Source organism: Lutra lutra, chromosome 9 (assembly GCF_902655055.1).
Source record: "Lutra lutra chromosome 9, mLutLut1.2, whole genome shotgun sequence".
Lineage (NCBI taxonomy): Eukaryota > Metazoa > Chordata > Mammalia > Carnivora > Mustelidae > Lutra > Lutra lutra.
Window position 1 is genome coordinate 116,220,956 of NC_062286.1, and position 71,936 is coordinate 116,292,891.

The 71,936-nt window shown below is 44.5% G+C and overlaps 1 protein-coding gene and 1 long non-coding RNA gene across 7 annotated transcripts; one reads left to right on the plus strand and one right to left on the minus strand.

Moving 5' to 3' along the window:
- Positions 1–6,904: 6,904 nt before the first annotated feature.
- Positions 6,905–53,715, minus strand: PSMF1 (proteasome inhibitor subunit 1). Of its 6 annotated transcripts, none has more exons than XR_007130028.1 (9): positions 53,543–53,715; positions 50,667–50,810; positions 43,665–43,817; positions 41,805–41,887; positions 29,953–30,138; positions 10,546–10,599; positions 9,669–9,827; positions 7,926–8,004; positions 6,905–7,256 (listed from the first exon to the last, which is right to left on the minus strand). XR_007130028.1 is itself a non-coding variant. In XM_047745225.1 (8 exons), exons 1-8 carry the CDS (start codon positions 53,546–53,548, stop codon positions 7,977–7,979), a joined length of 813 nt encoding a protein of 270 aa, XP_047601181.1. In that variant the 5' UTR covers positions 53,549–53,715; the 3' UTR covers positions 6,905–7,976. The 6 variants fall into 6 exon arrangements, 4 of the variants coding, with proteins under 4 accessions (XP_047601181.1, XP_047601178.1, XP_047601180.1 ...); XR_007130027.1 differs by having other exon boundaries at positions 7,871–8,004; XM_047745225.1 differs by having other exon boundaries at positions 6,905–8,004.
- Positions 38,144–43,944, plus strand: LOC125108863 (uncharacterized). The gene is made up of 3 exons (XR_007130029.1): positions 38,144–38,214; positions 38,762–38,877; positions 43,914–43,944. It is a non-coding gene; the product is annotated as an uncharacterized LOC125108863 (long non-coding RNA).
- Positions 53,716–71,936: the final 18,221 nt, after the last annotated feature.

Consider the following 71,936-nt stretch of genomic DNA (forward strand, 5'->3'; position numbering starts at 1 on the left):
TGAGACCTTGCCCTGGTTGGAGTGGCCGGGAGCTCCTTGTTAGTGCAGTTATTTATGTTAGATTACTGGTCAGGTATTGGGTATCTTTAGGGATGGAACATAGTAGGGTTGGAGAGGATTTAATCAAGAGGCTCCCCAAGCTTCCAACCCCTATTCTTTAAGAAGAGCCAATGTCCCAATGGCCCTCTGTTATCTTCTCTTTGACCCGAATACCCTCTTCCCCAGATCATTCCTCTTCCTGGGTTAGGTCATCCAGGAGCCAATGAGAAGTAGGCCTAGGATATCTGAATTGTGCTGCAGGTGGTGGGATTATTGCCGTCTTTCTCCCAGGAGGCCTTGTACTTCTGAGCTTTGTCCCTACTCAAATTTCACAGGTTTGGGGGCATGGCCCCTCATGGAGCAGGTCCACTGAGATGGCCCAACTGGTAAGAGGATATGGGAACTGGCTCTGGAATCTGATTGCCTGGATGCTTGGTGGATGTCTAATGTCCCCAAGCCTTTGTTTTCTCATCCCTATAATGGGCTGCTAATAACAGCACCTTTCCTAGAAGGCATGGGGAGCAGTAAATGAGTAAAGTCAATACAATTAGCTATCCACATTCATTCATTCGCATCTAACCAGCATTCTTCCCTGGGCAAGGCACTGTGGGGACACACTGCCCCTGCCCCTAAGTTAATCACAGACTGCCTGGGGAAACAGGACAGTGCACACCAGGCTGTGTTGTGTGCACATGTGCACACCTAGAGGAAGTATCTGATTAAGTTGGTGTCAGAAAAGGCTTTCCTGGGCACCTGGGTGGCTCAGTGGGTTAAGCCTCTGCCTTCGGCTCAGGTCATGATCTCGGGGTCCTGGGATCGAGTCCTGCATCGGGCTCTCTGCTAGGCAGGGAGCCTGCTTCCTCCTCTCTCTCTCTCTCTCTGACTGCCTCTCTGCCTACTTGTGATCTCTCTCTGTCAAATGAATAAATAAATTCTTTAAAAAAAAAAAAAAGAAAAGGCTTTCCTGGAAGGGATAATGAATAATAGGAATCTTAAATAGGGAGGCAGTGTCTGATATGAAGAGAGTGTCTGATAGTGGGGAACAGGAAGGGTATACTGGGCAGGGAAACAGCATGAGCAGAGGCTCGGTGGCACACAAAGCCTGGGGTTTACTGGGGAGGGAGGTCTGTAGGTTCTGTGCTGGAATGCAGTGAGGCATGCTGAAGGGCAGGCATGTTATCATGGGGTGACCATAGCCCTCAGCTCACAGAGCTGTTATGAGGACTGTGTTTGCACTGGTGTAGGGCAGGGCATGGGGCCTGGTGCATGGTGAGAGCTCACTGCTGACCATTGTGACTGCCTGCAGATGCGTGTGGCAGGAAGACACTTCTGATGGCAGATGTACTGTGGGGTGACACTGGCACTGGGGAGGCCAATCCACGGGACTGTGGTCTCCAGCTGCAGCCAGAGGACATGACCTCAACCTCCAGGCTCCGTCTCGGGAGCCCATATTCCTTCTGTGCCTTCAGACTGCCCAGGTTGAGGTGCTGGCTCACCTGGGCCTAGGGGGAGGTTAGTGAGTGGAAGGATCTTCTGGCAGGGAAGCTGGCCCCAGGGGAGTAGGGAGGGCAGGGGAAGAAGGTGCTGCCAGCAGACCTCTTCCCAGGGGGTGGGGCACCTGGGCCAATACTGACTTAGCATCAAGGGCATTCAGCAAAGGCCACGTCCTTCCCTCTCCCAACTCTACCTCTCCTTCAGTCTTCTCTAACCTCCTCCTCTTTCGCTCCTTTCTTTGTGTCCACATCTTTCACTGAAGCCATTGCTGGGGGCTAGGGGCTCATAGGTGAGTTGTCACTATCTGCTGACTCCCTTTTATCCCCCTGACTCCCCTCCTAAGAGTCCCCACCCTCTCCCATCACAGAGGAAAGCAGAGCCCACATGCCCATGCCTGCAGGGCTCAGCAGGTGACATTCACAAATGTTGGAGGGCCGTGGACCATGAGGGCAGGATTAAAGGGGTGCTCCCTTCAGTTCTGGCTGGCTGGTGCCCTGTGGTGGATGGGCTTGGGCTTCCCAGAGCTCTGGATCAGTCAAGAGCAACTTGGGCATCTGGACATTGTGGGTAAAAGGAAGCTCATAGGGATCATCCCATGGCCTGAGAATTGTAAGGCAAAACTGAGGACACAGGAGTGTCTGATGAGATGCTGCCTGCTGGGCTCAAATATTCACCCCCGGCCCCCCAGTCCAGGGCTTACTAAGTCACTCTGAGAGATAGGTACACCCTCATCAAGTGGACTGACCTCTGTCTCTTGTCTGGAGGCTGGAAGTGCAAGGCCTGCAGACCACCCAAGTGCTGGCCATCTGAGGATCCTTCTTCGTTCATTCTTTTAACAAAGATTTGAGCATCAATTCTTTGCTAGGTTTGGAGATAAAGTACTGAACAGATGAAAAATGTAGAGAGTACTCTGGAGAGGGCTGGAGATATATCTTCTGGAGCTCAGGAGATGTTCGTGAACGAGGAGATGAGGTCTGTCTTTGCCCTGGAGAACTTTGGATGTGGGAGGCCATGGAAATGGCCGGTGCTGGCTTTAAGGGACAGTGGTGTTGGGGAGGAAGGGCAAGCCTGCCTTCCCTCCTGGTGTTCTGAGGTCCAGAAAGGTAGGCACATGGAGGACCCTTTGACTGGAAGGGCCCCAAGTGTTGGTGCAAGGAGGGGAGGGGAGGCTGGAGCTGTGGGGGGCACGGTGCCTGTGCAGCTGGCACATGAATTCAAGAAGTAGATGGGCTGTGAGCCTCTGGTGGACTGGACAGAAGCCCCCATCCTCTCTGAGGGTCCAGGTCAAAGCTCTCATCACCCCCCCCCCCTCAAAATTATGCCTGCTGTTTACTAGGGACCCAGCATCAAAAAACCCACCCAAAATCACCCTGTATGAACTAGAGCAAGAGCATCTCCCCCACCCCATCCACATCATGCCAGGAAAGAGATACTTTGCTTTTGTTTTCCTTCTCCTCACCCTACCACAGAGGAAAAGCCAAGGTCTAAAAGGTCAGGGGAGACCTCTTGCAACTCCAGTTTTAACAGGACTAGACTGAGTCTGTGAGTCAAAGAGATCAGTTCGTTATTGCTTAGGCTGTAGATGTGGAGATGAGAAAGGGGGCATTGGCAGAGGTCAGCTGGATGAAAGAAAACTTTGTTTGCACATTTCATTGAACTGGTTATTCATTACACAACGTCAGTCATCCCATTCTTAAGTGAAATACCATGTTCTCTCTCTGCCAGGCCCTCTTCTAAGCATTTGCCTCTAGCAGCTCATTTAAACCTCACAACCACCTTGCAGAGTAGGTGCTGTCATTCCTTCCATTGTGCAGATGAAGCTTAGGTTAAGTGACTTGCCCAGGGTCACACAGGGTGGTACTCTGCAGAGTCAAGACAAATTTAATAATATGCCATCATGCCTCTTACTACATTTAATAACATGCAGGCAAGAGCATGTTGGTAGGTAGATCTGGGCTGTGGGCTGCCACCTTGAGGCCTGTAATTTCAATGTGTTGGGAGCTCTGTGGGGGAGAGGATGAGGGAGTACAGGAGTACAGGAGTGCGGGGGAGTACTGAATTGGGCCAGGCCCATGGCCCATTTGGAATCGCGGATTCTCACAGACGGGCAGGATCGACAGTCAGGTTGACCTTTAATTCCATTTTACCTATGCGGAAAGACATAGAGGGGCAGAACTTGCCCAGGATCACCATGGCTCAGGCCCTATACCTGTCCCTCTCTTCTTCATAGGCTTCTTACTTGAATTTATGTCCTGGGAACCAAGAAGGCTATAGGATGAAACTGCGATCCCGTGATTCTAGTCTGAAGGAGGGGAGGGCAGGACTGTCTAGAAAGGAGAACACCTAGCTCCAGGTCCCTTTCTCCTAGGGATGCCTGCCTGCCTGCCCCAGGAGTCTGCCATCCCAGATTGGAGAGCCGCTGCCAGTCTGGCTTACCCTGGCCCAAAGGCAGCTGTGCAGGATGGTGCTGACCAGGGTGCTGAACCTGGATGGGCCCCTTCCTCAATCACTCAGTCTAGCTGAGGGGAGAGGGAGGTTGAAGGTAAGGAGACTTATTTTTTTCCCTCAAGGATAAAAATTACTGTTTTGGGCAGTTTAGTGGAGCTGCAATTTCTGTAGGTCTGAGGCTGTGGGAAGGGCACTGAACTGCTCTGGACATGCTTTTTCATCCGTTCAATGGGGAGAGCAGCTCCTATCCTACTAAACTTAGAAGGCAGAGGTGATCATCTCTTGGGGACAGGTGACAGAGCCCTGCACAAACCCCAAGCCTATCTCTGGGGCCTGGTGACGGCTCTCAGGAGCTCACTCTCACAGAGGGGCTTCATAGGCCGGTTTCTTCCTCTGAAATAGGGGTTGTGCTGGGTAACTTCAGATGCTCCCAATCTGGGTGCTCTGGGTGCTGTGACTGTAGGTGGAAGTGGTCAGGAGCGTGAGATACACATCGCAGACCTGGGAGTCTTAGCCCATCCCAGGGCTTATGCTGCATTGTTCCCTTTTCACACAAGTCCTGACTTGATTTTCCAGCTTCAGGAGTGAGTTTTGCACAGGGATCCATGCTCCTGCCCTGGAGAGGGTGGGGGGCTCTGAGTATAGCAGTTCTTCAAAAAGAGCACTGGCTTTAGAACCAGGCTGACCCAGGTTCCCATCATGGTTCCATCTCTAGATGGGAAGCCTAGCACATCAGCCACTGCTGTTTTTCACTCTGCAGGGCTAGAGTACTACATGAGGCTAGGAAAAACCAAGTACCCCGTGGGCACCAGATAAATGCTTGTTTCTTGCATTGGAAGGCAGCCTTATCCTAAGCCCTCAGCCTGATCCAACCATACGGCCTCAGTAATAACTGGTCCCCAATGAGCTCCAGGTATCTGTTTATGAGACACAAAGTTTGGTAGGACCCTGCAACAATCCTGAAGATAGAAGTACGGCTGACTTTGCAGATAAAGCCACGTACCAGCGAAGGGAAGTCTGTGAGTCATACCCATGCTTGTCTGATTTCTCAGACTCCTGCTTGGCTTTGAGCATGGTGAGCCTACTGGATCTTTTCAAACCCTCTTTTTCTCATCTAGAGAGTGAGGACACTACCTCATTATGGTTGTTATGATCTGAAGATATAGCATACGCTATTTTAAAAGGGTACATGGATATTTAGATGCATACATGAAACATATGATCGACCCATGGAGGCAAGGGAATGGAGTGGGCACAGGGAGCAAAACTTGAAAAACAAAATGAGGGAGTTCTTGCGTGCATGAGTCATAGTGTGTCATGTCAAGAAGACTGGCTGAATTCTTTGCGCCTGACAGCCAGGTGAAAGGAAGCGATGCAGGTGTTACACCAGTGTGTCTCAAACTTTGCATGTGCACGTGAATCACCTGGTGAACTTGATTCTCATTTACTATGTCTGGGATGGACCCTGGGATTCTGCAATTCTACCAAGTTCCCAGGTGAAGCTGCTGGGTGCAGCCAGTTTGAGCAGCAAGGATATAGAGGGTCTTCCCTTTCCTTCTTGGGAATTCTCAAACTTGTCTGATCATATGCATCTGAGGAACTCAAAAAAAAAAAAAAAAAAAAAAACAAACCAACAACAAGCAAACAAAAAAACCCCCCAGATTTAAAAGCCTGATTGAAGAGATCTGGATCCATGTGTTGGTTGGGGCCAGGATGTACTGTATACTTGACGCAAGCACCACAGGAGACTGTTAAGCTCCTGTTCAGCCATGGTACTCCTCTCTACCCTGGCCCCTGGTGCAGCCAGACCCAGGACACAGAGTAGACAGAAGTAAAGAGAAACATGTCCAGCTCTAGAAGTGGGAAGGAAACAAGGCAAAGGAACAGAAGATGGGGATGTGGGGGCTGCCAGAGGTAGGACAAGTGATCTATGGCATGTCACCGTTAACATAAAGATCTGGAATCAAACATTTCTTTTCCTTGTAAGCCACTGGGTAAACACAGAAAGTTCAAACCATGCAAAAGTAGTGCTGTGAACTACACTAGACCTGGAAAGGTCATGAGAATTTCCCTATAGCTCATCTTGACCAGAACCTTCCCAAATCAAACCCAACCCCTCTGTGGCATTCCAGCCACAGTACCCCAAGGTGGCTACTACCAAAGCCATGCCCTGCTCCCTAGGGGTGACTGGTTCTGGTCCCCATCTTGCTCAGCCTAGGTCAAATTCTTTTTTTTAGAAAACAGAAGACAAAACCACAATGAGATACCACTTCGCACCTATTAGGATGGTTCTATGCAAGAAGAAGAACAAGTACTGGAGAGGATGTTGAGAAACTAGAACCTTCCTACCCTGATGGTGGGCATGTAAAATGGTGCAGCCAGTTTGGAAAAGTCTAATAGTTATTCAAAAAGTTAAACCGAATTGCCACACAATCGAGCAATTCCACTCCTAGGTATGTACCCAAGAGAAATGAAAACGTAGGTCTACACAAAGATCTGTACACGAATGTCCACAGCAGCATTGTTTACAAAGATGAAAAGTGGAAACAACCCAACAATTGTCCCTTAACTGCTAAGTGGCTAAAGAAAATGTGGTATATATTCACACAATGGAATATTCTTTAGCCATCAAAAGGAATGCAGTACGGACAACCGGCTACAGCATGGGTATGAATCTTGAAAATGTGAAGTGGAAGAAGCCAGACACAAAACGCCACACATTGTGTGATTCTACTGAGAACTGTCCAGAACAGGCAAATCCTTAGAGAACAGACTATTGGCTGCCCGGGGCTGGAAAGGGGAGCCGTGGGGATGACCCTTAATAGGTACCAGGGGGTTTCTTTTTGAGGTGGTGAAATGTTCGGGAATTGATGTGGTGATGAACGCACAACGTTGTGAAAACACTAAAAACCACTGAATCGCACACTTTAAAAAGGTAAACTTTATGGGTATGTGAAGTGTATCTCAATAAAGCTGTTACATATAAAAAAAGGAACACGTTATTAAGTGCTGATTTTATTGTTAAGGCTCCCACCTTTCAAATTCCACAAGACATACCCGCAACCACTCCCGTTGGCTTCCTGGCGATTGCTGGCAGCTGGGAGGAGTGAAGTGGCCCAGACTACGAGCACAGACAGCATGACCTGAAAGTTCCTGAAGGCCCCGTTCACTACCCCCGGCACAACTAAGACATTGTCTGTGTTCCTCAGTGTCCTTGATACAAGGAGATCCATGCAAAAAATGGCTGATTCTGTAGATGACAGTCACTGAAGTTTCTGTTTTCAGAAAAGAGAATTATGTATAAGACCATCCTTTTGACCTTTGCTACTAGAAAACCTAAGTGGCAAATTCATTGTTCCAATCTTCTTTTCCACGAATCATGGTTCTAAAGTGATCTACTTTCCCTGCTTGTCTGATGGTTTCTAGTGTGATGTTTCTTTAGATGCTTCCTTTCATGATAAAGGATGCCTGTGTGACCAAAGTGCCCCACGTTCTTTCCATAACAGGAAAAATCCAATTCCAAAACAAACTTTCCACCTGTGTGCAGGCCTGAGGAAGACTATGACTGATGGCTGCATTTGTAGCTCTGCCAAATCTCTGCATCTCTCTCCAGAATAGAAATGTTCTAAAGGTGCCGAGGTGGTCTTTTAATAACTCGGTGCTCAAGATGGGGTCTGCCAGAAATGCCCGGGGAGCCTGCTCACGCTAGCCTCCCCACAGGCTCCAGCTCAGTTTATCCCTAACCCACACTCGGACAGGTATTCCCAGGCTACAGCATATTAGCAGACACCTCAGGAAGTCTCTGGTAGCCTACCCTCTGCCCATAGATAAACAGTATGCCCTAATATCAGGGAAAGAACCCAAGGAGCTGAGAAGTAAAAGGACCCACCCATGGATGAAATGCTAGTTGTGGAGGGAAAGTGACTAATGCCTTGATCTCTTGCCTATGAGCCTGGTACTCCGTGGTGTTCTTTCCACTCCAGCACAGGGGTTCATCACTGACCATGTCTGTCAGGTCTCGGGCTGAAAAGGATCCGGAGAACACCAGAGGTCAGGCGGTCCTGGACAAAGGACACCGGCTTCCAGAGGCTGGGCTCCCTGCTCTTGCCAGAGTTCAATACCATACTCAGACAGAGCCCATGCTCCTTGGCTCTTCTTGGCCAGGCCCCAAGGGGCACAGAGTTACTCTGTAGGTAAGTACCACACAGAGCCTCGAAATTTCATTCCTTCCTTTGCCCCTGTTCCTAGAGGTGGCCACACACAGAAGCAGACACCAGAATGTTTTAAAGTACGAAGGGTCCCCTCACATTTCATAGGCAACAAGAAGGCCCCGCAAGGGGAAAGCCCTTAGGGTCAACTCAGTAAGTTAGTGGCAGAAATGAGATCAGCCTTCAGGTCTGTTTATTCTGCTTCAAGGCTGCCACTGTCTAGGTACAGATGGACTGAGGACGCACACAGGCGGAACTAGGTCCCTTCTCGGAATGACGCAGGCTTTTTGCAATATGCCTGCCCTTGTGAAAGTCATCCTTGTGGTCCTATGGGGTTTCCAATCCCTCATTTTTGGCCTTGCAGCCACACTGGGCCCCACCTGAGTGATGTCAGGAACCAGAAAGCAACTTATGAAGGGAAGGGGCCTAAGAAACAAGAACAGGCCCTGGGTAGGAGAAGAGTCATTTAGCCCCACAAAGATTTAAACTCTAAAGTCTCAGAAATGGAAAGAGCTGGGCAGTAAAGAACAGTGGGAGACTGGCAACATGATTTTTGTATTGACATTTGGTTCTTATAATAACATCCAAAATGTGTTCTGTCCTTACAGCGCCGCAGCTGGGACTGCGTCGGGCTGAGGGCAGATGTTGCCGAAGTCTCTCCTGAGAAGTGTCGGGGAGCTGGTGGGGAGAGAGATGCACACATTGGTTTCTCTTTGGGACCTATATGCAGCTTGGTGGAGAGCTGCAGCAGGTGCCTTGGTTCTGACAGGGGGTGGGGAGGCAATCCCAGCCGGCCCACAGACACATGGGCAGAGTCCCTCGCCCCCAGCCCTCAAGAACACAATTGCTGATGGGGCGGCGGTGGCAGCTCCAGGACAGTGGAGGGAAGGCTGGGATGTTACATTCTTGAGGCCTTCACAGGTACATGTCATCGAAGCCCGGCGGGGGGAGATGGTCTGGGTTGGGTCTGGAATGGAAAGAGGGGCTGGTGAGTTGGGAGTGATGGAGGGGCTGGGGCACACGGGCAGATGGGCCCTAAGAGCAGAGGGAGCCTGTCCTCCGGAACGAAGTACTCTGTGGGCCGGAAGAGCATGTGCTCTACAGTCATGGCTTGAATCCTGACTCTCCCACGTGGGAGAAGTTAATTCCTTTTTCAGGGCCTTGATTTCTACAGGATGTGAATGGCGTGTTGCTATCAGGATCCAGCGAGTTCCCGACACAGACTAAACTTCAGGAAGCGTGAGGAGCTCTTCCTCCTCTGAGTGCTCTCTGAAAGGGGCTGGAGGCAGGAAGGCACTGAGGGATGGGGAGCTCCAGGGAAGCATCAGGCAGGGGCCTGGAGGAGGCCCCACTCCCTTGGATGGAAGGGGGATGGAGCCAGGGGCACCTCTGCGCCTGCAGTCAGAACCCTCGTTCCTGCAAAGCTGAGCGGAGCTGCCATGAGGCCCTGCTTCTCAGCAGGCCTGAGTAAGTACCTACCCAGATGGGCTGGTCCCAATGGGTCCAAAGGGGTCAAAGCGTGCTCCTGGGGGCACAGCGCCTGGAGGAAGACGGTTTGGGAGGCCCGAGGATGGGTCAATGAGTGCTCTTGGGAAGCCAGTTCTCAGGGGATCCACAATCATGCCACCTCTCCGACACCTGAGGCAAGAAGAAAAGACGGGTGAGTAGGTGTGGCAAGAAGCTTCTGGAGAAGAGGCGAAGGAGTGAGAGTGGACGAAGGGACGAAGAATGCCCCGAAAGCTCTCTGGACAGCTCAAGCAGACAGAGGTGGCTGGTTACCTGAGTGCCAGCAGGAAGCGGGCAAGAACAAGAACACACCAAGAGCACACTTTTCCTGGAGCACGCGGCCTGTCCTTTGAGCTCTCCAGGCTCCCTGAACTCACAAAACAGAATTGCTGCCACATGCTACTTCTAAGGGGGACAATTTGAACAAGAACAGGTGCCAGAACTTGCCAAGGTCAATGCAGAACCACCTCAAGGCTCTGCAGGGCACTACTTTAGGTCTACAGACTAGTAGTAGCAGTGAGACGATTCATGACGCTGGCTTTCCTGTGGTTTCCTTAGAGGGCCTCGGGGTGATCTATGACTCCACCACCAGGGCCAGTGGGGCCAGCAGGTGACAGAAGAGCTTGCCTGCCCGGCTTGCTCGGCCCTCCCCGGCAGCAGAGCTCTCCACAAAGCTCCAGGCACGGCAGAGCTGGAACAGGAGCAGGGACTTCATAGCTGCTCAGCCACAGTGGCCTCCTTCACCCCAAAGGAAGACTGACACAAAGCTCTAAGATTAGAAGATGAGCCGGGGCTGAAAAGTCACAACAGGAGTAGGTTGTGTTGCTGCCCCCTCCCCAGCAGCACTCACCCGAAGGGGTCCAGGTCCTCTCCCCCGACAGCAAACGGGCCCAGGGGATCACACCTGAAACAAACAAGGGGCAATTACCACAAGTCCCAGAGCAGTGAGGCGCCTGGGTTCCCAGGGGCTTAAAGCCAATGCCTGTGGGGTCACAATGACACTCCCAGGTATGGGGACAGGGGACACCCCTGAGACCATTAAACAAGGGACACTTCTAAGTGGTCTTCCACACAGACTAACGCTGAAAATGAACACAAAGTGAGGAGGATCCGCTTATAAAAATATTAAATAAATAAAAACATTAACCGTGGTATCCTCCAGATAAATTTTGTTTACACTTTTCTCAAGTTCCTAAACTTTATGTAAAGAACCAAGAACTTTTAGCTCAGAAAATATCTGAACACTAAAACCAGAGCTCCAAGACTAAGATCTGAGAGCTTTCAGGATGGAGTGAGATGGGTGCCCACACAGCCAGAACAGGGCTCCACAGCCTTTTTCCAGATGGCCTCTGTGTGACACTTCAATCCCACAGACCCCTTGTGTCTGCTTACGCAGTGCAGTCCACTAGAGGGCCAAAAACCACTGCCCCCCCAACAGTTTTTCACCCCCACATCAAAAGCCCATTTTTGCTCTCACTGGGAATGCTCAGGCTAGGATCATTAAGCTAGGGCGTGCTTTCTGGAGGCAATTCTACACTGGCTAACATATAGATCATAATAGGCATCTTTCAAAAGTCTTAGGTATCTTCATACTTTTTGACTCAACAGTTTCATATCTAAGTCTCCATCTCAAAGAACACATCATTCAAATTAAAGTATCACCACAGACTTTAATCAAGGGAACTGGAATTGGCCTAAATAGGGACCGCTTAGGCACGTTATAGTGTATCACTGAATGCAATTATGGAGACAATGTTCTTAGTTTTAAACTGATATGAAAAAATGTTTATGCTCTAATGTTAACTGTGTGGGGGAAAAGGACAGTCTAGGAGTAGCCTAGGAAATCAACCATGAGAAATGTGTGTGTGGGTGTGTATGTATAAATAAAATTAGAAAGAAGCACACAGAAAATAAACACAGTAACACTTGCTCCTGGAATGATTTTCTTTACTCTTTCCTGTTTTTTTCTATAAAGGATATGGATATAATAAAACAAAAAAGATTAAGAATTTGAGGAATTGTGCTTTGGAGTCTGATGGAGTCCTAGAGAGTGATACGAGCCTGGCAGTTCTGAGGTTGGTGGGGGGTAGGGGTGTTTCTGCCAGACCTTTGGAGCTAAACAGCAGCTAATATATGCTTACAGGTAAGGGACCATTATTAAAGAACTGGGGAAAAAATCCAAAAGGAGGTGTTTCTTCAGTCAGTTTTGACTAATACGCTGGAAAGGATACTGTGATTTAGGTAGACATGGCTAGGTTTCCAAGGGAAGGAATTCTTCCTGACCTAGATGAGTGTTCCCAAGTCATGGTTCATGGAGCTGATGGTGGAAGTTTCTGGTGACCTCTGTTACCTGCCACCCTGGATACACCATGTGTGCTGGAGAGCTGCGAGCATCTTACCTACTATTCCCATGCCCTGCCCTGCTACAGAACAGCAAACAGAAGGAGCCTCTAATGACCACAAAAATGCCTGGGAGAACACAGCCATAGTCTTCTCGTACTTCAGCCTTCTCTCTTTCTGTCTCCTGGGCCACAGAGCGTGGGGCAGGGAAAACAACGGAGGCTGGAAAGGCAGCTGCTGGGCCCAACATGACCACTGGGTACTTGAAATTGTCACAGCATATCCTTTGACTCGACACTTAACACACCCTCACTGTAACACAGACACACTGTGTGAACTCGAACTTGTTAAATGCACGCTCAGAACCCGCATTAAAATAGTCTCAGTCCACAGTGTGTCAAATGAGGCAGGCTATGGGGATTAAAAGAAAAGTAATTTTTGTATATGGTCTCTGAAATCAAGCCCCTGCTACTACATCTGGTATTCCACTGAAGGAGAGTGTTACACACTAACACTGTAGGCAAGCTCTTGCCTACAGAGTGCCTGGCTGGGCCCACGGGACTGTATGTCTCAGCCCCAGTAGGGACCCCTCTAGGGAATTTGAGGGTGATCCTTTTTTTTTTTTTTTTTTGGAGGGTGATCCTGACCACACACGATTTCCTCTTTCTGTGCTCCCCTCCTCTTAAATAAAAACAACACTCATGCCTCACTTCAGGTCAGGTTTTGCTAAGGAACAAGGTTTGGCACCAGTCTAATGGAAAACAAAAAACACAAAACAAAACAAAACTTTGGTTTTCAGAGCTCTTTTGATATCAGAATTGCACATAAAAGATTGTAGGCCCACAGAAGTAAAAATTCTCCTTCTCATCCCTGTTCCCCAGGCTCCTAGGTCTTCTACAGATGACTAAGGTATCAGTTTCTTATATATTCTTCCAAAGACACTCTGCATACAGAGTGAGCAAATACGTATCTCTCCTACTTTTTTAACAAATGGATGTGCCGAGCTCCTTATATACATTATCTTATTTCGTCTTTGCATCAGGCCTCTGAGTACACATATTTTTATTCTTATTTTACAGATGAGGAAACAGGCTCAGAGAAGTAAGGCTTCTTATACAAGGCCACAAAGGTAGTAAGGGCCAACACAATATTCATCCCAGGTCTGCCTAACTTCAAAACCCATGCTTTTTAAACTAATGTGTTGAGACCATTTACATTTAATGTGATTTTATGTGAGATGTTTAGATTTATATCTACCATTTATTGTTTTCCAATCTTCTGTTTTCCTCTCTCTTTTTATTCAATTTGAGTGTTTCTGACTAGATCTCTTTGTAGATTTTTTTCCCAAATAGTTGCTCCAAGGATTGAATACACATACTTAACTTCTTCAGTCTACTTAGAAATAGTATTTTACCATTTCAAGTAGAAGGCTGAGACCATATCAGCATATATAGGTCCATTTATCCTCCTCCCTTTATGCTACAGTTGATCCGTATTACACCAACATACACAGAGATGCCACGATTTTTGCTTTCAACTTTAACAAATTTTGGAGAATTCAAGAGGAGAGCAGTCAATTACATTTACCCAGACATTTACCATTTTTGGTAAATTGCTTTTCCTTCATTCCTGATGTTCCAAGTCTCCATCTGGTATCATTTCCCTTCTGTCTGAAGAACTTCCTTCGGCAATTCCTTTTGCGAAGAGTTGTTGACTATGAATTCTCTTAGTTTCCTTTCACTAAGAATATTTTAATATCCTTCAGAAATAAAGCAAAATATTTGCTGGATACAGAATTCTGGGTTAACAATTCTTTTTTCTCCACACTTTAAGAACATTGATCTACTTCTTCCTGGTGTCCATGATTTCTGATGAGAAATCGATATTCAAGTTCTTGTTCTTCTATAAGCAAGTCATTGTTTTTCCTTAGACACTTTCATTTTTTCTTGATTTTTAGTTTTCAGGAGTTTGATTATATGTCCATACATGGACTTCCTTGGGTTTATCCTATTTAGGGTTTGCTGAGTTTTTTGAATTTGTGGGTTTATATCTTTTGCCAAATCTGGGAAGTTTTCAGGCATTATTTTCTTCAAGTAATTTTTCTGTACTGTACTCTCTTTTTCTTAGACTCAAATCATCCCAATGTTAGACCTTCCATAATTCACTCACAAATCCCTGAAACCTCATTTTTAAGTCTTTTTTTTTTTTCCCCCTCTGTGTTCAGACGGGATAATTTCTAGTGCTCTATGTTCAAGTTCACTCTTTCTTCTATTATTTAACCGTTCATCCAGTGAGGTTATTTTGATTATTTTATTTTTCAATTCTAAAATTTCCATTTGGTTCTTCATTGTATCTTATTTCTTTGCTGAGACAAATTATTCCACTTATTTTAAGACTGTTTGCCCTCACTTGGAACATTTTTATAATAGCTGCTTTGTATCTTTGCCAAATAATCCCAACATCTGTGTCATTTCAGAGCTGGCATCTGTTGTCTTTTTGTGAGTTGAAGTTTTCTTGGTTCTCTGTATGCCCAATAATTCAGGATTGTATCCTGCAAAGTCTGAACATTTGTTATGAGGCTCTGGAGGCATCCTGCTATTTTTATTTTAGCAGGCAATCAACATAGCTGGGTTCAGGATCCAAATTCTCGTTTTAATGTCAGTTGTTTTCAGAGCCTTTTGCCGTGCCCTTTAGTTCTGTACCACGTATGTGCTGCACTGTCTGAACCACCTTGGCAGTTCTACTCGAACTTTAATGTGCAGATGAATCAGTGTGGGATCTTGCTAAAGTGCAGGTTTTAATGCAGAAGACCAAGAATGGGACTTGAGATTCTGCATTTTTCACAAGTTCTCAAGTGACCCGATTTTGTTACTCTGGGGAACACAAATGGCTAGGCCCATCGGGGTACAAGTTCAGCTGGGAAACTTTGGTGTGTTATATGTATTCTGTTCTGCTAAGTGTGGAAACCTAGGACTGGGGACATGGGGATGCTGAGAAGTGTAGACAAAAGTGCATATACATGCTCATGTGGAGCACAGTTATAGCACTCTAAGCAAATGAGACACTAACCCTTTCCTTTTCCCCACCCTGAGGATATCCTGTGAGTTTAAGGGTGAACTGGGAACTGATACTGCATTTAGGCTAGGTGAACAAAGATTTAAAAAAAAAAATGCACAAATTATACTAACAAACTGTTAGAAAAATGTTACCATAATCTAACGCAATGATTCTTACTGCTATTTTTCTAGTCTTCCTCCATAAATATGCTTTTATGAAATTATAATTTTAGACCCCACTGTTTTCCTCCACTTATGTCCTGTATTTCCCAAGTTGTCTGTCTTTGCTATTGACATTTTTAATGACCAAGTAATAATCATTCAATGAAGCAAATTTTTTAAAATTTATGCTTCTACTGTAGGTACTGGTATTGCTTTTGGTCTGTGTAACTATAAATAATGGTGTGAGTAATAATTTTTCTGTACATGTTTTTTTCCTGTCAGAAATCAGTAACTGTTATCCTCTGCCTGTCGCACCACTGTGTGATGGGGGCAAATCTGTTTCTCTGCTCAAAAGATAGAGGAGTTGTGTTTAGGAGCCTCAGCTGCATCTGACTTAGACAATTTAGAAGGTGAGATTTGGGTCCTGCAAGCTGAGGAGATTCAAGTAAGATCTGACATTGAGCTGATGCAGGAATGGGTAACTCTTAAGAATCCTAGGGAAGGAAAGATGTATACTGCATTTGGGAGGCCAGAAGGTAGGCTGTGGTAGGTAACATTTCTAGAAAGGGCCCCTTTCAGTATTCCACACTGCCTAATCCCCAGAACCTATGTTATGAGATGAGAAATCAATCTTGTGATTGTTTTATGTAATATGGCACAGCTGACTTCAAAATAGGGATGATCTGAATGGGCTAATGTACTCATTCATATGAGCCCTTATAAAGTAGAAAATTCTCTCTAGCTGGCAGCAAATGAGAAGGTGGAGGGGGGGAGTCAAAGCATGAGAAGGGCTTGACAAACTATTGCTGGCTTTGAAGATGGAGGAGGCCATGTGAGAAGAGATGTCGGAAGTCTTCAAGAGCAGAGAGAGAGGCTCTCAGCCAACAGCCAATGAGGAACGGGGACCTCAAGTCATACAAAAACAAGGAACTGAATTTGAGTTCAGTCAGCTTACAAATGTTATTGGGATCATGCATTTCTAAATAATTTGAAAGAAAATGGAGACTAATTCCAGCAAGATGGCAAGGATAGGGAAACATCAAAATATAGTGGAAATGCCAAGTAGTTACAACTGTTTAGGAGGGCAACTGGGCAACATCAAAATCTTGAAAAACAGGCTTAGTCCTTAATGGAGTAATTCTACTTACAGCAATGTATGCTATGGAAATAATTCAGAGATGTGCTCCAAGTCTGGAAGTACGTTCACTGAGGTGTTAGCTGTGGTAATCCCAAATCAGAAATGACTTTGGCAAAAATACCCCAGATGCATCATCCTTGATTTGTCTCCCCTTTGTTAAGCCAACCCATCAGCAAATCCTGTCAGGTGTAGCTCCAAATATACCCAAGATCATCTGCCTTGTCTGCCATTTAGTACCTACCACCACAGTTTCTTGCCTGAGTGCCTGTGTCAACTCCTGACCTGGTCTTCCTGTTTCTACTCTTGTCCCTTTGTGATCCATTCTCTACAAAGGAGCCAGAGAGATTCAAAAATAAAATGTAAAGAGTATGAAGCCCCTCTGTTGTTAAACATACCCAGGGGTTCCTACTGCTTCTGATCTTGCCCCCAAGGCTCTGCATGCCCTGGTCCGTGCTTACCCCTACAGGGTCATCACCTATTTCTCTACCCCACCAATTTACTGAGCTCCAACCACACTACTTTCTCTTTGTTCTCGGAACAGTCTAAGACAAGACTGATTCTTTTGAAGTGACTACTGACATGCATGTTGCAAGGAGGAAATACTAGGGCTGAATCCTGCTCCAATGTCCGTGCTGTGTTGGTTTGGGTAAGTTAATTAACCTCTCTGTGCCTCAGTTTTCTTCTCTGTAAAATGGAGGAATTTCACTATGAGGAATTATGAGTTTCATTAGGAAGAATAAGATTACAAATTAAACTTAATGTAACTACTTGGCACATAGTAAGGGCTTATTAAGTATTAATAGTTGTCAGAACCTAACTTCTTCCTCAAAAGAAAAGTCAGTGGTTCAAGGGGTCCCAATCAGAATGCTTTCCACCCCAAATGTTCTGACAGTTCCCATTACCCAGGATCAAATCTAGCTCCTTAGCCCACAGAGGTCCTTGTAATGTGTTCCTTACATTCCCCTATTCCTTCCACATGCCAGTACAGGTGAAATATAATGGGCCTATTCCCTCCCTTGCTGCCCCCCACAACACGGACACACATGAGATGATTTCATAGCCTCATTTATACCCACTGTCCCCACAACAATGCATGCCAATTACTCCCAATACCACAAAAATTGTATTAGTCCTTAAAATTTAACCCATCGAGCATTATCTCTGTGAAACCTTTACTTCTATCCTGTACCAATCAGTCCTTCAGAATAATCACCTTTCTCTGTGCTTTAGCAGACCTCAGAAATACATCATTGTTTTTAAAAGACTTATGATCTGGAATGAACAGGGCCATCAGCCTGGATTGACCGTGAACTCTTTGAAGGCTGGGTCCATACCTCGTCATGTAATCCCAGTGCCCGGTACAGTGCTTGACACACAAGCAACATTTAGACAGACCTACTCGGAAATGAGAAACTGTGAGAAGGTCAAAGCAAAGGTTTTAGAGTTAGACCCAAGTTCAAATTCTGGCTTCACCACCTAACAGCTGTTTGATTTAGGGCAGGAAATGAAATTTCTAAGCCCTAGCTTTCTTTCCTGCGAAATCTGACAACACTATCAATTTCTCAAGGTTGCTTTAAGTATCAAATGAGAATGTTTACAAAAGTGTAACACCTGGTACATAACGAAGAGTTCAATTAAGTGGTATCCAATATTCTATTATTATATCACAACTTCTGCTTTATACTGGTTATGATCAAGTTACTTATTATACGTGAACGTCAGTTTCCATACTTGTAAAATAGGGATAGCCCTTACCAATCTCTCGGGGTTAAGAGGATTAAATAAGAGCATATGGATGTTTCATATGGATGAAGACCCAGCTTATTGCTTGCAATAGCTGACACTCAACAAGCAGAGGCTGCACAATTATTATTGAGCTAACTTGACCATCCGTGGGAAAAACTGAAGAGATCAAGTTTATTTGGCTCTACGAGGAAAAGCAAAGAAGGCAAATTTTAAGAACAGGAAATAAGGGGTGCCTGGGTGGCTCAGTGGTTAAAGCCTCTGCCTTCGGCTCAGGTCATGATCCCAGGGTCCTGGGATCGAGTCCTGCATTTGGGCTCTCTGCTCAGCAGGGAGCCTGCCTCCTCCTCCTCTCTCTCTCTGCCTGCCTCTCTGCCTACTTGTGATCTGTCAAATTAAAAAAAAAAAAAAAAAAAAAAAAAGAACAGGAAATAATAGCTTCATGAGTAGTGAAAAATGAAAATTTAATTATTAAGGTGGCATAGGCAGAGGATAATTCTTTTCAAAATATGGTGCTGGATCAACTGGATAGCAATACTGTAAAATATCAACCTATCTTGTTCCACACATGAAAATTAATTTCAGGGGCACCTGGGTGGCTCAGGGGGTTAAGCCTCTGCCTTCAGCTCAGGTCATGATCTCAGGGTCCTGGGATTGAGCCCCGCATCGGGCTCTCTGCTCTGCAGGGAGCCTGCTTCCTCCTCTCTCTCTCTCTCTGCTTGCCTCTCTGCCTACTTGTGATTTCTTTAAAAAAAAAAAAAATTAATTTCAAATGGATTATAAATCTAAACACAAAAGGTAAAACAACAAAGCGTCCAGAAAATATGAGAAACACTTCATGACCTTAGGGTAGGGCAAAGATTTCTCAACAGATCAAAAAAAAATAACCACCAAACATAAAAGGAAAGCACTGATAAACTAGATTACATAGAAATTAAGAACATTTTAATTTAAAAAACCACTGATAGGGCGCCCGGGTGGCTCAGTGGGTTAAGCCTCTGCCTTCGGATCAGGTCATGATCTCAGGGTCCTGGGATCGAGTCCTGCATCGGGCTCTCTGCTCAGCAGGGAGCCTGCTTCCCTTCCTCTCTCTCTGCCTGCCTCTCTGCCTACTTGTGATCTCTGTCAAATAAATAAATAAAATCTTTAGGAAAAAAAAAAAACCACTGACAGAGTGAAAAGGCAAGCTACACAGGGAGGATATTTGTAATGCATTTATCTGACAAAGGACCTAAAATCCAGAATATATAACCAATGCCTACAAATCATAGAAAGACCAGACAACAAAAGAGAAAAATGAGCAAGAGATGTGAAAGACTCCTCAGCAAAAGGGGATGGCTAACAGGGCTTGTAAACATTTTTTTAACAAGAAAAAGAAAGGACGCAAAATGTCCTCCACAGAATCCTGGGGGAGTGGTCCCTGAAACTCTTTCGCTTCGCGGGGGTCCACGAGATCAAACTATTTCATCTCAGAAGCTAAGTGCTTTTTTCCACTGTGTTGAACCTGCATTGATGGTACAAAAGCGGTGGTGAGCAAAACCACTGAGGCCTTAGCATGAATCCCAGCAGTGGCCCCGAACTAGCTGTGAGCGTGCCCCCCCACCCCACCCCGGTCAGCCATCAGCCACGCACTATGCACATCCAGTGTCACTTTAGAATGTTCTTGATGAGGTAGTAAAAAATTACCAAGTGTTCTAAAACTGCCATCTTTGAACACACCTCTTTTTCCTATTCTATGTAATGAGATGGGAAACATGCATAAAGCACTTCTGCAGCATAGAGAAGTACAATTGTACTTATCAATACTTTTGCACTTAGGCTGCCAGCTGAACTGGCCATTTTTTTCACGGAAAACCACTCTTACTTGAAAGAATGACTAACAGAAAAACCGTGGCTATTCAGACTTTTTGTTTTGTTTTGTTTTTTAATTTAAGACATTTCTCAAAACAATGTGAGCCTGTTACCGCAAGGAAAGCAACTGACATTATTGCTTATGATAAAACGAAGCTTTCAAGTGAAAATCAGCAATTTGGAAGTTTGTATTTAAATCTGATGGCCTCCCAGTACTGATGGTGAAGAGATGGGTAATATTAATAAATGTGATTTGATACTGGATAATGAGTCAGCCTTTAGCAGATCTACATAACTCAGTCAACCAATATTTCCCAAATGATCAATATACCATCTTCCAATATCATACCTGGGTTAAAGATCCACTCAAAGGACATGACAGACCAGTGGATTTAATTTTTTATTTTTTAAGATTTCATTTATTTATTTACTTATAGTGTGAGAGAGCAGGGGGAGGGGCAGAGGGAGAAACAGAGAGAGAATCTCAAGCAGTCTCTGCACTGAGCGCAGAGCCTGACATGGGGCTCGATCCCATGATCCTGAGATCATAACCTGAGCCAAAATCCAGAGTTGGATGCCCAACTGACTGAGCCACCCAGGCACCCCTGAAAACATTATTAAACCACTCTTTTATCTAATAACTATCTTGATAAGGCTTCGACAAAAACATCACTGCCTGCAGACTAAATGCAGAAGCAGAAATGAGAATCTTGTCTTCCATGCCTGATGATAAATAGGTCTGCAACAACGTGAAGCAAGTCATTCTCACCAAATTTTTATGTTTGAGGAAAAAAATAGGTATTTTTGTAAAAACTTCTTAGTTGTGTTAGCATGTAACGGGTTCATTATTGTTACTTTTAAGTGAATGAATAAATGTGTATTTTTAACATTTTAGCTATAATATCGAATATGGTAAAATGCTGACTGATAGAACCCAAACAAGAACTCTCTTTTTTAAAAGATTTTATTTATTTGAGAGACAGCAAGAGAGAGAGAGCATGAATGGGGGTAGGGGTAGAGGGAGAAGGAGAAGCAGACTCCCCACTGAGCACGGAGCCCAATGCAAGACTCGATCCCAGGACCTCAGGATCATGACCTGAGCTGAAGGCAGAAGACGCTAAACCAACTGAGCCACTCAGGTGCCCCAAGAACTCTTTAATAATTCAAAATTTAATAATTCTTCCTCAATAATTCAGAGTTCAAGAGGGTTTTCTGAGACCAAAAATGTTGAGATCTGCCACCATGGAAAATATAACTCAAACGAAGCAAAAGAAAAAACTATATACAGATGCATATAGCTTTACTATTTAAAATGAAAAATTGAACATGCTTAAAATATCCCATGGAAGTTAGGCAAACTATAGCATATCAGCAAAATAAAATATCAGATACTAAAAAAGATAGATTCAGCACTTTCGTAAACAGGTTATGAAATTTTAAAAAGAAAATGCAGAACACAAAATATTGGAAACATTAAAAATATGTAAAGACAGGCTGATTGGGACTGAAAATGAATCTTGAATGACAAGAGCTCTGTATCTAAGGATTTATTTTTAGTGAAGCCCGTTAAGCGTAGGAAAAGCTGGTTTTTCAAAAGAGCGAATAGGATTTGGGGCATACGGTCTGCCTGAGGACAGATGGAGCAAAGGGAAATGGGTTAGAATTGTAAGACAACAACAACAAAAGTTAGGCTTAGATTAAAAAAAAAAAATACCTTCCCTTACAGATGGGTTGTTTTCAGTAATTCTTCCCCCTAGAGATCTCAGGAGTAGGACAGTCCTACTTTTCACTATCAATTCTCCACCACAATGGAATGTCCTCTCCACCTGTATGCTGGCTGAGAAGCAGCCTGCGTCACGCCCAGTATCCTCTGACAAACTCCGGGTACACATCTCCACACACTTAGGGAAGCAGATCTCTTTCTGTCCCAAGACGGACACCCTATGTGTTTGCTTTTGGAGTTTTCCAGGGGTGGGCTACATAAGATGGGGTGTGGAAAGCAAGCAGGGAGACATGGAACCATGTCCTCTGTGAAGGAGGCAGAGGCTATTTCCCACTCCGAGTACAAGCCTCGGCTGTTCCCGTGATGGGCTAATTAACACCCAGCAGCAGCCAGATGGGCCGGCTCCTGTGCTTCTCTTTCCCTCCTTTCTGCCCTACAGCCCCAGCCCCCAAATCCTGCATTTGAGGAAAAAACAAAAAGGTGAAAGTGTGAGTGCTGGTTGCCCAGCAACCTGGTGGTGGTGGGGGCTCTAATAAAGGAATCGGTGTCATCACAGACACCTGTGCTGACAGAGGAGGAAGGGGGCTGGCGAGGAGTGCGGGTGGAGGGGGGTGAGCGGCTGACAAAAAGCCTCCTAAACATTCTGCCTCTTCTCTGACCATCTCTCACGTAGTGCAGTGTCCTAGTCCTGGGAGACAGACTGGCTTGAGAAAGACCTAATTGAGGGACGGCAAGGGGATGGATTTTTCTCCACACTGTGTGTACTCACTATATTGGATTTGTACACAAATTGATTATCGCATGAACTAAAACTAAAGGGTACAGTGGGGAAAGCATGGGCAGAGTTAGACCCACGGAAGGGCAGACTGGGCCCAGCCTTCCCCCTTCAGGTTGGGTAAAGCTGGGAAGCCACACTACTTCCTTATCTACCGACCCCGCCTGTGTAGAGCAGGGATGCTACCAACCTTCTCACGGGCCTGTCTGGAAGATGAGCCACCATAAATGAAAGCACCTGGTTCGGCGGTCAACACGGCCGACAACCAAGAAATGGCAATTAGTCCTCTCCTTGATAAATGCAGCCAATGTTGATGATAAAGAGACCATGTCTGTAAGGGGCTGGGCCTAAATGCAGTCACCCCACACACCCCCCCCCCCCCAGGTCCATACTCTCACAGCTTAAGTGGCTCCACGGCATCAAATCCTTTTGTTGGGGGAAGACGCTAGGTATTTAAGAACATAAAACAAGGTTCTGTCTTTGGGAGGACCGTCCACTCATTACACCTTCAGTCTGGTTTTGATCTCCACTTGCTATCTGAATGGGGTCCACTGAGTGAGTAGCTAACCTTTACTATATTCTGAGCAATGAACTCAACACGTGACATCCATTACATATCAATCCTAAGAGACCTTGCAGACCAGCATAACAATTCTCAAGGTGCAGATGAGGAGACCAAGGTGCTCCCAGAGGCAACATGTGCTCACCGAGGGACAGGTCAAGCTACAAGGTCAGGGTTTGAATCTAGCTGATCGACTTCCAAAGCCTGTGCTCCAGAATGCCATATAATATTCTCTCATTGATATGGGAGAGGTGGGTGGGGTGGCGGAAAAAAAGGGACCAAGTCCCACGTGCTAAGAGTGGCATGTGGAAACAATGAGTCTCAGCTTTCTGTCTTACTGCTGCCCCCCTCCCTGCCCCCACCATTCCACTTGGCTCTACTCACTTCTTATCTTTCCAGGGCTCTGCACAGGCCGGCCTTCATGCTGGGACACCCTCCCTATCCCATTCTGCACTGGCTAACGCATCCTCCTCATTCTTTAGGAGCCTGCCGAGAGGTCAGCCCCTCCTTGGGGAAGTCTTCCCTGAACACCAAGTGTGGTTTAGGCTCCTCTTCTACGTGCTCCCTAGTACGCTGTCCCTCCCTGATGAGAGGACAGCAGGAGCAGATGGCATCACTGGTCTTCACGAAGCACCCATGGCTGGATCTAGTGTCGCACACCTAGTGAGCTCAAGAAATACTTTGGACTTAAGAACCTAAGTGGTTCCTTAGCATCTACATTTTCAAATACCTTTAATTTTAAAATAATTAAAGAGTCATGAGAAGTTGGAAAAAGGGTGCAGAGAAATCCTGCGCACCTTCACCCAGTTTTCTCCAAGTGATACCACCGCAAAGCTCCCTCATGCTACCTCGCTCACCTTCATAGTCGCACCTACAGCCTGCCCCCATCCCTAGCCTCCGGCAAACACTGATCTGTTTAGCACATCTACTAATACTGTCATTCTGAAAGTTTTGTGAAGGTGGAATCATACAGTTTGTAACCTTTTGGAATTGGCTTTTTCTTACTCCTTTACCTTGCTGAGTATTCCTCGGGCAGCACCACAGCGTGCATAACCTCTCACCAACTCAGAGACATCTGAATTGCTTCCAGTTTGTTTTTGACTATTACAAATAAAGCTGCTATCAACATCTGTCTATAGGCTTCTGCGTGGGCATAATTTTTGTTTCTTGACGATAAACGCCTAGGAGTGCAATTCCTAGATCTTAATAGGAAGTGTTTGCTTAAGAAACGGCCAATGTTCTTGAGTGGCCGTACCATTTTACATTCCCACCACCAACAGGTAAGAGACTGAGATTCTCTGTACCATCTCCAGCATTTGGTACCATTTTTATTTTTACTTTTAGCCAGTCTAGTAGGTGTGAAGGATTTCACTGCTGAATTTCCATTTCCCTAATGGCTAATGGTGCTGAATACCTTTTCATGTGCTATGTGCCATCTGTGTATCCTTCCAGTGTGCCATCTCTTCACATCCTTGTCCCATTTTCTGATTGGACTTTTTTTTAAACCCGTAGAGTTTTGAATGTTCTGTATCTTCTTAGACACAACTGCTCTGTCAGATGTGTGGTTTGTAAACATTTCTCCCAGCCTGTAGTTTATGTTCTCATTCTCCTAACAGGGTCTTTCATAGAGCAAAAACATTTTTAATTTTGATGAAGTACAATTTAACCATGTCTACTACAGATTGTGCTTTTAGTGTCTAACAAATGCTTCAGCAAGCCCTAGATCCAGAAGATTTTCTCCTGTGAGTTCTAAAGTGTTATAGCATGAAGTTTCACATTTAGATCTGTGATCCCATTTGAGTTACTGGCTCACATTCATTCTGAGCCCTGGGCTGGTAACCCTTGCTGAACTCATGATTATTACTGTTGCTACTGCTATTATTTGGTAGATTCCCTGAGATTTTCTATGTAGACCACGGTCATCTGCAAATACGAACCGTTTTATTTCTTCCTCTCTTATCTGTATCCTTTCATTTAATTTTATTTCTCATCTTAATGTGGTAGCAAAACTTTCAGTACTATGGTGAGTAAGACTGGTAAGAGTCGATACCTATGCCTTGTTTCTAAGGGGGGAAGCATTCGGCAGTTTATTTTAAATAAATCACTTCTGCTGGTATGATGATGAACCCACAAAATACCACTTAGGTACTAACAAACTACTCTCTAGTTGAAGGTAAGACACAAAAGTCTCAATCATGAGCAATTATCAATTTTCTTATAGTCTGAACCCAGAGACCTCATTTCTTTGTTATATGTTCACATTTCCAATAAAGCCAAGGCAAGGCTAGGACTTTTTTTTTAACAGTTTACTGAGATAATATTTCACATATCACAAAATTCACCCAGTTATACTATACAGGGAAGTGGTCTTTAGACATTCACAGAGTGTGCAAATATTATTAGGATATTTTCTTCACCTGGGCGCCTGGGTGGCTCAGTTGCTTAAGCAACTGCCTTCGGCTCAGGTCACGATCCTGGAATCCCGGGATCGAGTCCCAGATCGGGCTCCCTCCTTGGCAGGGAGTCTGCTTCTCCCTCTGACCCCTGCCCTCTCATGCTCTCTCTCTCTCAAATAAATAAATATAATCTTAAAAAAAAAAAAAAGAAGAAGAAGAATATTTTCTGCACCCAAAAGGAAACTCTGTACCAATTAGCAGTCATTCCCTATTCATTCCCACCAATCCCTCCACCTCGGTTCCTGGCAATGACTAATCTTCTTTCTGTGTGTATGGATTTGCCTATTCTGGACAATTCACATAAAATCATACAATATGTAGATCCTCTCACTCAGCAAAATGTTTTCAAGGCTCACACTGGTTGTGACATCCATCAGTAGTTCATCCTTTTTTTACTGGTGAATAACTTTCACTGTACACACTTGTCACTTTGTAGATCTGATCATCAGCTGATGGGTATTTAGGCTGTTTCCACTTTTTGGCCAGTATGAATATACTATGGACATCCACATACAGAAGTACGTGCTATTTCACTGTGCTGTGGAGTTCTGTTTCCCTGATGATTAATGATTTTGAGCATCTTTCACATGCTCATGGGTTACTTTAATTATTCTGGACCATTTTTAAACTGGGCTTTTTTATTACTGAGTTGTAAGACTTATGTATTCTCGATACAAGCCTACAGTCAACTATGATTCATAAATGCTATCTCCCATTCTGTGGGTTATCTGTTCACTTTCTTGACTGTTCTTTGATGCACAAAAGGTTCTAATTTTGACAAAGTCCAATTTGTGCTTTTGGTGTTGTATCTAATTTTAAGTCAATTTCTGTGTGAGGAAGGGGTCCAACTGCATTCTTTTGCCTGTGGACACAGAGTTGTTTCAGCACCATTCGAAAAGACTGTTATTCCCCCACTGAACTATTTTGGCACACTTGCTGAAATCAATTGCCCATGGATGTATGGGTTTATCTCTATTTTTTTTTAATTTTTTTTTAGATTTTATTTATTTATTTGACAGAGAGAGAGAGATCACAAGTAGGCAGAGAGGCAGGCAGTGGGGTGGGGGGGGAAGCAGGCTCCCTGCTGAGCAGAGAGCCCCATGCAGGCCTCAATTCCGGGACCCTGAGATCACGACCTGAGCCAAAGGCAGAGGCTCAACCCATTGAGCCATCTAGACACCCCTGGGTTTATTTCTAGATCTCAATTCTATTCCCTTGGCTTTACATGTCTATCCTTATTTCAGTACCACATTGTCTTGACTACTGCAGCTTTGTAATAAGTTTTGAAATTGGAAAGTGTGAGTTTTTTTTCTTTTTCAAAATTGCTTTGGTTATTCTGGTTCTCTTGGATTTTCCATATGAATTTTAGGATCAGCTTGACAATTTCTGAAAACAAAAACAAAAACAAAAACCCCAGAAAACAAAAAACCTACAAACAAGAAACTCTGGGATTGGGATTGCACTAAATACGTATATCAATTTGGAGAATACTGCCTATATTAATTCTTCTTATCTATGAACACAGATGTGTTTCCATTATTTAATCTTAATTTCTTTCAAAAATGTTTTATAATTCTCAGTGTACAAGTTAATTTTTGTTAAATTTATTAAATATTTTTTCTTTTGGGGTTATTATAAATGGGATCATTTCCTTAATTTTCAGATTATTCCTTACTCATGTACAGAAATACAACTGATTTTTGTTTTTTGATCATGTATCCTGTCACATTGCTGAACTTGTTTATTTTAAAAGTTTTTTTAGAAGATTTCTTCGGATGTCCTATATATGAGAGTTCATGTAAAAGAGTTTGTTTACATCTTCCTTTTTAATCTAGATACTTCTCCTTTTTCTCGAGTGATTGTCTTGACTAGAATCTCAAGTATGATGTTGCATAAAAGTAACAAGAGTAGACATTCTTGTCTTACTCCTGATCTTAGGGGGAAAGCATTTAGTCTTTCTTCCTTAACTAGGATATTAGCTGTGGGTTTTCTGCAGATGCTATTTATTGAATAAGAAACTCCTTCTATTGCTAAATGCTTTTATTCTGAAAGGGTGTTGGATTTTGTCAAACGCTTTTTCTCTACTGAAATGAACATGTGATTTTGTCCTTTGTTCCATTAATGTGGTATATTACACTAACTTATTTTCAGATGTTAAACCAACCATTTCTGGGATAAATTTCTTTTGGTCATGGTATATAATCCTTTTTCTACGTTGCTGGATTTATTTTGCCAGTATTTTGTTGAGGATTTTAAAATCTATATTCAAAAGGAATACTGGTTTGTACCTTTCTTCTGAGGTCTCTGGTTTTGGTATCAGGGCCCCACGGATCCAGACAAGGTCAAACACTGTATTTAGTTGATATAACTCTTTTAATAACAGCCCTGCTCTCCCTTTTTTCCTCATGCCATTCATTTGACAATGAAAACAAGGTTAATTTATCCTGTAAAAAATGTTCAGTTTTTTAAAATGTTCCAGTTTTGGCTGCAACACATGTATCCTCATGTGTCTATTTAACTCATTCTTCTATCCCTCATGCTTCGTCTGGGAGTTAGATCTAAACCCAGGCTGCTGTGTACTTACTGCTGCATCATATCAGAAAACACTTAAAAATGTCTGGCTACACCATTTTTAGTGTTAAGATTGATCTATGGGCTCAGGTGCTATCAGCCTGGATCTATTCTTTATAAAGTTCTCCATCAGCCTGCTACCTAAGGGTTTCAGCAAACGCTGATGATTGGTGCCTAGATACGTTCTTTCAGGAGATGCTGCAACATGGTTGATTCTTTCAATTCTTCCAAGGCTAGGAAGTTTTATCTTCACAATTAAAAACTCCAGGTCTGATTCCTAGTTAGGGTGGCAGAGCTTCGAGGTGCTGCTGTGGAAGCCCTGGGGGGATTCCTGCTTGCCTCTGTGGTTGGAGGATCCTCGCAGCACTTGAGGCGGACGCTAGAGACAAGGCACATTCTACATAACAAGTTCTACATTAGAAAAATGACCTGCATCCCACACAACTTTCCAAAGTCTTGTTAGGTGTTCAGGGAGGTGTAAAGCCTTCATAAATTATCCAAGTCTAATGAGACATTCTCCATCTAATATTTTGTTTGCCATTCTCCTAAGAACTGTTCATCATTTCTGAAGAGTCATGTTAGTAACAGCAATGCAGTTTATAGTATTTGAATTTGGCTTGAATACATGTGTATATGCCAGCTTTTGTTGCTGTCAAATTCTATATAATTCCATATACAAGTGCAAATGTCTGACTGTATTTTCCAGTGTAACTCTACTTAAGCATCTACATGATCAATCAGACATTATCTTATTAATTACTCTCTATTTCTCATTTATATTACAGTTAGGACTTTATACTGATTCCTTTTGAAATGTGCATTCAGTTAGATTATCTATGAATATCATTTCAAGAAAAGTAAAGGAGATTCCACAAAGTATTTGTTTAGACATGGGCAGAGAGTCTGAGACAGCTGAGAACTACTAATTACTTAAGGTGTAAAAATCCACCCCAACCCTCTTGATTGCCATCCAGGGCTTGTTCTTAAATCTTGCCACCAGATTTGGCCACATCATAGCCACAGCACTACACTGGGATTTGACAACTGAACTGCAGCCCTGGCCCTGACTCTTTATTAGTGGCTGGTGACCTCAGGCAGGTCATCTTACCTGTGGTCCTGTCTATAAAATAAGGAGGTTAGATTAGACAAGCTGTTCCCAACCCTTCAACTACTTTTTAGTATTCGCCCTCCCCACAGGATTTCTGAAGAGTACCAAAGAGACTTACCAATTATTATTCATTGTAATAAATTAATTTCCCATTTTTTAACTAAACAAAGATACGTTAATTGCAAAACAGGATAAAATAACAATGGCAGTGAACACTTACTGGGTGCTTATTATGGCCCCATGGTGATGCCCCAGACCCCCATTACTGCTACACTGGGGATTCCAAATTGGGAAAAGCACTGTCTCAGCCAGAGACTAAGGTCTCCCGCTGGTTCTCGTCTCCTTCCTCAGAGCACGAGTCTCCTGTCGTAGATGCTGCCACCCTAACCTGGTAAGATCTTGGATGAGACATGCTCATATCCCATGTTGCTTTGGAAAAGTTCTGAAGCTGTCAAAGAGGTTAGGTGGCTACCATGAATGAAATGGAACGGGAAAGACAGTTGGCCTCCAACCCCTCTGGGAAGGTACTTCTGCATCTCCGCGTTTCCCTGAAATGCCCAGCCCCGGTCCCTGCAACACAAAGAAGCTGGGTAGTAAGGGTGACTAGGAGTTGTATCAGAACTCAATGCTCCACTTCTGTCTCCATCCACCAAGACTCAGACAATCTGCTGCAGACACATGGAAGCCAGAGAGGGGGCCACGTGGCAGGATGGTTATGGCTAGAACCCTGCAGAAGCACGGGATGGCTGCCTGCTGGGGGCTCTGTACTCACCAGGGAGGCTGCCGGCTCGTGTGTGGGTGCTGTGGGTGAATCCGGAGCGGGTCCACCTCTCTGGCAGTGGCAGGCGGAAACTCCCGGTGGGGACTGCTGACACTAGCCTTGTCCCAGTGCTCATGGATAGGTGTGATGATTCCAGACACAATGCGAGACCGAAGTTCCTCACTGTTCTTGTAGGTCCTGTAGGAAGGAGACGAGGTGTCAACTGCTTGCACCTGGCTGGCAACCCCGTATACACTATTCTGGCAGCGGCGGCGGCGGCGGCGGCAGTGGCGGCCCTGATAGCTCTTCACTTTGCGCTTGGACTGTTTGCAAGGGTGGGGACAGGCCGCCCGGCGGACCTGTGTGAGGGGGGCAACAGCCCGGTGTCGTCTCCGAGATTTGGGCCTAAGCTTCTTAGGCATCTGAGTTGCCCCTCCTCGCTTACCACCCCATTAGAAAGAGGTGACAGTGCAGGGGCACAGGGCCTGGACTGGCTACTCCTCTGTACCTGCCCAACCCTCTCCTCAGCCTCATTGTGTGTTCATCAAGGGTCATGGGAAGGGTCATGGACGGCCAAGGCTCTTGGGGAGGATGAACCAGGTTCCTGGTCCAGGTAGGTGGGGCTCTGGGGGCTCAAGGTCCAGTTTTGTCACCAACTCAGAGCCCTCGGAAGGCTACGCTGGGCCTCTTTTCTCTGCCTGTGACAGCCAAGCATGGTGGGCTGTAGCTGAGTGTTGAGGCAGGCTGAGGTAGCAATGAGTGGGTAGTGCTCCAGAATTCCTAAAAATCTGAAATTTAAAATGAGCCATATCCTGGGCCAAAAAGCAAATCTTACAAATTTTAAAAACCTGAACTATATAGAGTATGTTCTCTGACCATATGGAATGATACCAAACATCAAAATAGAAGGAAGTCTCTAAATAATGGAAATTAACCCAATTCTAGAAAACCCTCAGGTCACAGAGGAAGACATGAAAAAAAAAAAAATACAAAGCACTAAATAAAAATATATAACATATTATGTGGGGTAGGTGTGCCTAGTGTGTCAGTCAGTTGAGTGGCTGACTCTTGATTTTGACTCAGGTCATGATCAGGGTTGAGAGATCGAGTCCTGTGATGGGGCTCCCCGCTCAGCCGGGCATCTGCTTGGGATTCTCTCCCTCCCCTTCTGACCCTCCCCCAACTTGCATACTCTCTCTTAAAATAAATTTTAAAATCTTAGAAAAAAATAGGCAGGGATATGGCTAAAAGTGTTGAGAAGAAACTTCATTGCACTAAATGCTCACATTGGAAAAGAGGAAGGAAATGGATAATCAAAATTCTGACCTCAAGAACCTAGAAAAAGAGCAAATAAAACACTAAACAAGGGGGCACCTGGGTGGTTCAGTGGGTTAAAGCCTCTGCCTTCAGCTCAGGTTGTGATCTTGGGGTCCTGGGATGGAGCCCCACATCGGGTTCTCTGCTCTGGGGGGGAGCCCGCTTCACCCCACCCTCTGCCTGCCTCTCTGCCTACTTGTGACCTCTGTCTGTCAAATAAATAAAATTTTTTTAAAAAGCCCTAAGCAAGGCTGAAGTAAGGAAATAATAAAGAATAAAAATCAATAAAAGAGAAAATAGGAAAATGAGAGAGAAAATTAATTAAAAAAAAAGGTTCTTCCAAAAAATGAATAAAATCAACAAACTCTTAGCAAGACTGGCAAACACAAAAAGAGAGTAGACACAAATCACCTATAGCAAGAATGACATGGGATATTACAACACATGTATTGTCACTGGAAGGATAATAAGAGAATACTAACAACTTCAACTACTTAGAACACACCACTTCTTCAAAAACCACAAACTAACAACTCAGCCAAAATAAAATAATTTGAAGAGTTCTATTACAGTAAAGAAATTCATACTTAAGCACCCAAAACAAAAAATCTCTAGAGCCAGATGATTTCAGTGGAGAATGCTACCAAACACTTAAAGAAGAATTAAGACTAATTTACAGCTATTTCCAGATAATAGGAGAGGAAGAAACATTTCCCAACTCATTTTATGAGGCCAGGATTGCCTCACATCAAAGCCAGACAAAAGAGCACAAAAAACAAAACTACAGACCCGCACTTCCCATGAACTTGGATGCACAAATGTTCAACAAAGTACTAACAAGTAGAATTAAAAAATATATTAAAAGAATCATACACCCCCAGGATTCACTGTCAGCATGCAAGGCTGGTTCAGTATTCACAAATCCCTGCTGTATCAATAAGCAAAGAAAAGATATATGATCCTACCAACGGATGCAGAAAATGCATTTGACCAAATCCAATGCATTTGACCAAATCCAACATGGAAATCCATTCATTATAAAAACTCAACAAACCAGGAACAGAAGGGAACCTCTTGAGCTTCATAAAGAACACCAACAAAAATCCACAGTTAACAAAATACTTAATAGGGGCTCCTGGGTGGCTCGATAGGTTAAGTGTCTGCCTTCGGCTCAGGTCATGATCTCCAGTTCCTGGGATCAAGCCTTTCACATCGGGCTCTCTGCACAGTAGGGAGCCTGTTTTTCCCTCTCCCTCTACCTGCTGCACCCCCTGCTTGTGCTCTCTTTGTCAGATAAATAAATAAAAACCTTAAAAAAAAAAACCACAATAACAATCATTTTAATAATGAAAGCCCTGAGCTGACTGCAGGATATTTCTGAAGCTAAGTGGGAGGGAAAGACTGGGGAGTAGGGAAGGATGGAACAAAAGCTGAGCTATGACTTTTTTCCCCCTTTTAAGATTTACTAGAATGGAAAGAGAGGTAGAAGTCTTACAAATTAAGTTTATTTCCCTTTAACTGGGAAGTTACTCAACAGGTAAAAGTGGCAAATATGGATTGTATTCCCATATGATTTAGGTAGTATGTTCTTGGGACCTTAAATACTGAGTTTTGGGAAAAGGCTGCTCATATATATGGAGCAATAATGATACAACAACTAATATTTATTGAGCACTTACTATGTGACAGGCACTGTTCTAAGTCCTTTACATACATTACCTAAGTAAGTTAACAGAACAACTATTAGTTGTTACAAATCCAGTAAATAAAGTCAGAATTTGAATGAAAATTATAATAAAATAATGAAAGATTCAATGCTTTGCCTCAGACTGGGAATATGGCAAGGATGTTCTCTTTTACCACTCTTAAATAACATAACACTGAAGTTCTAGCCATTGCAATAAAGCAATAAGTAAATAAGAAAAAAGAAAAAATATAGATTAGAAGGGGAATAAAACTTCCCTTTTTTGCAGATGACATGACGGTCACCCTTGAAATTCCCAAGAAATCTACCAAAAAAACCTCCAAGAACAATGAGTTCAGCAAGGTGACTGCATAGAAGATCAACACGCATGTCTATATACTAACAGTGAATACCTGCGAATCAAAACTAAGAGCAGAATACAATTTATAATCACCCCCCTCCTCCAGAAAAGAAACAGCAAAAACATGTTCAGGAGCTACTTGCTGAAAATTACAAAATGATGATGAAATAATTCAAATAAGACTTAATAAATAGAGATATACCATGTTCATAGCAAAAATATCTATTTTCCCCATAAAAGATTTAATGATCTACAGGCTTAAGGCAACTCCCGGCAAGGTTTTTATTGACACAGGCAAGCTTATTCTAAAGTTAGTACGGAAAGGCAAGGACCCTGGAATAGCTCGGACTCTTCTGACAAGATAAGTAGGAGGAATCATTCTACTCAATTTTAAGGTCTACTATGCAGCTACATTAATCAAAACTGTGTGATACTGGCAGAGGGACACACAGAAAGATCAATGAGAAAAAATAGAAAACCTAAAAGCAGGCGCACATTAAGTACAGACAACTGCTTTTTGAAAAAGCTGCAAAAGTAGTTGAAAGAAGGAAGAACAAATGGTTTGGAGCAATTTGACATCCACAGGCAAGAAAATGAACCCCTATCCAAACCTCACATTTTACATAAAAATTAACTTAAAATAGACCAGAGACTTAAATGTAAAATGCAAAACTATAAAAAGCTTAGGATAAAACATAAGAGAAAATCTTGGGGCTCTAAAGCTAGGCAAAGCATTCCTGACACCAAAAGCATGATCTGTAAAGTTGATAAAATAAGTATTATCAAAATTAAAAACTTTGTGAAAGACCCTGTTGAGAGAATTAAAAAACAAACTATAGGCTGGGAGAAAACATTTATAAGCCATCATCTAAGAAAGGACTTGCATCTAAAGTATATAAAGAACTCTCACACATACAGCAGTAAAGAAACTCAATCCAATTAGAAAATGGGCAAGGGGCACCTGGGTGGCTCGGTGGGTTAAAGCCTCTGCCTTCGGCTCAGGTCATGATCCCAGGGTCCTGGGATCAAGCCCCACATCGGGCTCTTTGCTCAGCGGGGAGCCTGCTTCCCCCACCCTCCTGCCTGCCTCTCTGCCTATTTGTGATCCCTGTCTGTCAAATAAATAAATAAAATCTTAAAAAAAAAGAAAGAAAGAAAGAAAGAAAGCAAATGGGCAAAAGATACATACAGACACTTTGCCAAAGAAGATACACATATGGCAAATACACACATGGAAAGATGCTCAACGTCATTAGCCATTAGGGAAATACAAATTAAAACCACGAGATAATACTACATACCTATCAGAATAACTAAAATGAAAAAGAGTAACACCACTAAATGCTGGTGAAGATGCAGAGAAATGGTATCACTCCTTCACTGGCAGTAGACACGTAACACAGCACAGACACTCTAGAAAATCATTTGGCAGTTTCTTAAAAAACTAAACATGCAACTGTCATTGTGCTCTTGGGCATTTATCACAGAAAAGAGAATTACATCCACACTAAAGCCTGTACCTGAATGTCCACAGCATTCAGGTATGCTTATGTCCATAGTGTTCATAGTGCATATGGCATTATGCAGAGTGAGCAAAGCCAATCCCATAAGCCTAAGCTTACATACTGTAAGATTCCATTTACTTAACATTTTTTTTTAAGGCAAAGGTATTTTTTAGAAGATTTTATTTCAGAGTACCTGGGTGGCTCAGAGGGTTAAGCCTCTGCCTTCAGCTCAGGTCATGGTCTCAGGGTTCTGGGATCGAGCCCCACATCAGGCTCTCTGCTCAGCAGGGAGCCTGCTTTCCCCTCTCTCTGCCTGCCTCTCTGCCTACTTATGATCTCTCTTTCTGTCTCAAATAAATAAAATCTTTAAAAAAAAAAAAGATTTTATTTATTTGTCAGCGAGAGCAAAGAGAGTGCACAAACGGGGTATGGCAGGCAGAGGGAGTAGCAGGATCCCCATGGAGCAAGGAGCCCGATGCAGGACTCAATCCTAGGGCCCTGGGATCATGACCTGAGCTAAAGGCAGACCCTTAACCAAATGAGCCACCTAGGTAGGTGTTCCTTAACATTTTTGAAATAAAATTTTAGAGATGGAGAATAAGTGGTTGCTGGGGTTAGGGATGGGGAGGGACAGTGGGTGTGGCTATAAAAGGGCATCAGGAGGGATCCTTATGGGGGCAGCTGGGTATCTCAGTCAGGTTAAGCATCTGACTCTAGATTTTGGCTCAGGTCATGATCATAGGGTTGAGATGGAGCTTCATGTCAGTCTCCAGCCTGGAGCCTGCTTGAGATTCTCTCTCTCTCTCCCACCCTCTCCCTTTGTCCCTCCCACCCCTTTCAAAAAAAGAAAAAAAAAAAAAAGAAGAAGAAGAAGATGGATTCTTACGGTGTTAAAAAGGCTTATATCAATGTCAATATCCTAGCTGTACAGTTTTGTACAATGTGATCACTGAGGTAAAATGTATAAAGGATACAAAGAATCTCCGTATTATCTCTTAGAACTGCATTTAAGACTATTATTATCACAAAATAAAATTTTTTGATTTTTTTAAATTTTTAAGTAAGCTCCATGCCCAGCATAGAGCACAACACGGGGCTTGAACTCATGATCCTGAGATCAAGATCTGAACTGAGCTCAAGAGTTGGGCCCTTAACCAACTGAGCCACCTAGGTGCCCCTCAAAATAAAACGTTTAATTAAAAAATACATTTTTATTATATAACCATAAGATGACTGAGAAATTTAGAGTAGATCAGTGATTTCAAATTTTCTCTCTCACAGAAGGGGGCCCAAGGAGGATAAAAGAGAAAGCCCAGGGACCTCTACTTCCTGCCCTTACCTTTTCCACCAGAATAATTTTACTTTTACCACTTTAATGTGTCAATCCTAAAGAACACTGTGAAGAAAGAGTTGGTGGTTCAAAAGTGTAACACGTGAAATGGCTTGGAAGATCTAAGGGCCTGTGGTTTCTACATCCCTACAATAATCAGGTTCTTGCTCAGAACACAGAACTTTGGGGACCTTGCTGCTTCCCTGACCAAGCTGGGTGGAAGGGGAAAATCTAAATCTTCTTTCCTTTCAATCAGATGAGCTGTGTGGGATACAGCTAGAAGGCCTCTGATCCCTCTATGTAGGATGTGTGTTTACCTGCAGAATTCCAGTCTGAAATTCTTGCACAATTTCTAAGCCTTTGTAGCACTGCCATTTTGGTAGCAGCAAAGACAGCCTATAGGCTATCATCCTGCAAGGGCAGAAATAGAAGGGGCACAGCAGAAAGGAACTGGTTTCCTACTCCTTAGGAAATCAGGGTTTGCTCGGCAATGGGCACAAACTCCCCCGTAGTGTGGACAAGCCAAGCCATGAGCACTACCAAGGAGGGCTGGATGGGGGAAGGTGATTAGAGATAGGCAGTTCAGTGTCACTGACAATAGGACAGAGCAGGGAGGGTGGGCCTTACGATCAGGAGGCAGATCCATACCCGAGCTCTCAGAGCCTCAGTTTCCATGGAGAGGATTCCTGGTGATGAGATATTTTTCCCTTTGTATGTTTACTACAAGCTGCTACACCCAGCCCTGAGCACTCTGTGCTGACATCTCGTTTTGTTCTCACAACAAGTGGTAGCATTGTTGGTTCTGCATTTCACAGTCACCAAAAACCAAAACAAAACACTCCCCCAGCACATAATCCCAGCAAATGTATTAAAACAAACAAATAAATAAATAAATGGAGCCACTGTGATCGTTTCTCGCAGTACTGCTAAGGGGACTAAATGCTGGAATGGGCATGTAGAGCCTAGCACGGGACCTGGGTTCCTGCATAGATTTCATCATCTTCTCCTGCAATACAATTCCAGAATGAAGAAGTCAAAAGAAAGGCTCCACGTCCTTTCCTTACCCACATTAGGGGTGCGGGGCTCACACAGTGTGCAGCACCCACTCTGGCTGCTGCTCTGGGCTGGCCTCACTTCACTCATTCCACTGGCCACTATATGCAGAACAGACCCAGGCCCTGCCCTCAAGGAGATCACAGGCCAGGGTGGGGGTGACCAACTCGAACCATAAAATACCGACGTATCAAATGCTTAAAAGGGTGTTATGAAACTTCAGACCTGGTGGGCAGGCAGGCAAGGCTTCTCTGAGGAACTCAAATTTCAATGGGAACTGAAGGAAGACCGGGAGCTGGCTGCGTGAGGTGGTCAGGGAGAGTGCTCTAGGCACAGGGGAGAGCTCAGAAGCGGGGCAGTGGTGCGTGTGGCACAGTGGCTGAGGCACAGCCACTAGGGGGGACGTGGTACAGGATAAGGTTGCCAGAGTTAGGCTTGAGGCCTCATCGAGGATTTTGTTTTTATCCTAAGAGCAAACAACACTCACTGGAGGGTTCTGAGTATTTTTCAGAGTGAAAACAAAATTTTTTAATTGTGGGAAAATACATATAAAATTTAGCAGCGTAACCATCTGTAAGCATAGAGCTCAGCGGTGTGAGGGTGCAGATTACAGTCACCACCACTAGCCATCTTCTGAGCTCCCCATCTTGCAAAACTAAAACTCTGGACCCAGGAAATAGTAACTCCCTATTCTCCCATTTTCCCAGCCCCAGCATCCACTGTTTTACTTTCTGTCTCTATGAGTCTGACTACTATAGGTATCTCATCTAAGCGGAATCATAACATGTTTGCTTGTGAGTGGTTTATTTTGCTTAGCATAATGTCCTCAAGGTTATTCCATGTGGAAGCCTATGTCCAGCTCTTCCTCCCTTCTTAAAGCTGAGTAACTGTAGGTACAGACCACACTGTATGTATGCCACTGTGCATCTATACAACGTTGTTTATGCATTCATCTGTTCTAGGTATTCATGGATACCTACGTGGCTTCCACCTTCTGGCTACTGTGAATAATGCTTCTATAAACGTGAGTGTACAAGTATGTATTCTGGACCCTTTCAGTGCTACTGGGTATATGCCCAGAAGCAGAATTCTTAGATTCTATGGTAATGTAATTTTGTGAGGAACCACAACACTGTTTTCCACAGTGGCTGTACCATTTTAAATTTCCACCAACCATGCACAAGGATTCCAATCTGTTCACATCCTGGACAATACTTGTTATTTTGTTTTGTTTTGTTTTGTTTTGTGATAGTAGCCATCCTAATGTATGGGAGGTTGTATCACTGAAGGATTTCAAGCCAGGGTTTTAACCATGACCATGTTTTAAAAAGGCTGGTCAGACTTCTGTGTGGGGAATCAACTGAAGGTGGTGAGCCGAGCACAAGTCAGGAGCTCCTCACACAAAGGCTGCTTGGAAGAGGGGCAGAGATGAAGGGGTGGCCTCAATCATGGAGGCAGATGGTCTGCAAGTTTGAGAGGAGTGGGGTGGGTTCAAAACGGTTATTCCTGATTAGGATTCTAATCAGGGTTTCTAGGCTGTTCTGATGACTGTGAATTTACACTCATGCCAGGCTTCCTCTAAAATCAAGAAGGTCAAGGAGGATGGCAAAAAAGTCCCTATGATGCAAGAAAGTGGAAATAACTGGGCCTAACCACGTAACAGTTTCATTACACTTACAGAAAAGGAGTAAGTACCCTCTGAACATAATACTCTGACTATGTACATCCTCAGTGGGACACAGCTGAATAAAAAGAACTGGAAAGGAACTGTACTTGAAACTTTATTTGGTTGATTTTTTCTTCATTGATACTGATGTAGCAGGTCAGAGACTGTGTATTTTAGGATCAAACAAATGAGTACATATGTTGATGCTGTTGGAAACTGGAGTTCTCACCACAGAAGAGAGCTAAAGTACAGAATAAAAGAGTAAGAATCCCATAGTGTTAGATTAAAAATGAAAGCATCACTTTAAAATTTAAGAAAAGACTTTAAGGAAAAAGATTCTAAGCTCTATTCACTCACTGAAAGTGCCTGGAAGCAATGACATCCTTAGTATTAATGAGCATATTCAGAGCTCAGATTCTGGTTTTTAAATATGATTCCCCACTAACAGAAATCATGGCTCCTTAGAAAATCAACTGATTTCAAGGCAGGGGCAAGAAAATTACAGGGTGAGGCTGGGACATCTTACTGTGTCAGAAAGTATGAAACACTCTAGGAATGATGGGTACATGTCAAAAGGACAAAGAAGGCAGCCTAAAGGGTTCCCACTGGGCATCCAAAGAATGATAGAAATGGACCATAACTTAGAATAAAAAAGAAACTTTAAGTCTACATTTAAGTCTATTTATTTAAAAAAAATAAAAATAAAGGAGACAGGAAAAAACTTTTTTTTTAAATGATGATAAATGTAAAAAGAATGATTAAGACAGAAAATTACTGTCTTACATTTATCTCTGTAATAACAGACTCAGGCGAGAATCATGGATAGATGCCAAGACTGCTAGATGGAAGACTGCTAGGAAGCAGAGTACTCACAGTCTGCTGGTATAATCCTGCAGATGACTTATTAAACATAAAGGAAAACAGATGCCCTTACCAGGGAGAAAGTTGGCAGACACCAAGTGATCGCCAAGTGATCAAACTGAACAGATTCAACGAGACAGACGTCTGCACCTGAAGTGAGACACTGAGGAGAACACAGTGTCATCTATGCAATGCTCTTGTCAAAAATGATCGGTCTGAATCAAATGATGACCAAATAACCTAATAAATCTGATTGCTAGGAAACAATCTGAACATTCTACATGATTACGGATCTGGAGTCTTCGAAAATACCAAGGCCGTGGAAAACAAACATCTAGGAAACTGTTCTGGATTCAAGAGAATTAAAGGGCCATGAAGATCTTTGGTTGGGTAAGAAAGAACCCTCAAAACCAAAAAGCCCAAAGACTAGCTATAAAGGACACTCCAGGATGACAGCAGAAATATCAGCATGGACTGCGTATTCAGTGATACTCCTGAGTCCGCGCTACGCTTCCCGAGTGTGACCACTGTGCTAATGTCATACAGGAGGACGCCCTCATCCGAACAAGGAGATAAAGATGCTGCTGGAGTATTTAGGGGTGAAGGTTCACAAAGTCTGGAGATAATTCTCAGCTGGTTCAAGAACAGAAGAGCACACAGAAAGATTAAGCAAATATGGTAAAACATTAAACACTGGTAAATCTAGTTGACAGACATATGGGCGTTCACCATATTTTTGCAAACCACCTTTTCTGTGGAGTAGCAAATTTCAAAATAAAGTCAAGAGAATGAGAAAATAAGACAGACAGGGAAAAAAATCTTTGCAAAACATATATGATAAAATATCATCACCCAAAATACACAAAGAACTCTTAAAACTTAACAGCAAGAGAATAAACAACCCAATTAAAAAATGGGCCAGAGATCTAGATAAACACCTCACCAAAGAAGATATGCAGATGGAAAATAAGCATACGAAAAGACGCTCCACGACGTGTGTCATTTGGGAACTGTAAATTAAAACAAGATACTACTACATGCTTATTAGAATAGCCAAATCTGAAAAACTAACACCACCAAATGCTGACAAGGATGTGGAGCAACAGGAACGCTCAGAAATTGTTGGTGGGAATGTGAAATGGTACTGCCACCATGGAAAACAGCAGGGCAGGTTCTTACAAACAGAAACATGTTCGGGGCTCCTGGGTGGCTCAGTTGGTTACATGTCTGCCTTCAGCTCAGGTCACGATCCCAGGGTCCTAGTATTAAGCCCCACATCATGTCCGGCTTCCTGCTCGGTGGGGAGCCTGTTTCTTCCTCTCCCTTTGCCCCACCTTCTTGTTCACTTGCTCTATCTCAAATAAATAAATAAAATCTTAAAAAAGAAAAAAAAAAAGTAAACACTCCCACACACACTGCCAACAATGAACCTGAATGTAAACCATGGCATGCGGGTGAGAATGTGTACTGATGCAGGTACTTCCATTATAACAAATGTACAGAATGCTGATAGTGGAGGTGGGAGTGGAGGGGGAGGTGTTCATGGGAACTCTGCACCAGCTGTTCGATTTTGCTGTTAACCTAAAGCTGCTCTAAAAAATAAAGCTCATTTAAAAGAAAGAGTTGGAGGTAGAGGTAGGCACACCTTTTCTCCAGGAGCCCACTGTAACTGACCCCACTGGCCTGACTCCACTTCTCCCCTGGAGCCACTGCAGCACTTGTGGACTCTCGCTTCTATCATTGTACTTCACGTAGCATTTCCCATGTAAATCTTCTCTTAAATTAAAAATAGAAAAGAGAATTTAGACCTTGCAGATAATCTAATCCCATTTCCTCATTTCACGGATGAGGACACAGAGGTCAAGAGAAATAAAATGTCCAAGTTAGAGGTGTGAGACCTAGTCTCCAGACTCCTGCTTTACTGCTTCCTGCCTTGTAGCTGACTGCCTTCATGACCTAGTACTGGAAGTGACTGTGCCCAGAAGACAAAGATCATTTTATTAACCTTTCTTGACTCTCTGGACTTCTCCACCCCATTCCATTTTCTCTCTTCTTTTTCCCAAGGAAAAGCCATCACTTAGAAGTACCTGTGGAAGTCAGCCAGGTGTTCTGAATCGATATAATCATCCAAATTCAGGGTCAAATCTGATACCTGCTGTGACCCACTTTCCTAGAAAAATGAAAACAGAAAACGAGAGACTGGGGATATTTCTGGGCTAATGGGAAAATATTTAAATATTTAAATATTTAAATATTTAAAATAGTTAAATATTCAGGTTAAAGAAATATACACACAAAGAACATACCAGGAATGTCTGTAATATGTGGAATACCCTTCCAGTGCTTGGGGTCTGCTTTGATTTAGAAAGATTGCCTTTCTGAGGCTGAGCCCAGTAAACCTACTTGCCAGGCTCTTTTGCAGCCTGGGCACAGGCATATCACTGACGTGTCAAATGGATGCACATGTTTGACTTGGAGGTGGGCAACATGGAAAAGCAGGCCCAACAAAGGGTAGATGTCTTGCTCAGAAGGGCAGCAGCAGAGGCATGGACAGCTCATGAGAAGCTCCAGGGCCCACAGCCCAAGCCAGCACCTCATGCCTGGGGTGGTGGCAGCAGCAGTGGTTTTCATGGTGTGCTTGTGAGCACTGTCTTGAAAGCCCAGCCTTGAACCTGTTTCTCCAGCCCTCCCAACAATTCAATGGCTATCCCAGTTCTTTTAATAAACCACATCTATTTGAATAACTTGAGGGAATTTTGTTATTTATAACTAAGAACTCTGTCTGATACATGATCTAAGTCTTTGTCAAAACAGAAAGGGTAAGATGAACATAGGGGAAGGGAAGGAAAAATAAGATAAAAACAGAGAGAGAGGCAAACCATAAGAACTCTTAACTCCAGGGAACAAACTGAGGGTTGCTGGAGGGGAGGTCAGTGGGGGGGATGGGGTAACTGGGAGACAGATATTAAGGAGTACATGTGATGTAATGAACACTGGGTGTTATACACAACTGATAAATCACTGAATTCTACCCCTGAAATAATAATACAGCATACGTTAATAATACAGCATATGTTAACTAAACTGAATTTAAATAAGGGGAAAAAAAACATAAAGGGATAAATTATGGTACTATAAAATCTACATACTAGTTAAAATGAATAAGGTGTATCTACATGCATTTCCATGTAAAGACCCCCAAAATATATTGAGTGAAAAAGGCAGGTACAGTGCAATACAGACTGCATGCTACTTTCATATGAGCACACAGAGACAACGAAGACTAACTTAACAGGAGAGTCACTGCCCTTGGGGGTCTTAGAGTCCAGCAGCAGAAGATAAACATCAAATCAAAGGACAACTAAGTACATAATTACAAACTGTGGTCAGGACCAGCAAGGAAATAAAATGATGAAGTAGAGAGGCATAATTTAGATTTTTCTGGCAGGTGAAGACTAGGTAGGCAGAACTACACTTTTTGAGGAAGTGAAAAATGAGAAGGGATCTGCAGGAGCTGAAGGGAGGAGGGTGTGTGTGAGGCAGCCCACGGTGGTGGGGAGAGTTTTCCATCCCTGGAAATAAGACATGTAAGGGCACTAGGATAGCAGAGGGCTAGGTTTATCTGAAGAACTAAAAGTAGCCCCTGCTCCGGCCTATAGTAAGCTTTTTTCCTTCCCTGGTGTCATCGAAAGGATGATTTGCATAATCATTTACATAATCATTCCCCTGTGATGAAGTACCCCCCTTGGTAATACCAGAAGGTGAGCATCTTTGAGCACAAAGCTTTTCTATATGGAGGATTCCTGTCTTAGTTCCAGAAGTAGGGTCACTGGGTAAAGTCCTCACAAACATTTAAGGCTCTTGATCTGTACTGTTAAATGGGCTGCACAAAGGTGATCCCAACGTCCGCTCCCACCAGCAGGTGCCAACATGTCCCTGAGACTCACCAGCACATTGATGATCATGCTGTTCTCCACGGTGACCGCCTTCACAAGGAGCTGTCTGGACCCATCCTTAGACTCATACCGGAGGACATACAGGTCCTTACTGCTATTCCATCCAGCAGGCAGCAGTTCTGACTTCTTATCATTGGGACCTGGCTGAGAAGACACTGAGGTTGAGAGGAAGATCACAACCTCAGAACAGAGGTATGAAGGACCTTGGAGATAACCTAATCCCATTTACTCATTTCACAGATGAGGACATGGAGGTCAAGAGAAATAAAATGTCTAAGTTAGAGGTCTGGGACTCCTGCTCCAGTGCTCCCTCTGTTGTAGCTGACTGCCTTCATGACCCAGTGCTGGAACCTGTCCAGAATCTGCAGCCTTGGTTTAGTAAGAATCTCCTCTCCACCCCCCTGCCAAGAATAAAGCCAATCGCCTGAAGGGATGCTGTGAAATTCCAAGACTGTTTTTCTAAATTCAGGACCTGAACTAAGTTCAGGACCATCGGCAAGAGAAGCACCGAAGCACTGACAAAAAAATAAAAGATCCTAGTGTGCTCCCCTCCAGACTACTGCAGTGGATTCTCACAAATGACTGACAGTTTTCACACACACACACACACACACACACACACACACACACAAAACAGAGCACATGTACAAGAGAAAACATCAGTGCACATCTCTGTGCCTCCTGCTTCAGAAACAGACCACCACCACTGCCAATGCCTTAAGTAGGGTACTCCTAATGAATCTCTTACTCCTCTCACAGATAATCGCCACTCTGTTATTTTTTAAAACGTCTTTACTTTTCCTTATAGCTATATTATTACATACACAACCCTAAAAGATGTATTGCTTCAGGTCTGTTTGAATTTATAGAAACGGCATCACCTTTATCGCTTCCTTTTTGGTTCGAGATTGTGAGGTTTCGCTGTGTTGACACATTGAACCACACACGGTCCACTACCTAGCGCTCCGTGGCAGCACAGCTCACAGCTACGCGGTGTGGTGCTGTACAAGCTGCCAGGTACACGCTCACTTGTTGACGCCTATGTGAAAGGTGTAGGGGTTCACTGTTACAAATGCTGCTGCTAGGAACGCTTGTGTACACACCTGCTGGTACACAGGTGGATAAACTTCTGCAGAGTATGTGTGGAGAAAGAACTTTCAATCTGTAAGATAAAGTCAAACCATCTTCCAAAGAGGTACTGATTTACACTTCCACCAACCCGGTAGGGGTCTCCTCATAGTTCCGTGTGGTCAGCAACATTGTCACTGCCCAACTTTAAAATTTGTGCCCACCTGGTGGGTGTAAAAATGCATCCCTATGAGTTGTGAGGTCTTCTTTTTCCTTTTAAACCATCCTAGGACTTCCCTTTTACACATTATAAAGTTTGTAAAATCATCTTTAAATTACTTCTATAGGAAAAGGTAACAAAGTAATTTCCAGGTGGGGAAAGATCTCTTAAGATCCATGAAAGAAAAATAATACTGTCTTTGAGACTGTTCCCCAAACTGAAACCTTCTGTTCAACAACAGACACTGCAACGTTAACATGCAGCCGCAGGCCAGGACGAGATGTCTGCCATGGCCACAGATGAAAAAGAATGGATAACTAGCACATTAAGGGAATGCCTGGAAAATGAACAATAAAAATTGGGAACCCATTTGAAAAACTGGCAAAAGATATGAACGAGCAAAAGAACAAGCAGATAATGGTATACAGAGGGCTGTTCAACTTCACCAGCACTCAGACAAGTGCAGGCTGAAACCACGAGGTTCCACGTCACACCCATCTCACTGGTGTCATCCATTTCTCTATTCCTCGTTCATGTGGGTGTGGGGACAATGGGGATGCTCAGACACTGCAGGTGGCCACCTACACTGCTGGAAACCCTCTGGAAAGGAGTCTGGCAGCATATGGTACACTCCGGTAAGCAGACACACAGGGACCCCAAACCTCCATTCCTGGAGGAGACCCTGTGCACAAAGACACAGGAGACATCACAACCTTACCATGAATACCAAAGTGGAGGTGAAATGAAAAAATATGCTCATGCTGGAATACTATATAGAAGTGAGAAGGAACAAATTAGATCTAAGTGTAGCATCATAGATAGGGTAAAAAATATAACTTAAAATGCAACTTAAAAACTGTAACTTAAGGGGCACCTGGATGGCACAGTCTATTGGGAGCCTGACTCCTGATTTCGGCTCAGGTCTTGATCTCTTGATCTTAGGGTCATGAGTACAAGCCTCGCATTGGGATCCAAACTGGGCTAGGAGCCTACTTTAAAAAAAATATGTGTGTGTGTGTGTGTATGTGTTTATGTGTATATATATTTATATTTATACGTGTATATATATGTACACATATACATACACACACACACACACACACACATAAATGTATAGAACTTAAATTTTTCTTAGAAGTTAAGAAAAAATGTAATTTACAGCCTGGTACCATTTATGTAAAAAATTTTTCAAACACATGAAAATAATCCGTATATTTTTTTCATGGATATCTCTTATATGGCTGAACACGAAGCAGAGTGGATTGGGAAGCTTCATACTCAGGAGAATATGCTGGGAGGAATTGGACTAAAGATGAAGAACCAGGACGCCCGGGAGGCTCAGTCAGGTAAGCCGCCACCTTCGGGCTCAGGTCATGATCCCAAGGTCCTGGGATCGAGTCTCGCATGGGGCTCCTTGCTCAGTGGGGAGCCTGCTTCTCTCTGCCTCTGCCTGACATTCTGCCTGATTGTGCACGCTCTCGCTCGCTCGCTCTCTGACAAATAAATAAATAAATATCTTTAAAATAAAAAGATGAAGAACAACAGCAAAAGACAAAGGTCCAGCACCGCAGCCCTTACACACAACAAGGACAATGGGAGGCCAAGAGTGGAGAATGAGGGCCTCTCCTCTTTGGCCACCCTTGGTGCCCAGGAATCCAATGGGGGAAGTGGTCCCAAATACAATTCAAGATGTTGCAACTGGCATGGTTTAAAAGCTGGCAGGATGACAAGGAAATTCATAAGCCTGAAGCAAAGAAATGAGAGTGAGGAAAAACAAAAGTGAAAGGACTCAAACCAGTCTGCCAAGAGAAACAATCCCTCACCTCCAACTTCCTACATTTCCTGTAACAGGTTTAGTGGATTCAAGGTTTCCTTTGGAAGTTTAGATTTTGATAATGTGCCTTGTCTTTGTTCTGTCGGAGGCCTTTGAATTTCTATGTATATCCTCTGTATATAGCATTTGACCCACCAGAATTTTCCTTGGAATATAGATAATTTGGTCTGCTCACTCTTTCATAGACTCTGGCCTCTAAGGCAACAGAGCACTCTGGGGTCAGGTGAAGCTGATACCTCTTGCTGCAGGCGAATTGATGGTCCCAGCCCAAGGGCTGCCCTGATACGGGGAAAACCGGTGGGACTAAGAGGGACTGGCCCTGGTGATATCAGGCCAAATTTGGCATTTCAACTGTGTTCTGGGCCCTGACATCAAATATCAGGCCCCCCTGAAAGCTGCAACTGGAAAATAGCCAAAGCATATGGTTGTGTGGTTTAATACCCTCAGATGAAAAATTTAAGGGCTCAGAGGAGCTGAGAACTGCTTAAGGTCACAGTAAGTCAGATGCAGAGCTGGGTTTGGCATTCAGAGCTCCTGGTTGCTTGGTATATGGCTGGAGATTTTTCCCAGCCAGATCCACTAGACTGGCCCCAAAAGAGTAAAGACAGTTGTCCACTTAGTCCACCCAGTCCTGGGGCTGGCAGCATTCTTCAGTGGCCATGAGTTCATCCCTGGGTCTCTGGGCTAAAATGCACTCAAAGAAACACAAACAGATCATTTTGGGCATTCCCTCTCTTTTGTCATAACCTTTAGATTACTACAACGGAAAACAAAATTCTCAACCTTACATCTATAACCATCTATAACCTCTTGTCACCTAACCCCCTTGCCACCTCTGTAAAGCTCTTAGGAGGAGTGGTACTGACTCCAAAAAGGTAATCCAAATTCAAATACTGGATTTTTATTGAAGCCAGTGGCCTCACTGCTCTTCTAACCAAGTTTTACATACACAACTGCTCTGTGTGCAAAGGACAACATAAAATCAAAGAGAAAAACAGCCAATTCAGCTTTCTATTTAACAGTCAATATACTATATGATGAAGCACATACTTCTGGGACCTTCCTCTCTCCTTATCACCCCTACAAGGATGGGGCGCAGGAGGAGGATGGAGAGGCAACATAAATATTCTCTGAGCATGGTAAATACTCTTGGTCTCAGCAGAGTCTGCTGGTCCCAGGCCAGAAAATTAAACCCTCTCTTAAATAAACTAATAGATGCCTCTCTAAAGGGCTTCTACTCCCACAGAAGCTGACTCAGCAGAAGTCAGAGGAGGACAAGCGCAACTCAAGCCTGAGCAGCTCTTCAGGGAAAGGGCACAGAAGCAAAAAGACACACCCAGGAGCAATACGAACACCCAGCCCCGGAAGGCGTGCATGATTTAGCGCTGGGGTGGATACACGGACAGTGGACAGTGCCTTTCAAAACCCTCCTCCCCACTCTCTCTGGCCTCCTGCCAGACATCTGGGGTCTGCATCTTTTTCTGGCCGGCATGAACTCAATAAGTGGCACAATGAACAGAGTGGAATTAGATGGACCTTTAGGAATCAGTCAAGGATCTTTTATGTCTTTTTAATCAGTATTAAAATGAGATTGTATTCTTTTTGCACATTTCACCTGAAAAATTGGGACCCAGAGTATTTGGCAAGGGGATGATGCCAAAGGAGGCAATGACCTATATGAACTGATGTCCCTAAGCTGTCAGAACAACTCAGAGCTTCAGACAGGTGTGTGAAGGGACAGGTGGTGGGAGCAGATCTGCAGTGTTGATATGTCCCTGTGAAACGGGGAGAAGAGAAGGAGTCGCACAGGCCCTCGGTAACAAGTTCCTGTTTGAGGGGAGAGATTCCAACTGTATCAGAGCAGTAGCTAGCTGGGAGTAAACAAGGTGAGGTCCATGAGAGGCAGAGAGCAGGGGAGACCTGTTAGATCTGAAGGACAGGGTAAGGGGTGGGGGGAACTGAGGGCCCATGGACGAGCCCCAAGGGCAAGAACAAGTAAGTCTTCCTCCCCTTTCCAATCCCACTGCACACCATGCCATTCTATACGTCCACTTTCTGGACTTACCGGGCAAAGGTGAAATGAAATGACTGGGGCAAGTGAGAGAGTCATTCAGGATTGGAAAGGTGAAGTGAGGCAAGTGAGGAAACAAGGTTTCTGTTGGGGACACTATACACTGAGTAGGAGCCCAACACTCATGAGTGGAGACCCCATCTCTACCGGGTCCCAAGGCCTGAGATGTTGAAAGGCAGGGTAAGTGGAATGCAGAGCAGGATGGGCAGAAAGGCCAAGAACAGAGCTATCTGGAAGGAAAACACGGTTCCTGCTTCCAGGTGTGTGTGTGAGTCCCCTTCTTTTCCAGCCTTATATCCAGTCCTAGATTCTACAAGAGGGAAACAAGGATGTGTGAGCCTGGAGAGGGGTGGGAATGGGGGATGCTAACTGTGTATCTGGGGTCCCTGTGAGATACTTGAGGTCTGGGATTGGGCCGGGGGGGAGGGGAAGCCAAATATCCATGACAGTTCTTATCCTTCTCATGTGACTCCTGTCGGTGGGTGTTGAGTATGAGAGGGGGTGGTTGTTTTGCCCACTGCTCTGAAGGACAGAGGAATGGGGCTGCAAGGAGTGGAAGGAAGTGCCTGGCTCTCGGGGCTCAAGATGTGTAAACTGTTTGAGGAGGGATCCTTAAAGCTCCATGTCAGGAGAGGAAAACTTAAGACACTGGGTGTACATCTGAGAAACTAAGAAAGGATTAGGGAGTTTGAGAACTGAAGCAGTGAGTAAGAAATGAGAGTAAGGTTAAAATCTCACCATAAGAGATGCAAGGGGTGAGATGAGATGCCCTACTCCCCAGAGCTGGTACTGGTTTTGAGGGTGAGAAGAATGTGATAGTGAGGGGCAGGCTAGGAATCCCGTGTGTATGTAGGGTGTGTGGCTGGGAGGATATTTTCCCTGATGACGTAGAAGAGAACTGAAGGGGCAGAAAGGGGGTCAGGCCCAGTTCTCACAGGAAGCTAATGTGCAGGATGCTGTGGAGGGTGAAAGTCATGGGCAAGGGAAAGGGAAGATGAACAAAGTTTCCCCCCAAAGAATTACACAGTAGGCAGGGCCCAGCAGTCCTGGGGGATCTGTGGGTGTGACATGCCCACCAGCACTGAGGGGCAGAGCCTGAGGATGGGAGAGTGGGAGGCGGGCTGACCCTGTAGGGTCAGCTGTTGGGGAGGAAACCTTACCTGGTTCTCACATCCAGGGTGCAAGGGTGTACCTGTGGGGCGGTGCGGGAAGGTGGTGGTTTCCCAGAACCTGAGCTGGGGATGGGAGCGGCTGAGTGGGCTGCACTGGGCCCTTCAGTAAAAGGTGAAAGCTGTGTGTGCTCTCTGGGCCCGTGCTGAGGAGCGAAGGAAGGGTCCCTGAGTGGGGGCGGAGCAGACCGAAGCTTGCGGGTATAAGCGCGCTTGGATTCAGATGATCCGGTGGAAGCCCAAGTGAGTACCACCCGCCCCCCGCCCCCGCCGCTGCGTGGGAAGGAGCTTGGCGGAGTTCAGGCAGGTGTGGGGCGCTCAGGGGAGCTAAGCCCCGTCTCAGTGTCGGTCCACACGATCCTGGCCTGGGAGACTGCCAGGCTGTGCCGAAGCGAGCTTCTCTGAGTTTCCAAATCAAGTTGCCCCAGCTGTGTTGTGAGGGGTGCTGGGCCGGCCGGGCCAGCAGAGCAGCTCCCCGACCCTCACACCAAGTCGAAGGTGCCAGGAGCCCCAGGGCCGGGACTCGGGCGGGGGAGCGTCAAGTGCTCTGGCCCAGAGCTCCGGCCCTTGGATCCGGGCAGAAGACACCTCACCCCCACGACCCTGGCCCCGGGCCCGCTCTTTGGAGTACCTGGTCGCCGACACCCAAGGCGTAGTAGCCGTGCGTCACCACCTCCCAGTGCAGAAAGCATATGAGCGCGTCCTGCGCGCAGGTGATGGCCGGCGCCGCCGACGCGTACAGTACCTCCAAGCCCGCCATGGGCACCCCAGACTCCTGCGGGCGGAGGAAGGAAGGGACACAGAGCGGTGAGCCCACTTAGCCCTGCGACTGCTGATAACTCCCTCCGCTACTCCGCCAGGCCCACCTGCGGCCAAAATGGAGACGCCCGGGGGCGGAGCGCGGCCGCCGGAAGTAGCTCCAATTCGGCTCAGTAGCGCAAATGCGCCGGCTGGAAACTAGAGCGGGGCACTTAAGGGTTCCGCCAGGCAACCTGCGGGCGGGGCTGGGGCGAGCGGGGGCTCTTCCTAGCGGGAATCCTGCTTTTCCAGGTAGTTGGAGCGACTGCCACAGGCGGGACGTTAAGTACGGTCACCAGGAGAGGCCACCTTGCTCTGAGCCACAGACTTCCCATCCGCAGAACGGGGTGGGCATATGTTGTGGCGGCTAAAATATATTCATAATAGCTGGCACTATGCAGTTGGCACGTAATTCTCAATGCGTTACTTGAACTCATTAATTTAATCCTCACGACCCGACCCTATAAAGTTGGTATTAATGATAGCCCCATTTTCTAGAGGGTGAATTTGACCGCCATGACACAGCCAGCCAGTGCGTGGCCGAGATGGTGCCAGAACCTAGCAGTCTGGCTCCCAGGACAACGTTTATGTGCTAGATCCGGTGCCCAAACCTTTACACCACCCTATCCACAGCTCCGTGAGGTATGTTCCATTATCATCCCCATTTTGCAGATGACAAAACAAGCTCAGAGAACTGAAGCCTTCCTCCAAGAAGACAAAGCTGCTGCAGGCAGAGCTGGAGCTCCTAATCCACTACCAAATTTCAATCATTTATTTGCCTGTCTCTGTGATTTTTACTACCTGTTATTCCTTCCACACATTTCTCAAATCCACTTTTTGTTTTTGCTCAAATTAATTTAGTTTTCCCATCCCAGTCAGCACCCTGTGGCAAGCCACCATCATCTCTCAGTTGGATGACTGCACCACCCTAGTTCATCTCTGTCTCCCAAAAGTCTGTTCTACACTCTGCATCTAGAGATTCTGTTAGGACACAAGCCAAATGACATCCTTCCTCTGCTTAAAATACTCCCGGGGCTCCCATCAGGGAAAGTAAAGTCCTCCCCATGGTCTGCAGAAACCTGCAAATGGTCTGTGCCCTCTCCCCACTCACCTCTCTGACATCATCTCCTCTAACTTTTCCCTCATCTCCTGTACTCTTGGCTGCAATAACCTGGACCACCATCCTCTTGTGCCCACATCGGATCCACAAGCAAAGCCAACTTTATCCTCAAAATGTATTCTGAATCTGACCACTTCCTACCGCCTTCACTGCCTCCACCCTGGTCTGAGCCTCTGGCGTCTCATACTTGGACTAATGCAGTAGCTTCCTAACCAGGTTTCCTCTTCCACATGTTTGGTTCTCCAGGTCTCTGAATGTGCTGCTGTCTCTGCCTGGAATGCTCTTTCCCATACACCCACATGGTTTGCTCCTTCAATTTTAAGTGACTCCTTCTCTCACCTCCTACTGGCCTCAGCAGACACCTTCCCTGACCCCCAGCCAAAATAACCTCATCTACCCTTTACTCCCTCCCTCACCCTGCTTTCTTTCCTGCAAAACATTAATCATAACCTGATCTTCTAGCAGGTATCTCTCTGCTTGTTTATTTAACGACTGTCTTTTCACTAGACTGTGAGAAGGGAACAGAGGCCACATCTGTCTTGTGCACAGGTATACACCTGAGGGCCTTCCTGGCTCAGGATATACTTGTTGAATGCTGAGTGAATGAATTTTTGGTGTGGGCTCAACTTTGTGGGGCCAGTCTCATCCCTTTCGCAGTTCCCCACTCACTTTGTTACCTGGCCCTGTATCACTCCACATTTTGTATTCCTGGGACTTTTCTAGGACACCCAGATTCCTGAATCCCATCTGCAGAAGTTGTAGTTGAGCTCCTGCGGTAGAGTGCAGGCATGCTGACCATACTCTGGGTTGTGTTAATGCTGGTGGACTCCTAAGACACTTTAAATGTCCAGTTATTGAAAATTTGACCGATCGTTCCCTCGTTCCTTCACTTATTTATCCGCTAAACCTCCCTAGGCTGTGTTGCCAGAGATGGCCATGCCAGCTGCCCAGGGGCAGTCCTGTTCCTAAGTACCTACTGTGAGCCAGACCCAGGTGAACAAGCTGTAGTTCCTTCCACTCTGGAGCCCACTGTCTAGAAATAAAAGAATTACAGACAAAGGTAACCCAGTGTGAAGACCATCATGACATAGGGGTACTTGGAGGTCCATGCAAGCCCAGAAGAGGCATCTAATTCAGGCTAGAGGTCAGGGTGGGCTTCTTGGAGGAGGGGATGCCCAACGTGAAAGCCTTTCATGCCCAACATGAAAAGCCCTCAGGTAGGGAATTGCGCAGTTTAGAGGAAGTGGCCCTTGGTGCTTAGAGGTGCCTGCTAAGGAGTGAATTGGACACCATGGCATCTGCTATTCCCCAGCCATGCCCCCCCACCCCGTTCCCAAGGGTCAGCCATGCCTTCACCAGTCTGTGGCCCAGCAGGCAGCACGGAGTAGATACTAGCATCTGTGTGCCATGGGAATGAGGTAAGCTTTGTCTCTTGCACTGGGCTGTGTGTCCTTTGGGCCAGTACTGTGTTCCATCCACCCCTGAACCTCAGGGTCCTCCATGGATGAGAGCCCATGAGAGGATCCTCTAGGACAAGAGGTTTGTGTATATCCTGCCCCTGGTCCATCCAGCACTTTCTGGGGACTTACCACCATTGACAAGGGTCTCAGTTGTCCCTGTGAGGCCTGTGATTGGCTGAGAAGGGAAGCAGGTGGAAGGTGCCTCCCCAGCTGGGCCCTCGCTACCTGGGCAGGGCAGAGCCCATGCCAGAGATGAGGGCGAGGGCCCAAGATGATGAAAGGAACATGGGCAGTGGCTGCAGCCACCAGTTCCTGGTTGCCAAGTGACAGCAATGTGAGGATTCTAAGCTCCCTGGAAACTGTATCCCTGGAAACCGTGAAGAGGTGAGCTGAGGGGCAGGGCCCAAATGGGCAGTGAGATGGAATTATTCCACACTGGAAGCCTTCTGCTTTTTTGGCTTAGCATCATTCTAACAACCTCACCTCCTCCAGGAAGCCCTCCATGATTAGTAGTGTTCAGTACAGGAACCCACTGGATGAGTTGGAATGTAGAAATGGGGAAACCTGCCTCTAGCTTTCAGGGGGTCTGAAAGTTGTAGGGAGCTTTCAGAGGGTCTGAAAGTTGTAGGAGAGCACCAGCAATGATCACAGCTGCCTCTTGTCCTAAGGCAGCATTCAGGGGGAAGATCTGCAGAGGCGGCTCCAAACCTGAATGGAAACTCTGGACCCACTGTTATTGGAGAAGCAATAAGGTGCTTCTGCTGTCTCCCATTGCCTGGATCTAACCCGGAGTCCCACCAACAAGTCCTTCTGAAAAAGGGTGGGCTGGACGGGGATGGTATTGAGGCTCTCACAGACAAATTGGTCAATATTCTCTTACTTAATTCCTGTAACTCTTTAAGGTAGAAACTAATATGACTCTCATTTTTAAAGTGAAAAGAGTAAGGCACAGGAAGGTTGTACCATGGCTCCTCAGTGACACAGGATTTGAACCAGATGGTATACATCACCACGTGGCTTTGCCCCATGACAGCGTCCAAGGGGCTTGCAGGCCTGCAAGCTCTGTCCGAGGTCTGCACAGGAGATGGTGAGAGAGCTGTGACCGAGTTTTTCAGACTTTGGCTAGTGGCTGGTAAGTCTGGGAACAGGGAAAACGGTATAGGCTGGGGACTGAGAAATTGTCCCCAGAAATGGTCTAACCATGGGAAGTCTCTCCAACCACAGCGACCGAGGAGGGTCCATGCAGAGACAAGAGAAGCCACAAGAGGGCGCCCGGCCCCACCCAAATGCCCACCGAGGGCAGCCACGCGCTGTGAGGTGCTTTTCTCCTTTTCCTTCTCCTCTTTCTAAGGGGAGGTTCAGGGGAGCCCTAGACTGGGGACGGCAGTGCGGTCAGATTTTTCACAAATGGAAATGCCTACTTGTAGCCCTGCGCACTGTTGACCCCAGGGGGAAACCGTCCTCAGGGGACCCCAGTCCCAGTGGTCAAAGGGTCTGCTCTCCTCCTTTTTAAATTTCATTTTATTTTATTTATTTATATGACAGAGAGAGAGCACAAGCAAGGGGAATGGCAGAGGGAGAGGGAGAAGCAGGCTCCCCGCTGAGAAAGGAGCTGGATGTGGGGCTCCACCCCAGGATCCTAGGATCATGACCTGAGCTGAAGGCAGACACTTAACCGACTGAGCCAACCAGGCGCCCCTGCTCTGCTCCTTTCTGAGGCCATTCTTCTCAAATACCCCACTTCCTTCAGCAGACATCTTTGTATCCATCCTTTCACAGACTTGGCCCTGATCCTCTCCCCTCCCCCCCAACCTCAGCCCCTTCCATCTCCAGCCCCGAAGTCCCATCAGGCCCTTGCCCCACCTGGTGTGGCCCCTGGCATGGGTGATCAGCCTCATGGAGAGGCCAGTTGCTCCCCTAACTAGAGCATCAGCTTCATGAGTGCAAGAATGGCATCTGTTTGGTTCACTGCCCTCCCTCCAGCTCCTAGAACAGTGCCTGGCATACATAGTGGGTCCCAATAAATATTTGTTGAATTAACAAATAAAAGAACAAATGCATAGATTGGAAAAAGTGTCTAGATCTTGGAGTCAGGCAGCCTGGGTTTACATCTCAGTCTCAGTGCTTACTCTCTGTGCAACTTGGGGGAGATGACTTATCAAACTGTCAAATAGGGATTATAATTGTGTCTCCAGTGGGGTTGTCAGAGAGGATTCCTGGAGATGATGTCACTAAAGTGCCTCCCATGGTGCCTGGCCCATGGCAGGGGCTCCTAAGTGGTGCCTCATTATTTGAGCTAATGAGCCCTTGGAAAGCAGCTGCTATTTATTGAGAATTTACCATGTGTCTAGCACTCTTCTCACGTTCTCCAATTCCATTTTCGTAACTACTTGGTGAGAGGTTGAAGAGCTCAGAGGGGTTCAATAATGTGCCCAAGGTCACACAGCTGAGAAGATCAAACTTGGATTTCTCTCCGGAAGTTGAAGACTGTAGCGTGCAAAGTCAGACTTCTTGGGTTCAAGTCCTGGCTCTATCACTTTCAAGTGGTTTGACTTTGGGCACGTTTCTTAGTAGGGAGATGTCAGAAAGGGCAGTAGGGGGCTGCTGCATAGGCCTGGGTCCTTCTTTCAGATTTGGAGGAGTCAAAGACACCAACTGTAACATTGCAGCTCTGTTCCCTTGAGATTGAGGCACCAGCCAAGGCCTCTGGAGGCCTTTTGAGCTCCAGCCCCACCCGGACCCCCGTTATATACCGGGCCATTTCTTTGGATTCCACCTAGAGCTGGAGTCACCATGTAGTCAAGTAGGCAGGACACACATACAATCTCTCTCTCTTTCTCTCTCTCTCTCTCTCTCACACACACACACACACGTAGCTTCAGAGGAAGAAAGTGTTGGCTTTAGCTGTGTAACCTGGGCTCCATTGCTCTGCCTCTCTGAGCCCTAATTTCCTCATTACTTCATTGTAAAGTGAAGGGTAAAGGTTAGTGTCATATAGGAGCAACATCTGGAAAATACCCGAGACAGGGCAGAGTCCTGAGCACTGGAGGGAAGCAAGGAGCCATAGGAAGGTTGATCTATAGGACTATTGCCCGAGGATCTGGCACTGATTTCTACATCTCTATTAGAGGTCATTTTCAGAAAAAGGTAAAATCCTGATTTTTGTATGTATCTGGAAGGGAGCACGTGTTAAAGACTTAATTTTACTTGTTAAACAGTGAGGGAATCAGACAGATGTTAGAACTGGTTCAAAGAAAAAATAAAAAATGCATGAGTTCATATGGACAAAAAGAACTGAACAAGAAATGGAAGCAAAGCTAGTTTTCCCACAAAAGGGAGGGAAGTGAATTCTACCAGACAAGACAGAGTTTGCATGCTAATGAGTTAGTCACTGAAGAGGAGCAAAATAGCCCAAAGACAGTGAACAGGGTGAGAATCAGACCACGGGAGGGGGTTCTACCCTTTTCTCTTTGGCCCATTTTGGCCCAGAAATTTCAGGCCCAGAGTCTCATGCTGGCAAGCGCAGGGCTTCTCAGCCCTTCTGGGATCAGTGTCCTTATCTGTGAAATGGGGTCACTAACCATCTGGCCTCCCAGGGTTGTCGTGTAGGTGACACAAGCTGGTGGAATTGAGTGTCTAGATGGGACCTCGCGCGCAGGGTGGATTGCACCCTCGGTTCATCCTCCTCACAGCTCGACCTAGGACAGTCCGCTATAGCCTCTGACGAGCAGACCAAGGCTCACAAAGGTGGTCGTGCTTGTCCCGTGAATGGAAACTGGTCTCACAACCCTGGGATGCTGTTGAACACCAGTGTGACCTGAGGCAGGTCACTCCCCCTCTTGGGCCTGTCTGCGCATCTCCCCAGGAGGGTTCGATCCACTGAATTCTGAATGCCACCTCCCAGTCCCTGCGCTCCGTGGGAGTGCTCCAGGGCTGCCAAGCTGACCAGGCCAGAGCAACTGTGGGAACGGCCTGGTGAGCAGGTGGTGTGAGTAGGGCAGTCAGAGACACTGACGGCCAGGGACGAGGCGGGGATGAAGTCCAGCCTCCGGCATGCAAACTTCAGAGAGGCCAGAACCACCATAGTTTCCACCTTGCTCACCAGTCTGGTAGAAAGGGCCGGTCCTGGCTGGACTCTAACAAGATAAAAAAAAAAAAAAAGATGTTTCCCAATTGCTGGGTCAAACTCCAGGTTGGCGAGAATGAGAAGGATGAGGCCCAGGCCAGCTCATCAGAATCAATGTTTTCCCTCTGCCTACCCATGGCCTAGCTGTCATCCCACACACAGCTGTCCTCTGGGAGCATCTCTGTGGCAGCTGCAAGGCAGGCTGTCCTCCTTTGGGTCAGGGCCTCCCATACACCCAGCTCTCTGCCAAGTCCTTTGGTGGAGTTAAGGGAGGGGGGCCCCTGTCTTCGGAGGGTTTCATTGTCAAGTTCTCCATCAGGGATGCAGTGCTTAGGATGCTTCATGTGCAAAGGAAGGAAAATCCAGTGCAAACAGGTTTGGGCAAAAAAACCCTCCAATTTATTGGCTTATGTAACAAAATTGTCTGTCTTAAGGAAACAAGTGAAATGAGGAGGAAAGGGGGTAGGAGTGAGGCAGGTATATTCTGCCTTGGGAGGACACAGAAGATCTCCCAGACAGACATTTGAGCAAAGACCTGGAAGAGGTGAGGAAGTGAGCCAGGTGGAAGTCCCAGACAGTCAAACAGCAAGTGCAAAGGCCCTGAGGTGCAAGTGTACCCAGCATGTATGTCCAGAGCCTAGGAAGGGAGGGGGGAGGGGAGAGTTGAGGTCTAAAGGGTCACCTAAAACCAAATATTGGGAAAAGACTTGAACAAACAAACAAAAATGTTTTTAAAGAAAGCTCTTTATCCCGTGGCCTGAAACACAGAGTCTGGTTCCTGCAGGCTTTGGTGGGGATGAGGGTTGAGGTGGGGGAATCAGGTGGGATAGGAGGATGAGGCAAGGACCACCCCTTCCAAGCTCAGCCCTCTTTGACCTTGGGAGACTCAGACTAGGAGCTAGAAGGAGAATTCATGGCTTAGCTCTACAGCACAGCTAACTAACGGTTCTATCATTAGTGAAAACCTCAGCAGACAAAGCCTACTCTGGAGTTGTCTAAAGCCACCTCCCCCCTCCTGCAACTGGGCTGGGCCAGAGCTGTGTGTGACAGGGGCTGGCCCACCACGGATGGGCTCTGGTGCACAGAGCACTCTCTGTAGTGGAAGTGTCCAGACCTGGCCCCCATCCAGGGGTCATAACTTCATGGGGGAGTAACTGGTGGGCATTCCAGGCTCTGAAGACACTCAAAATCTTGGGAAAGAACAGGAGATATCAGCCAACTACTTCGTTTTACATATGGGGAAACTGAGGCAGGGGGCGAGGAGCTGGTGCACCCAGGGTCAAACAAGGGGATAACCACAAAGCTAGGACTTGAATTCAGACTTCCTGATTCCAGTGCTCCTTTTTTCAAATGGGGAAGACTGAAGAGCCTAGAGGGCATGCCAGCCCCACAGTTAACCTCTGCGTGTGAATCCTGGCTTCACCAGTTGTTGGCTGCGTGCCCTTGAGCCTGTCACTTCACCTCTCAGTGCCTCGATGCCTCATCTATAAAATAAAAGTGATCCTAATAACAATACTTAACCTCATAGTTGTGGCCTAAAGTAAATTAGGTGCTATCTGCAAAAGGGTTAGAAAAGTAAAAATGGTAGTGTTGGGCTTCTGAAAATTCTCTCTTCTATAGAAGCACTGAAAACATGGGTAAAAAATGGTCAAAATCAACATTTTCAGAATTATTGAATTAATCAAAGGCTCACAGCAATCAAGGAAACAGTTATTCAAGGCAAATGGTTAAATCTTATTAAGATATGACCCTTCTGCAGCCTGCCCCCCACCCCTGCCATGGTAGACCTAGAATCCAGCAGCCTGGTGGCCACCAGACATGACAAAATTCAGTTGCATCTCCTTCAAAGCCTTGTTCCCAGAGTATTGTCATTATTTGGCCTGTCTGATGGTTCCCTGGAAGACCCCACTTGCAAGGTGGACTTTATTTGACCTGACCAGGAGCTCCCCCTGAAAAAGCAAAAAGCTCCCCCACCCTGGGGGGGGGGGCACATTTTACAAAAACCATTTAGAGGCAATTGTTTCACTTTGGGGCAGCCTGAGGCGGTGGCTAATGGTTGGTAGAAAACAACAGGCTTACCTGGGCTAACCAAAAAGCTTAATAGGGAAAGCTGAGGAATGGCATGTCCACAGGAAGCTGTGAAAAGCTCTGACATATTCCTGGGAATCTGAAAGGCCGTGTGCATATATGTGGAGGGCTCTGTGCACCCAGGCTGTGCAGATGTGTAGGAAAGATCTGAGAAGGTCCTAAGCTCTCCCCTCTGGCTACACTTAGGGCCATGCTCAAGCTAGAAGAGAAGGCAGAGGCAGAGTTATCCAGCCCTTGGCCTGAGTCCTGGGAGCATGCCCAGACATGCACAGATGGCCCCTCAGCAAGGACTGGGAGACTCACCCATTCCCAGTGCTTAAGAACAACTCTGCTCAACCGTTGGCTGACCACCACGGTAACTGAACAGAGACATTTCAGTCCTGCATGAGAAAGAATACATACTTTAGAGAATTCACTCAGAAGTCACTAGAACAAACAGCAGCAACAAAAACCTGTGGGGATGGAGAGAATCTGGCTTCCAGAGTCACCATGTTATAGTATGTAAAATGTCCCACTTTTCACCAAAAATATGAGACCTGAAAATAAATAAGAAGCCATGACCCCTACCCAGGAGGAAAACAATCCAGGGAAACTGTCCCCAACAAAGCCCAGACATCAGGCTTGAAGCCCAGACAAAGACTTTGAATACTCTATTTTAAATACATTCGAAGAGCCAAAGGAAACCATGTGGAAAGAAGTAAAGGAAAGTAAGAATGATGTCTTACCAAATAGAGAATTCTCAGAGAGATAGAAATTATATAAATAGAGCCAAATGGAAAGCTTGGCGTTGAAAAGCACAATAATGGAAATGAAAAATTCACAAGAGGGGCTCAGCAAATGACCGCTGGTAGGAAAAGGATCACTGAACTTGGAGTTAGGTCAACTAATGATCCAGCCTGAAGAATGGAGAAAAAGGAAGAGAGCTGCAGAGATTTATGGCATAACATCAAGCATAACATTGTGTGCATGACAAGCATCCAAGAAGGAAAGGAGAGAGAGAGTCAGAATATTTGAAGAGATAATTTGATGAAAAACATGAATCTACACATCCAAGGGGCTCAACAAATTCCAAGTAGGATGAACTCAGAGATCACACCTAGACACATCATAATCAAACCAGTGTACATCAGAGACAGAGCAAGAATCTTGAAAACAGCTAGAGAGAAGTAACTCATGAGCTGGAAAGATCCTCAGCAAGTTCACAGCTGATTTCTCCTTAGAAACCTCTAAGCTCAGAAGGCAATGTGATGTAATAAGCACTGAAAAAAAAAAAAAAAAGATGCCAATCAAGCATTCTACATCCAGCAAAACTATCTGTTAAAAAATGAAAGAGGGGGTGCCTGGGTGATTCAGTCAGTTGAGCAACCAACTCTTGATTTTGGCTCAGGTCATGATCTCAGGTTCCCTACTTCTGGTTCCATAATCAACATGGAGTCTGCTTGAGATTCTCTCTCTCCCTCTCCCTCTCCCTTCACCCCTCCCCACTCTCACTTTCTCTCTCTCTCTCTCTCTCTCTCAAATAAATAAAATCTTTTTTAAAAAATGAAAGAGAAATTAAGACATTCCCAGATAAACAAAACCTGAAGGAATTTGTTGTTAGCAAACCCGACCTCCGAGAAATAATTATAGGGTGAAAATGAGAAGATGTCATTGAAAGAAATTAAAGATCAAAATAAATGGAAAGATATCATTTGTTCATATATAAGAAGATATAATATTGGCAATACTCTCCCAATTGAGCTATAGATTGATTGCAATCCCTATCAAAATCCCAGCTGATGATTGTGAAGATATTGGTAAGCTGATTCCAAAACTATATGGAAATGCAAGGGACCCAGATAGTGAAAATAATCTCGAAAATAAGGACAATATTAGAAGGTCCACACTTCCCTATTTCAAAATCTACTACAGTGTTATAAAAACTGTGTGGTACTGGTATGAGGACAGGCATATGGATCTCTGGAATAAAACTGAGAGCCAAGAAATAAAGCCATATATTTATGGGCAACTGATTTTTGACAAAGTTACCAAGATAATTCGATTGGGGAAAAGAATAGTTTTTTCATTAAATTTTATTATTTATAAACATATATTTTTATCCCCAGGGGTACAGGTCTGCGAATCACCAGGTTTACACACTTACACACTTTTTACACACTGTGTTTACACACAGCACTCACCATAGCACATGCCGTCCCCAACATCCATAACCCCACCCCCCCTCTCGCAACCCCCCTCCCCCCATCAACCCTCAGTTTGTTTTGTGAGATTAAGAGTCACTTATGGTTTGTCTCCCTCCCAATCCCATCTTGTTACACTTATTCTTCTCCTACCCCCTTAACCCCCCATGTTGCATCTCCTCTCCCTCATATCAGGGAGATCATATGATAGTTGTCTTTCTCCGATTGACTTATTTCACTAAGCATGATACCCTCTAGTTCCATCCACGTCGTCGCAAATGGCAAGATTTCATTTCTTTTGATGGCTGCATAGTATTCCATTGTGTATATATACCACATCTTCTTTATCCATTCGTCTGTTGATGGACATCTAGGTTCTTTCCATAGTTTGGCTATTGTAGACATTGCTGCTATAAACATTCGGGTGCACGTGCCCCTTCGGATCACTACGTTTGTATCTTTAGGGTAAATACCCAGCAGTGCAATGGCTGGGTCACAGGGTAGTTCTATTTTCAACATTTTGAGGAACCTCCATGCTGTTTTCCAGAGTGGTTGCACCAGCTTGCATTCCCACCAACAGTGTAGGAGGGTTCCCCTTTGTCCGCATCCTCGCCAGCATCTGTCATTTCCTGACTTGTTAATTTTAGCCATTCTGACTGGTGTGAGGTGATATCTCATGGTGGTTTTGATTTGTATTTCCCTGATGCCGAGTGATGTGGAGCACTTTTTCATGTGTCTGTTGGCCATCTGGATGTCTTCTTTGCAGAAATGTCTGTTCATGTCCTCTGCCCATTTCTTGATTGGATTATTTGTTCTTTGGGTGTTGAGTTTGCTAAGTTCTTTATAGATTTTGGACACTAGCCCTTTATCTGATATGTCATTTGCAAATATCTTCTCCCATTCTGTCAGTTGTCTTTTGGTTTTGTTCACTGTTTCCTTTGCTGTGCAAAAGCTTTTGATCTTGATAAAATCCCAAAAGTTCATTTTTGCCCTTGCTTCCCTTGCCTTTGGTGATGTTCCTAGGAAGATGTTGCTGCGGCTGAGGTCGAAGAGGTTGCTGCCTGTGTTCTCCTCGAGGATTTTGATGGATTCCTTTCTCACATTGAGATCCTTCATCCATTTTGAGTCTATTTTCGCGTGTGGTGTAAGGAAATGATCCAATTTCATTTTTCTGCATGTGGCTGTCCAATTTTCCCAACATCATTTATTGAAGAGGCTTTTTTCCATTGGGCATTCTTTCCTGCTTTGTCGAAGATGAGTTGACCATAGAGTTGAGGGTCTATTTCTGGGCTCTCTATTCTGTTCCATTGATCTATGTGTCTGTTTTTGTGCCAGTACCATGCTGTCTTGATGATGACAGCTTTGTAATAGAGCTTGAAGTCCGGAATTGTGATGCCACCAACTTTGGCTTTCTTTTTCAATATTCCTTTGGCTATTCGAGGTCTTTTCTGGTTCCATATAAATTTTAGGATTATTTGTTCCATTTCTTTGAAAAAAATGGATGGTACTTTGATAGGAATTGCATTAAATGTGTAGATTGCTTTAGGTAGCATAGACATTTTCACAATATTTATTCTTCCAATCCAGGAGCATGGAACATTTTTCCATTTCTTTGTGTCTTCCTCAATTTCTTTCATGAGTGCTTTATAGTTTTCTGTGTATAGATTCTTAGTCTCTTTGGTTAGGTTTATTCCTAGGTATCTTATAGTTTTGGGTGCAATTGTAAATGGGATGGCCTCCTTAATTTCTCTTTCTTCTGTCTTGTTGTTGGTGTAGAGAAATGCAGCTGATTTCTGTGCATTGATTTTATATCCTGACACTTTACTGAATTCCTGTACAAGTTCTAGCAGTTTTGGAGTGGAGTCTTTTGGGTTTTCCACATAGAGTATCATATCATCTGCAAAGAGTGAGAGTTTGACTTCTTCTTTGCCGATTTGGATGCCTTTAATTTCCTTTTGTTGTCTGATTGCTGAGGCTAGGACTTCTAGTACTATGTTGAATAGCAGTGGTGATAACGGACATCCCTGCCGTGTTCCTGACCTTAGCGGAAAAGCTTTCAGTTTTTCTCCATTGAGAATGATATTTGCGGTGGGTTTTTCATAGATGGCTTTGATAATATTGAGGTATGTGCCATCTATCCCTACACTGTGAAGAGTTTTGATCAGGAAGGGATGCTGTACTTTGTCAAATGCTTTTTCAGCATCTATGGAGAGTATCATATGGTTCTTGTTCTTTCTTTTATTAATGTGTTGTATCCCATTGATTGATTTGCGGATGTTGAACCAACCTTGCAGCCCTGGAATAAATCCCACTTGGTCGTGGTGAATAATCCTTCTAATGTACTGTTGAATCCTATTAGCTAGTATTTTGGCGAGAATTTTTGCATCTGTGTTCATCAAGGATATTGGTCTGTAGTTCTCTTTTTTGATGGGATCCTTGTCTGTTTTGGGGATCAAGGTGATGCTGGCCTCATAAAATGAGTTTGGAAGTTTTCCGTCTATTTCTATTTTTTGGAACAGTTTCAGGAGAATAGGAATTAGTTCTTCTTTAAATGTTTGGTAGAATTCCCCCGGGAAGCCATCTGGCCCAGGGCTTTTGTTTGTTTGGAGATTTTTGATGACTGTTTCAATCTCCTTACTGGTTATGGGTCTGTTCAGGCTTTCTATTTCTTCCTGGTTCAGTTGTGGTAGTTTATATGTCTCTAGGAATGCATCCATTTCTTCCAGATTGTCAAATTTGTTGGCGTAGAGTTGCTCATAGTATGTTCTTATAATTGTCTGTATTTCTTTGGTGTTCATTGTGATCTCTCCTCTTTCATTCATGATTTTATTTATTTGGGTCCTTTCTCTTTTCTTTTTGATAAGTCTGCCCAGGGGGTTATCAATCTTTTTAATTCTTTCAAAGAACCAGCTCCTAGTTTCGTTGATTTGTTCTATTGGTTTTTTGGTTTCTATTTCATTGATTTCTGCTCTGATCTTTATGATTTCTCTTCTCCTGCTGGGTTTAGGGTTTCTTTCTTGTTCTTTCTCCAGCTCCTTTAGGTGTAGGCTTAGGTTGTGTACCTAAGACCTTTCTTGTTTCTTGAGAAAGGCTTGTACCGCTATATATTTTCCTCTCAGGACTGCCTTTGTTGTGTCCCACAGATTCTGAACCGTTGTGTTTTCATTATCACTTGTTTCCATAAATTTTTTCAATTCTTCTTTAATTTCCTGATTGACCCATTCATTCTTTAGAAGGATGCTGTTTAGTCTCCATGTATTTGGGTTCTTTCCAAATTTCCTCTTGTTATTGAGTTCTAGCTTCAGAGCATTGTGGTCTGAAAATATGCAGGGAATGATCCCAATCTTTTGATACCGGTTGAGACTTGATTTAGGACCAAGAATATGATCTATTCTGGAGAATGTTCCATGTGCACTAGAGAAGAATGTGTATTCTGTTGCTTTGGGATGAAATGTTCTGAATATATCTGTGATGTCCATCTGGTCCAGTGTGTCATTTAAGGCCTTGATTTCCTTGTTGATCTTTTGCTTGGATGATCTGTCCATTTCAGTGAGGGGAGTGTTAAAATCCCCTACTATTATTGTATTATTGTCGATGTGTTTCTTTGATTTTGTTATTAATTGGTTTATAGAGTTGGCTGCTCCCACGTTAGGGGCATAGATATTTAAAATTGTTAGATCTTCTTGTTGGACAGTTCCTTTGAGTATGATATAGTGTCCTTCCTCATCTCTTATTATAGTCATTGGCTTAAAATCTAATTGATCTGATATAAAGATTGCCACTCCTGCTTTCTTCTGATGTCCATTAGCATGGTAAATTCTTTTCCACCCCCTCACTTTAAACCTGGAGGTGTCTTCAGGTTTAAGATGAGTTTCTTGTAGGCAACATATAGATGGGTTTTGTTTTTTGATCCATTCTGATACCCTGTGTCTTTTGATTGGGGCATTTAGCCCATTAACATTCAGGGTAAGTATTGAGAGATATGAATTTAGTGCCATTGTATTGCCTATAAGGTGACTGTTATTGTATATTGTCTCTGTTTCTTTCTGATCTACTACTTTTAGGGTCTCTCTTTGCTTAGAGGACCCCTTTCAATATTTCCTGTAGAGCTGGTTTGGTATTTGCAAATTCTTTCAGTTTTTGTTTGTCCTGGAAGCTTTTAATCTCTCCTTCTATTTTCAATGATAGCCTAGCTGGATATAGTATTCTTGGCTGCATGTTTTTCTCATTTAGTACTCTGAATATATCATGCCAGCTCTTTCTGGCCTGCCAGGTCTCTGTGGATAAGTCTGCTGCCAATCGAATATTTTTACCATTGTACGTTACAGACTTCTTTTCCCGGGCTGCTTTCAGGATCTTTTCTTTGTCACTAAGACTTGTAAATTTTACTATTAGGTGACGGGGTGTGGACCTATTCTTATTGATTTTGAGGGGGGTTCTCTGAACCTGCTGGATTTTGATGCTTGTTCCCTTTGCCATATTGGGGAAATTCTCTCCAATAATTCTCTCCAACATACCTTCTGCTCCCCTCTCTGTTTCCTCTTCTTCTGGAATCCCAATTATTCTAATGTTGTTTCGTCTTATGGTGTCACTTATCTCACGAATTCTCCCCTCGTGGTCCAGTAGCTGTTTGTCCCTCTTTTGCTCAGCTTCTTTATTCTCTGTCATTTGGTCTTCTATATCGCTAATTCTTTCTTCTGCCTCATTTATCCTAGCAGTGAGAGCCTCCATTTTTGATTGCACCTCATTAATAGCTTTTTTGATTTCAACTTGGTTAGATTTTAGTTCTTTTATTTCTCCAGAAAGGGCTTTTATATCTCCTGAGAGGGTTGCATTAATATCTTCCATGCCTTTTTCAAGCCCGGCTAGAACCTTGAGAATCGTCATTCTGAACTCTAGATCTGACATATTACCAATGTCTGGATTGATTAGGTCCCTAGCCTTTGGTACTGCTTCTTGTTCTTTTTTTTGTTGTGAATTTTTCTGCCTTGTCATTTTGTCCAGATAAGAGTATATGAAGGAGCAAGTAAAATACTAAAAGAGTGGCAACAACCCGAGGAAAATATGCTTTAGCCAAATCAGAAGAGATCCCAAATCGTGAGGGGGGAGAAAGGGGATAAAAAGGGGTTCAGAAAGAAAAAAAAAAGAAACTATTAAAAAAAGAAAGCCGATAAAAAATATAAAAAGGAAATATATATATATATATATATATATATATATATTAGATAAACTATTTAAAAAACGTTAAAAAAGAAAACGGTAGAAGTTAAAAAAATTAGCAGAAGAAGAGAAAAAAATTGAAAAGGAAAAAAAAATTAAATTAACTGCAAGGCTAAAGACTCATGGGGAGAAAGCCATGAGTTCCGTGCTCTGCTGTCTTCTCCTCTGGAATTCCGCCGCTCTCCTTGGTATTGAAACTGCACTCCTTGATAGGTGAACTTGGTCCTGGCTGGGTTTCTCGTTGATCTTCTGGGGGAGGGGCCTGTTGTAGTGATTCTCAAGCGTCTTTGCCCCAGGCGGAGTTGCACTGCCCTTACCCGGGGCCGGGCTGAGTAATCTGCTCGGGTTTGCTGGGTTTGCTTTCGGGAGCTTTTGTTCCCTGAGCGCTTTCCGTAGAGTTCTGGAAGACGGGAATGAAGATGGCGGCCTCCCGGTCTCCGGCCCAGAGGAGCCGAGAGCCCGGGGCCCCACGCCTCAGTGCGCCCTCAGAGAACAGCGCCCAATTACTCCTGTCACCCTGGCCTCCGACCGCGCTCCGAGCTGACCGAGCCTGTGACCGGTTCAAGGTAACCCCGAGCTTAGAGCTCACTCCTCGGCTGTCTCTGTAGCCGGCTTCCCCATTCTAATACCGGTAAGCTCTGCAACACTCAGACACCCCCGATCCTTCTGTGACCCTGCGGGACCTGAGGCCGCACTGACCCCACATGGGCTTCACCCCAGTTAAGCCTCTGGAGCGATGTCCCTCAGCGGAACAGACTTAAAAGTCCCGATTTTGTGCTCCGTTGCTCCACCGCTCGCCGGGAGCCGGTCCCTCCCCCCGCGGTCTATCTTCCAGTCGCTTTGGATTCACTTCTCCGCCAGTCCTACCTTTCAGATAGTGGTTGATTTTCTGTTTCTAGAATTGCTGTTCTTCTTCTCTTCAATCTCCCGTTGGATTTGTAGGTGTTTGCAATCTTTAGATAAGCTATTTAGCTGATCTCCCGCTACCTGAAGTAGTCTCAGCCTGCTACTTCTAAGCCATCTTGACTCCTCCCCCCCGAAAGAATAGTTTTTTCGGGCGCCTGGGTGGCTCAGTGGATTAAGCCTCTGCCTTCGGCTCAGGTCATGATCTCAGGGTCCTGGGATCGAGTCCCGCATCGGGCTCTCTGCTCAGCAGGGAGACTGCTTCCTCCTCTCTCTCTCTACCTGCCTCTCTGCCTACTGTGATCTCTGTCTGTCAAATAAATAAATAAAATCTTTAAAAAAAAAAAAAAGAATAGTTTTTTCAACAAATGGTACGAGGACAACAGAATATCCAGGTAGAATGGAAGTGGATCTCTATCTTGATCCATATATATAAATGAACTAAAAACAGATCAAAGGCTTAAATCTAAGAACTTGCCCACTAGGAAAGTCTTAGAAAAAAAATTTAGGAGTCAGTTGATTTCTTAGATGTGACATCTAAAGAATAAGTAATGGAAACAAAAATTTAAAACTTTTGTAATTCAAAGAACACGACCAAGAAAGTGAAAAGACTGCTCAAGAAATGGGAGGAAATATTTGCAAATCATTTATCTGGTATGGTTATAGTATCCAGAACATACACAGGACTTTTATAACTGAATTTAAAAATCCCCCAATAGCTCGATTTAAAAATGGGCAAAGAGGGGCACCTGGGTGGCTCAGTCAGTTAAGTATCTGCCTTTGGCTCAGGTCATGATCCAGGGTTCTAGGATCAAGGCCACATTGTGTTCCTTGCTCAGCAGGGAGTCTGCTTCTCCCTCTCCCACTCCCCCCTGTTTGTGTTCCCTCTCTCACTGTGTCTTTTTCTGTCAAATAAATAAAATCTTTAAAAAAATTTTTAAAATGGGTGAAGGACTTGCGTAGACATTTTCCCAAAGAACATATACAAATAAGCACATGAAAAGAGCTCAACCTCCATTATTCATTAGGACAATGCAAATCAAAACCACAATGAGATAGCCCTTCACACCCATTAGGATGAGTCAAATAAAAAAGGGGACAGTAACAACTGATGGCAAAAAAACATCAAGAAATTGAAACTCTCATACATCGCTAGTGGGAATGTAAAATGATGTCACCCCTTTACAGAATCATTTGGCAGTTCTTCAAAAAGTTAAATGCAGAGTTACCATATAATCCATGAATTCCAGTCCTAGGTGTATATTCAAAGGAACCGAAAACCTATTCACACTCAAACTTGGACATGAATGTCCACAGTGGTAGTATTCATAATAGCTCCAAAGTGGAAAAAAAGCCAAATGTCTATCAACTGATAAACTGATAAACAAAATGTGTTCTATCCATCCAACAGAATGTTATTCAGCCACCAAAAAAGAATGAAGTACTAATCCATTAGATCACACAGATGAACCTTGAAAATGCTAAGTGAAAAAAGCCAGACTGAAAAGGCACATATTGTATTCTGTTTCTAGGAATTGTCCAGAATAGTCAGAAACAGAATAGTCCTCAGAAGCAGAGAGCAGAGGAGTAGCTGCCAGAGGCTGGGAACAGGGGCAATAGGGAGCAAGGGAGTGATGCTAATGGGGATGGGGTTTCTTTTTTCCCTTTTAAAAAACAGACTTTAATTTTTAGAGCGGTTTCAGGCTCACAGTAAAACTGTGCAGAAGGTACAGAGATTTCCCATATACCCCACACTCCCACATCAACACAGCCTCCTCCTCTTTCAAAACACCACACCAGAGTGGTACATTTGCTACAATCAGTGAACCTACATTGACCCAACGTTATCACACAAACACCAGAGCTCATGTGAGGGTTCACTCACAGTGATGGGTTTTTTTAGAGTGATCAATATGTTCTGGAATCAGATTGTGGCAATGGTTGCATAAACCACTGAATTGTACACTTTTCAAAAAGGTGAATTTTATGTGATTATGTGAGTATCTTTTAATGTGCATCCTCTCTTTAAAAAAGAATGGTGCCAGACACAGGGTAAGCTCATTAAACATTAGCAGTTTTTATCTTAATTTTTTTTTACTAATTGGTGGGTTGGGGGAATAAATTAACTATAATTTGTCTTATTTTGACCTCTACTTATTAGAGAAGAAAAAATGGGGGGGCACAATAAGAATGATTCTCAAGTGTGTGCCGCCCACATATAGAGCATTCTCAAGTCTTTTGCTAAAGCTGCTGCCCCACCCACCACAAGACAACTATAAACCTTGATCATTACTGTGATTATTTTTTTTATCACCTCATTATTTTGTCTCTTTCCCCCTCTTGGGGAGCAATTTGTTTAATTCCTTTGGCACTTCTAATGTGCAGTTGGAATATAATATACCCATTTGTTGGGTGAGTGGACAAATGAATGAATGAACCCCCCACGATCTCACTTGAACTGCAAACCAACACTGTAAGGTTAGACAAGGTTCATTATCTCCGCAAAGTTAGGACTGAGCCTTACCAAGGGCAGGTGGTGAGCCTAAGGCTCTCCTTTCTGCTCTTTGGAGGCACTGGGTCCTGGTAAGTCCATCTTCCTCTGCCCTTCCTCTGTTCCTTCCTCTGGCCAGTGGTGTTTTTCTTCCCAAACTGATTGAGCGTAGGACTACTCTGGCCAAGTTTCCAGCCCTCTCAGTGACCCCTGAGGAGTTATGCCTGACAGTATGTCCCCTCTGGTGCTTGTGATCACCCTTATTTCAGAAATGCCTGGGTCACAATTCTCCATTACTAAACTGAAATTCAATTTTCTCACTCCTAAAATGGGTAGAATCCATGTTCATGTGTGTTCAGCATGATCTACAAATTCAATGCAATCTCAATCAAAATTCTAAGAAATCGTTCTTTCTTTCTTTCCTTTATTACTATGTTGTTTTCTTCTTTTGGTGAAAAATATCAAGCTCATACTAAAATTTACATGAAAATCCAAACAGATGAGAGTAACCAATAAAGTCTTGAAGAAGAAAGGAAAAATTACTCTAGCAGGTATCAGTATGTATTATGTTAATATATTAGGAAACAAGTAATTAGAACAATATAGTTTTTGTAGAAAGAGACCAATGGAATGAGTAGAGGCTGGAAAGAGATCATATGTGATACTTGATGTATGTGATACGTATGTGATATGTATTGATATGTATGTGATACTTGATTCAGGACAAAAGTGACAGTGGAATACAGGGTATACTGGAAATACATGTACTTTTCAATAAATGGTGGTAGGTCAACTGAATATCGAGCCGGGGAAAAATGAAATATTGATTCTTAATATCATACAAAAAAATTCCAAGTGGTTTGTGAAATTAAATCTGAAAAATAAAATGTTAAGTAAAACAAATAAGCTTAGGTTAGGCTAGGTTCCCTCAAACACTTCAGAAAAATACTAACCATAAAAAAAGTGATAAATTGGACCTTATAAAATTATGAATGTCTTTCATCCAAAGATACTACTAAGAAAGTGAAAAGGTAAGCCACAGAGCAAAAGAAGCTATATTTGCTTTATGAACAACCAACAAAAGACTTGTTCACCAGAACATATAAGTGCTTTCATTTGTGAAGAAAAAGATGAACCAATTTCAAAAAGGACAACACACACAGACAAGCAGTTCACGGAATAGGGGAGCAGGAAGAGCCTAGTGACCATCTCAAGGCTATTACCACTCTCCCTCCAAGCCTTCTAGTTAATGGTTGGCAGAAGTAGCTCTTCTTAGAACTTGCTTCCTCTGATTTCTAACCGTAGCAACATCCACAATTTATTTGGGAGGAAGGACGGGAAAGACAGTAACAATAGAGTCTTCTAATATGGTAGGGGCTCCTCTCACAGGTGATGGGGTAAGCTTGGGGTGGGGGCGGCGTGGGTGTCAGCACCATCCTGCCTTGCCGATAAGGAAACTGGGGGAACTCCAACCACTTGCCAGATCAGTAAGAAGGTCTGTGATAGAGTCCCTGC

What these genes read in the sequence shown, in the direction of transcription:
- PSMF1 (XM_047745222.1), bottom strand. An exon ending in CCTTGGGTGTCGGCGACCAG is followed by an intron (nt 43,818 to 50,666) that starts GTACTCCAAAGA and finishes GTGTCTTCTCAG; the next exon opens with CCAGGTCCCAATGATAAGAA. An exon ending in ACGAGCCGGCAGCCTCCCTG is followed by an intron (nt 10,600 to 29,952) that starts GTGAGTACAGAG and finishes TGTTTGTTTCAG; the next exon opens with GTGTGATCCCCTGGGCCCGT.